At 32.4% G+C, this 72,089-nt stretch overlaps 3 protein-coding genes and 2 long non-coding RNA genes across 5 annotated transcripts; all 5 read right to left on the minus strand.

The window, feature by feature from the left end:
• Positions 1-2,843: 2,843 nt before the first annotated feature.
• On the minus strand, positions 2,844-6,932 carry LOC121215414 (uncharacterized; the record flags this gene model as incomplete). Its single annotated transcript, XM_041089886.1, has 5 exons — positions 6,443-6,932; positions 5,591-6,400; positions 5,064-5,395; positions 4,557-4,799; positions 2,844-4,511 (listed from the first exon to the last, which is right to left on the minus strand). Coding segments are annotated over exons 1-5 (3,543 nt in total), but the record flags the coding sequence as incomplete, so codon positions are not given.
• A 5,133-nt stretch (positions 6,933-12,065) lies between these two features.
• LOC107950779 (endoglucanase CX) lies at positions 12,066-14,426 on the minus strand. The gene is made up of 5 exons (XM_016885738.2): positions 13,698-14,426; positions 13,423-13,623; positions 13,253-13,345; positions 13,005-13,166; positions 12,066-12,920 (listed from the first exon to the last, which is right to left on the minus strand). Exons 1-5 carry the CDS (start codon positions 14,112-14,114, stop codon positions 12,321-12,323), a joined length of 1,473 nt encoding a protein of 490 aa, XP_016741227.1. The 5' UTR covers positions 14,115-14,426; the 3' UTR covers positions 12,066-12,320.
• Positions 14,427-22,731: 8,305 nt separating this feature from the next.
• On the minus strand, positions 22,732-25,047 carry LOC107950780 (beta-carotene isomerase D27, chloroplastic). The gene is made up of 6 exons (XM_016885739.2): positions 24,392-25,047; positions 24,204-24,296; positions 23,407-23,468; positions 23,215-23,321; positions 23,029-23,124; positions 22,732-22,921 (listed from the first exon to the last, which is right to left on the minus strand). Exons 1-6 carry the CDS (start codon positions 24,770-24,772, stop codon positions 22,872-22,874), a joined length of 789 nt encoding a protein of 262 aa, XP_016741228.2. The 5' UTR covers positions 24,773-25,047; the 3' UTR covers positions 22,732-22,871.
• Positions 25,048-26,311: 1,264 nt separating this feature from the next.
• On the minus strand, positions 26,312-29,006 carry LOC107950781 (uncharacterized). Its single transcript, XR_001698205.2, has 2 exons — positions 26,657-29,006; positions 26,312-26,563 (listed from the first exon to the last, which is right to left on the minus strand). It is a non-coding gene; the product is annotated as an uncharacterized lncRNA (long non-coding RNA).
• Positions 29,007-30,919: 1,913 nt separating this feature from the next.
• LOC107950782 (uncharacterized) lies at positions 30,920-32,457 on the minus strand. The gene is made up of 2 exons (XR_001698206.2): positions 31,891-32,457; positions 30,920-31,205 (listed from the first exon to the last, which is right to left on the minus strand). It is a non-coding gene; the product is annotated as an uncharacterized lncRNA (long non-coding RNA).
• Between the last annotated feature and the right edge of the window lie 39,632 nt (positions 32,458-72,089).

The following is a 72,089-nucleotide window of genomic DNA, read 5'->3' on the forward strand; positions in this document are numbered from 1 at the left end:
ATAATTCATAAAATTTATTAGTTTGTTTACCAAATGACTTCATTTTTTTTTTATAAAAATTTCGGCAGCATTTCTGTTTATTTTTACATAAAACCCCCTGCAAATTAAAACCATATAGTTCCCAAATATCACCAATTCAACCAATTCATTTCACATTCACATTTTCTATTCTAAATACTTCTAATCAAACTCAATCTACACAATGTCAATTTGAAATTTAACAATGTACTAATTAGATAAAATAGATAGACTTCTTTCATTAAAATCCATAAACTTTTAATACTAACATTTTTAACCATTATATAATAAAACATAATAACCTTTATACACAATCTATGTACATGCCACCTTTACCAAAGGAAAAATACATCACCAAGTTTTGCCGAAGCCGGGATTAATCTGGATGCTGAACCGGGACCTTTGACTTCTATCGACCTGCGCACGGAAACAACCGTACGCTGAGTAATTCATACTCAATGGTATTACCATAATTCAAATTATAACAATAATGTACATGTAATGCATAAATCGTATATACAATTTAAATTCAATATTTCAACAATAGCAATTCATCAACCAATATCGTATATCCACAATTTGAGTTTGAATAAATCACGAACCTTAGGTTCATTTCTCAATCTCATTTCACATTTCAATTCACAATTCAACTTTTTCATATCATTTCAATAGCTCGTTTGACCAACTCGTTCGGTTTATCATTTCATCATTTACCCTATTAACAAAACTCGGACTTTGGCGGATACATGGATCCAACCAAACACACCAGAATGGCACCCAGTGCCTCATCGGATAGTTCGAAGCAATAGTTGACACCCAGTGTCTCATCGGCAAAGCCGAAGAAAGTTGGTACCCAGTACCTCGTCGAATCTATCCGAAGAAATATAGTGACACCCAGTGTCTCATCGACTCGAGGTCCAAGTATCCCTGAACTCTTCCAATCCTATGGCATGCCAACTATATCCGACTCAGCCCGACTAGTTAATAGGGTATTTAAATCACATATATTCTAAATTCAATCACAATTTCTCACACTTTCAATTCAATCATTTTTCCACCTTCAATCAATAATTATTTCACAAATTCACACATTTTCACAACTCAATACATTTCCATACAATTTAATACCATTCACAATTCGATTTAAATTCATTTCCCGCTTTCAATCAACAAACAATTCAAATATTAATTCATATAAACTATTCAATTTAATTCCCACTCATAATAATAATAATAATACTAATAATAAATTAATACTAATATTATACTTACCTCACATTTCATTTACTAGACACATAAATTAAAATTTAGCATTTAATAATAAATAACTTGAATTATAGTAATACAAACCGTTATTCTCCCGTTTTAGTCCTCGATAACTTTCTCCTTTCCTTTTGACGCCGATGCCTCGGGTTCTTTGTTAGCTACGAAAATAATAATAATTTGTAATATTAATTACAGCACTAATTATAAGTATAATAAATAATTGAATTTCTATTCAATTTCTTCCTAATTCTCAATTTAATCCTAACTAAATTCACTTACTTTCCTAATTCAATTCACACTCTATTTCTATTCAAATTTCATCCAAACTAAAATTTAACTATCAAAATTTCAGCATATTTTGCTAATTTCGAATTTCCCTCAATTTAGTCCCTAAAACATAAAACTTATAGTTTCTTTTACAATTTAATCCCTTTTTCAATTCTAACTTAAAATTCCTTCAAGTTAATCCCTAATTCATCTCTTTTGTTCAACATAAACTATACTTGAAAACCTATGAACTTACAAAATATCAACTTAATTCCATCAAAACTTTGTTTTAAAGCTTTTAGAACATTAGAATTAAGAGAAAAGGGCTAATTTGACTTACCAATTTAAATTTCAAGCTTCAAAAACCCTATTTTCCCTTTTTTCTTCTTTTTCTTCTTTCTCCCATGTTTCTCCCCTGTTTCGTCTCTTCTATTCTGTTTCTTACCTTTCTTTTGCTTTGTTTTTATTTCTTTTTATTTCATTTACTTTATATTATATTAATTAATTATAAGTATTACAAATGTATGTATTTTATTAGTACTCTTGCATTAATTCATCACCATACACTTGTCTCAATCTAACTAATTTATCAATAAAAATCTCATAATATTATTATTTAATTAACAATTATCTTTTACTTAATTTTCAAGTAAATAAATAAATGTAATACACTTGTATTTTATTTTTACCACACACTTGGCAAAATCATAATTTATTATTACCCAAAAATCTTATACTAATTATTTAATTATTAAATATCTTTTAATTTAATAATAACTAATAACTAATAATAAATAATAAATATCTTATACTAATTAATAAGCAAATTAAATCTATAAACTACAAATATATACATACTTTAATTACACATGTATTACTTTATCATGTCTTTATTTTAATTTATTTAATAATAATAGTAATAATATATTTAATATTTTATAATTAATTGTCATAAAAATCTAAGATTTTTATGCACATTTGCCGCCTCATGTAATAAAATAGGCTTAATTACCTATTTGGTCCCTTATGATTTCTTTTAATCTATAATTATGCTTTCACTCTTTATTCAATTTAATCCTTTTTACTAATTACTCATAATTAAACTAAATTCACCTATCTAAAACTTAATTAAACACACAACTAGTCTCGTAAATATTTCTAATAATTATTTTCGGACTCAATTTACTAGGACGGAGGCCCGATATTATACTTTTCCGATGCCCATGAATTTTGGGTCATTACATTTCTCCCCCTCTTAATAAATTTCGTCCTCGAAATTTACCTGAGAAGAGATGAGGATATTGTGCTCTCATTGTCTCTTCCGGTTCCCAAGTTGCTTCTTCCACACTATGGCTTCTCCATAAAACTTTTACTAAAGGAACTCGTTTATTTCTTAATTCTTTCACTTCTCGTGCTAATATTTGAACTGGTTCTTCTTCATAAGTTAAATCAGATCGAAGTTCAATGTCTTCAGTGGGAATAACATGAGAAGGATCCGATCTATATCTCCGAAGCATCGAAACATGAAAAACATCATGAATTTTCTGTAACTCTGGAGGTAAGGCTAATCGATAAGCAACAGGCCCAATTCTTTCCACTATCTCATACGGCCCAATAAAGCGCGGACTTAATTTTCCCTTCCGACCAAATCTCAAAATTTTCTTCCACGGCGATACTTTGAGGAATACCTTATGACCAACGGAATATTCAATGTCTCGTCGTTTCAAGTCTGCGTAAGATTTCTGTCTGACGAAAGCGGCTTTCAGTCTATCTTTAATCTTTTTAACTGTTTCTTCTGTCTCTTGAATCAATTCCGGCCCAATCACTTTTCTTTCTCTTAATTCTGTCAAACATATTGGTGATCGACACCTTCGACCATAAAGTGCTTCATACGGAGCCATTTGAATACTAGATTGGAAACTATTATTATAAACAAACTCGGTCAATGGTAAATAACGTTCCCAACCTGAATCAAAATCAATGACACAAGCTCGAAGCATATCTTCTAATATCTGAATTACTCGTTCAGATTGTCCATCAGTTTGAGGATGAAAAGCTGTACTGAAACTAAGTCGAGTACCCAATGATTCATGCAGCTGCTTCCAAAATCTCGAAGTGAATCGAGGATCTCTGTCTGAAATTATTGATACCAGAATACCATGTAATCTAACAACTTCTCGAATATAAACCTCGGCAAGCTTCTGTAATGACCAGTCGGTTCTAACTGCTATAAAATGAGCTGATTTTGTGAGTCGATCAACAATCACCCAAATAACATTCTTTTTACTCACTGACAATGGCAACCCCGTAACAAAATCCATGGTAATGCGATCCCATTTCCACTCGGGAATAGTAATAGGCTGTAACAGGCCTGTTGGTACCTGATGTTCTGCTTTTACCCGCTGACAAGTCAAGCATTTACTGACATATTCAACTATATCTTTCTTCATTCCTGGCCACCAATACAGTTCTCGTAGATCACGATACATCTTCGTTCCTCCTTGGTGCAAAGCAAAAATACTATCATGTGCTTCTCGGAGAATCAATTCTTTAATCTCAGAAGTAGATGGAACACAAATTTGATTCCGAAATATCAAACAATCATGCTCGTCAATACTAAAATTTTCTACCGCACCATACTGTACCATTTCTCTTTTCCTCATCAACTTTTCATCTTTTAACTGTGCTGCTCTGATTTGATCAAACATCACCGGCTTGACTCTTAACTCAGCTAACAAACTTCCATCATCCTTAATACTAAGTCGAGCGAACATTGCCCGTAATTCAACAGCTGCTTTTCTACTCAATGCATCTGCTACCACATTTGCCTTCCCTGGATGATAATCTATAACACAATCATAATCTTTCAGAAGTTCAATCCACCGTCTCTGTCTCAGATTCAACTCCTTTTGTGACAGAAGATATTTAAGACTTTTATGATCAGTGTAAATATAACATTTCTCACCATACAAGTAATGTCTCCAAATCTTCAATGCAAAGATTACAGCAGCTAACTCTAAATCGTGTGTCGGGTAGTTGCGTTCATGTGACTTCAACTGTCGAGATGCATAAGCTATTACTTTTCCTTCTTGCATCAATACACAACCCAAACCATTCAAAGAAGCATCACTGTACACTATGAAATCTTTCCCCGATTCTGGTAAAGTTAAAACTGGTGCCTCTGTCAACATTTGTTTCAATGTTTCAAAGCTCCTCTGACACTGATCATCCCAGATAAATGGAACATTCTTCTGTAGTAATTTGGTCATCGACAAAGCTATCTTCGAAAACCCATTTACAAATCTTCTGTAATACCCAGCCAAACCAAGAAAACTGCGTACCTCTGATACATTCTTTGGTGCCTTCCATTGAACAATTGCCTCGATCTTCTTCGGATCAACTCTAATCCCATCCGCAGATACAACATGTCCCAAGAATACTACCTCTGATAACCAGAATTCACATTTACTTAGTTTCCCGTACAACTGTTTTTCTCGCAGAATCTGTAGCACGGTTCTGAGATGCTGATCATGCTCTGACTCTGACTTCGAATAAACCAAGATGTCATCAATAAAAACCACCACAAACTGATCTAAATACGGCTGAAAAATACGATTCATCAGATCCATAAAAGCAGCTGGAGCATTAGTCAACCCGAACGGCATCACCAAAAATTCATAATGACCATATCGAGTACGAAATGCAGTCTTTGGAACATCACTTTCTTTTACCTTCAGCTGATAATACCCAGATCTTAAGTCAATCTTTGAAAATATTGAAGCTCCTTTTAGCTGATCAAATAAATCATCTATACGGGGTAACGGATACCGGTTCTTGATCGTCACTTTGTTTAACTGCCGGTAATCAATACAAAGCCGCATCGATCCATCTTTCTTTTTAACAAACAATACTGGAGCTCCCCAAGGTGAAATGCTCGGTCTAATAAATCCACGATCTAACAAGTCCTGTAACTGCACTTTCAACTCTTTCAACTCAGTGGGCGACATTCGATACGGTGGTATAGAGATTGGTGCTGTACCCGGATACACTTCTATAGCAAATTCAACCTCTCTGTCAGGTGGTAAACCCGGTAGCTCTTCAGGAAATACATCTGGAAACTCACATACGGTTCTGATCTTACTGCACTGACTACCAACCAAATCAGAATTAATAACATAGGCTAAATACACTGTACAACCCCGCTGAAGCAATTTATTAGCCTTTATTGCCGAAATAATACGTGCCGGCCCATTAGTACGGATACCATTTACCTCAATTCTGTCCCCGTCTTCTGTCTGAATACTAAACTTCTTTTTATAACAATCCAATACCACTCCGTGCTCAGCTAACCAATCCATCCCCAGTATTATATCAAAATCTCCAAATGGCATAATCAACAGGTCAATAGGAAAAGTTTTATTTTGTATAATTAACGGGCATCTCGGACAGACCTGATTCACTAATACTCTTTGCCCCAACGGACTCGACACTTCTACAGTCACTCTAGATATTTCAGAATTAAATTTTCCCAATTCAACTAATTTTGAATTTATATAAGAATGTGAAGATCCGGGATCAATTAAAGCATAAGCAGGCTCAGAATATAGTAAGAATATACCTGTTACTACATCGTGGGCGTCACCTTCTTCCCGTGTTCTGACCACATAAGCTCTGGCAGGTACTTTAGCCTCAGACTGCTGAGTAGCAATATCACTGCTTCTCCTAATACTTCCTCCCCTTGAAACCGAACCACTTCTTCCTAACCCTCTGCCTCTAGCTGTAGATACCGATCTCTGTGATGTCACGGGTACAGTACTATCAACTTTCGGACAGTCTCTGATGAAATGGTCTGTAGAACCACATTGAAAACAGCCTCTAGTTAATTTCTAACATTCCCCTCTGTGTTTCTTTCCGCAGTGTTGGCAGTCTGGAATATCTATTTCTCGGGAAGGACCTCTCACACTGCCAGTAGATATCATCGTCTGTTTTCCCCTACTTCTACCACCTCTGTCTGACCTGAAACTGGATCTCCAACCACTTTGGAATTCCTTTAGTCTTTTCGGCTGAGGATTCGAACTGGTAGTTCCTCTACGCTTCCTGGTTGGTCTAACAACTTCAGTCTTTTTGTCGAGGCCCAGAACTTGTTCCACCATTTTAGCTCGTTCAATCAAATCTACTAACTCAGTGGTCCAATGAGATACTAGCTGCACTTTGATCTCGTCTCGTAAACCCCGTAAAAATCTTTTACAACTATCGGCTTCTGTCGGAATAAACTCAGAGGCATATCTGCTGAGTCTCGAGAATTCCCTCTCATAATCTATTACTGACATATCACCCTGTTGTAGCAACAAAAACTCTTGTTTCTTGTCTTCAATATACATCTCTCCGATATATTTCTTTTGAAACTCCTTCTGAAATTAATCCCACGTTATCTGACTCTCTGGTAAATGTCGAACCACTGATTCCCACCATAGATAAGCCTCCCCTTGTAACAACGATACGGCACAGATTAAACACTCTCGGGGGGTACAATCCAATTGCTGCAAAATTCTTTTAGTCGACTCCATCCAATTTTCAGCTGTGGATGGATCAACTCCTTTTAGACCCATAAATTCAGTGGCACCATATTTCCTCAGTTCCTTTATCGGAGCCCGTCTAACAGTAGGTACTGAAGTCGTAACAGGAGTAGTTCCTGCTACTCTTTGTAATGCATCAGCTATAATTCTCAGTAATTGGGATTCATCTCTATCTCTGACATTTTCTCGTTCTACATTAGAAGGTTGGTTGCCTAACGGATTCACACTCGGTGCAACAGATTCTGTTTCATCTAATTCTCTATCTTCACTATACATTCTTTCATCAGTATCATTTATTCTTTCTTCAAACATCTTTAATCTATAAAACAAAACAAACAAATAGGTCAGCATCCAAAAATCCCGACTCAGTTTAACTTGACAGTGGCATGTACATCTAGACTCAATTCCGAGCTCGATTTAGGCCGAGAATCGGCTAAACCTGATAGCTCTGATACCACAAAATGTAACACCTCTTAACCCCGAACCGTCGCCGGAACAGAATTACGAGGCATTACCGGACGTATCGAACGATTTACAACAATTCTTAAATAAATAACCAATATATTAAAATAATTCATAAAATTTATTAGTTTGTTTACCAAATGACTTCATTTTTTTTATAAAAATTTCGGCAGCATTTCTGTTTATTTTTACATAAAACCCCCTGCAAATTAAAACCATATAGTTCCCAAATATCACCAATTCAACCAATTCATTTCACATTCACATTTTCTATTCTAAATACTTCTAATCAAACTCAATCTACACAATGTCAATTTGAAATTTAACAATGTACTAATTAGATAAAATAAATAGACTTCTTTCATTAAAATCCATAAACTTTTAATACTAACATTTTTAACCATTATATAATAAAACATAATAACCTTTATACACAATCTATGTACATGCCACCTTTACCAAAGGAAAAATACATCACCAAGTTTTGCCGAAGCCGGGATTAATCTGGATGCTGAACCGGGACCTTTGACTTCTATCGACCTGCGCACGGAAACAACCGTACGCTGAGTAATTCATACTCAGTGGTATTACCATAATTCAAATTATAACAATAATGTACATGTAATGCATAAATCGTATATACAATTTAAATTCAATATTTCAACAATAGCAATTCATCAACCAATATCGTATATCCACAATTTGAGTTTGAATAAATCACGAACCTTAGGTTCATTTCTCAATCTCATTTCACATTTCAATTCACAATTCAACTTTTTCATATCATTTCAATAGCTCATTTGACCAACTCGTTCGGTTTATCATTTCATCATTTACCCTATTAACAAAACTCGGACTTTGGCGGATACACGGATCCAACCAAACACACCAGAATGGCACCCAGTGCCTCATCGGATAGTTCGAAGCAATAGTTGACACCCAGTGTCTCATCAGCAAAGCCGAAGAAAGTTGGTACCCAGTACCTCGTCGAATCTATCCGAAGAAATATAGTGACACCCAGTGTCTCATCAACTCGAGGTCGAAGTATCCCTGAACTCTTCCAATCCTATGGCATGCCAACTATATCCGACTCAGCCCGACTAGTTAATAGGGTATTTAAATCACATATATTCTAAATTCAATCACAATTTCTCACACTTTCAATTCAATCATTTTTCCACCTTCAATCAATAATTATTTCACAAATTCACACATTTTCACAACTCAATACATTTCCATACAATTTAATACCATTCACAATTCGATTTAAATTCATTTCCCGCTTTCAATCAACAAACAATTCAAATATTAATTCATATAAACTATTCAATTTAATTCCCACTCATAATAATAATAATAATACTAATAATAAATTAATACTAATATTATACTTACCTCACATTTCATTTACTAGACACATAAATTAAAATTTAGCATTTAATAATAAATAACTTGAATTATAGTAATACAAACCGTTATTCTCCCGTTTTAGTCCTCGATAACTTTCTCCTTTCCTTTTGACGCCGATGCCTCGGGTTCTTTGTTAGCTACGAAAATAATAATAATTTGTAATATTAATTACAGCACTAATTATAAGTATAATAAATAATTGAATTTCTATTCAATTTCTTCCTAATTCTCAATTTAATCCTAACTAAATTCACTTACTTTCCTAATTCAATTCACACTCTATTTCTATTCAAATTTCATCCAAACTAAAATTTAACTATCAAAATTTCAGCATATTTTGCTAATTTCGAATTTTCCTCAATTTAGTCCCTAAAACATAAAACTTATAGTTTCTTTTACAATTTAATCCCTTTTTCAATTCTAACTTAAAATTCCTTCAAGTTAATCCCTAATTCATCTCTTTTGTTCAACATAAACTATACTTGAAAACCTATGAACTTACAAAATATCAACTTAATTCCATCAAAACTTTGTTTTAAAGCTTTTAGAACATTAGAATTAAGAGAAAAGGGCTAATTTGACTTACCAATTTAAATTTCAAGCTTCAAAAACCCTATTTTCCCTTTTTTCTTCTTTTTCTTCTTTCTCCCATGTTTCTCCCCTGTTTCGTCTCTTCTATTCTGTTTCTTACCTTTCTTTTGCTTTGTTTTTATTTCTTTTTATTTCATTTACTTTATATTATATTAATTAATTATAAGTATTACAAATGTATGTATTTTATTAGTACTCTTGCATTAATTCATCACCATACACTTGTCTCAATCTAACTAATTTATCAATAAAAATCTCATAATATTATTATTTAATTAACAATTATCTTTTACTTAATTTTCAAGTAAATAAATAAATGTAATACACTTGTATTTTATTTTTACCACACACTTGGCAAAATCATAATTTATTATTACCCAAAAATCTTATACTAATTATTTAATTATTAAATATCTTTTAATTTAATAATAACTAATAACTAATAATAAATAATAAATATCTTATACTAATTAATAAGCAAATTAAATCTATAAACTACAAATATATACATACTTTAATTACACATGTATTACTTTATCATGTCTTTATTTTAATTTATTTAATAATAATAGTAATAATATATTTAATATTTTATAATTAATTGTCATAAAAATCTAAGATTTTTATGCACATTTGCCGCCTCATGTAATAAAATAGGCTTAATTACCTATTTGGTCCCTTATGATTTCTTTTAATCTATAATTATGCTTTCACTCTTTATTCAATTTAATCCTTTTTACTAATTACTCATAATTAAACTAAATTCACCTATCTAAAACTTAATTAAACACACAACTAGTCTCGTAAATATTTCTAATAATTATTTTCGGACTCAATTTACTAGGACGGAGGCCCGATATTATACTTTTCCGATGCCCATGAATTTTGGGTCATTACATGTAAAGTTACCTAGCATATTTTACTAAATTGTCATTGTTTTAGTATTTTTTTTAATAAGATTAGTTCCTTTACTATTTTTTAGTCTCCATTCCTATAAAATTATGATAAATTATTACAAACATTACTTTTTATTAGAATTTATATATTAATAAGTAAATATATGATGTTGAAATAAATTTAAAAATCGTAGATATAATAATTCATGAAAATTGATTGCATCATCAACCATAATTAATATACTAATAAATAAAATATTAGAGTAAATATAATAATTATAACTTTAAAGTGTTTCATTGTAAAGAAAAAAGCATTTTTTAATTAGTCTTAAATTTTATTTGAGAAAAAGAAGAAGCTTAAATTGATTAAAATAATAAAAATAAATAACGAATTGGTCTAAAATTTAAGATTATACTTGTAATCTAAGATAATTTAATAAATAGGTCATAATGAGATTACATCCTATATTATAACATCTTAACACTATTTGAGAATGTAAGATTATGGAGTGATCGAAATATTGAGAATTCAAACAACATAATCTTATTATGGAATGTAACATTATGGGCTGTAAATGTAAGGTTTAACCAACCAAGCGCACCTTAAATGTCATAGACTAGATCCTAAACCCTAACATAGTTGTACATTAATTAGGTTGTATGATAAAGTATAGTCAGTATGGTATTTATAGGTGTTTATATGTTGGGCAGGGGTGAAACTAGAAAATTTTTTCAGGGGGTTCGAAATTAAATTGTAATTTTTACGATAGAAAAAATGTAATTTTATCATTTTAATAGACTATATATTTATAATTTTTAAAGGATTAAATCAAATTTTTATATTTTTAGGAGAGACCAAAGTGCACTTTTATCTTTACTAATTTAAAATTTTAAAAATTTTCAAGGGACATATATAAAATTTTTCATTTTGGAAAGGGCTGGGGCCCTACCAACCTCCTAGTTTTGCCACTAATGTTGGGTTAGGTTGGATTTAGGTTGACCTTAGATACGTTATATATCATATATAATTGCTTAAATTCAAAATATGAATTTTAAAATATTTACTTTATATTTTTGTAAATGACTAATTTGTGTTTGTTTAGGCTTACTAGTATCATTGTTTAATTTAAAAACATTATTTTATTATTAAAATTTTAAATATAAACAATTTAAGATAATTTTGTTATATTTACATTATGATATAATACATTTAGTTTTCATATAATATAAAATACATAATACATATTAATGGGGGCAAAACCAAAGGGTAAGTAAGGATGTTGCCCCCTTAAAAATGTTAAAATTACAAATAAGTCCCTTCAAAATTATAAAATTATAAGCCGCTACTATGATAAAATAACATTTTAACCTTTTAAAAATTTATAATTTAATTTCAACCTCTTAATTTTTTATTTTCTGACTTCACCCCTTTATTTTTTTTATCAAGATATTAACATATTACATTATAAATTATATAATACAAAAGCAAAGTATGGAAGGAAATTGAAATGTGAAATTGCAAAATTAGTATTGTTTGGTTCGTAGTTGAGTCTGAGAGTTAAAAAAGGCCCATATCAAGTGTTTAAAATTAGATTAAGATAGGTCATTCAAGGAAACATTCAGAATATATATATATGTATTCTTACAATTCCAAGAATTTCTTAAGTAATAATTTTCCCTTCACATATAATTCGATTTGGTATAGTGGAAACCATAATTCAAAACTAGTTACTACTACTAATAATAACAACAAGGGGTCACAACTTGAATATGGAAATGGAAGCGATTCTTTTCACTACATCAGCTTCTCTTCTTCCTCATATTCACTGCTCTTCTAAGCTTTCCCCGAGAAGAAAGCAAGAGCACCCACAAAGGGTGCATTAATATAAGTAGCTGGCTCAGATTGTTGATAATTGTTACGATCATCAGCAAAGTTGTCTTTACTATCAGGTCCACCTATGACGGCTCCAGCAAGGACGTTGGGATTAGGTGAGTTAGCGTAAAGGTATTGGAACCCATTGTTGCAGTTTATACGATCAGGGTGCGCCTTAATGGATGGAACCGATGAACCCCTATGGTGCACATGTTGTGGATATCTCTCTCCAAACCCAACCATGTATGACATTTTGGCTGGATTATCGCCTAAGATGTAGTCCACCTGCTTTTTTGCTTGTGCTATGAGGCTCTCAGCTGTTACAGTTGAAGTCCCACATGTGACGACTCCACCATTTGTACTGAGATATTTGGCGTATGTCAAGAGGAGGAAAGTTGTGGTTGTCACATATTGTAGATTGCTTTCACTGGCTTTGTAGAGAAGGCCCCCTGGTGTATATTGGGCTTGGAACCCTGATGATCCTGGAATTAGGGAGCATATGTAGTTGTCTGAATGTGATTTGTATAATTGAAACTCTGATGTGCTTTTCTCCAAGAAGTCCTGTTAAGAATTAAAATCATTCGTAACTGGTTAAGTTTCGGGTTTGATGTTGATTCGGAGAGTCATGAAGGCTCGAGGACATACCTTGGAAAGAAGGACCTTTGTCCCAGCTCTCTTATCATCCCAACTGAAGGAGAAATCATCATTATCTGATCCCATGGTATGGCCATTGGATTGGATGTATGATAAGTACGAACTGTCCTGCGTCGCTCGATGCATCCATGACGCTCCCCAAAGAAGCTCATCCTGCATGTTCAAACCATTTTGATCAATGAATCATGATTAATTTTCCAATGGAACATGAACCAAAAGTCTATTTCACTATTTCTTACTTGGTATCCAGAGTAAGAGCAGTAAAATGGGCAGACCACAGAATTCAGAGAGTCACTGTAAGACCCTCGGTACTTGTCTGCGAAATCGAAGACCTGCATTCATAAACAGAGGAGATTAGAAACATGAAAAGAACAAATGAGACTGCTAGTAATTTATGGATTCTTATTACATTCTTGGCAGTTTGAAGCAACTTGGCAGAGTAGGAAGGGTCGGAATCTTTAAACACTATCGAAGCTGCAGCCAATGCGGCAGCCGTCTCGCCTGCTACATCGGATCCTGGATTTTGAGCAGACACCTTGTATACATTGCGTGGGGTATCCATGTCTTCGGGTCTCTCCCAGCACTTGTGGTCCATGTTTGGATCTCCCACCTATAACATATCACAACATTGTAAAAATGATTTTGTTATCTTCCCCGAAGTTTCAAAACTTTGAACACACTCACTTGAACGTATAAACTGTCAGGGGTAGCAGTAGCAGCTTTTAGAAGATAATCCGTGGCCCATCGGAGGGCAGTCTTTGCATTCCCAATCTGACTATGCATTGAACCGCCAAATTCAATAACACTCCATGCCAACATTGTTGTGGTGAAGGCCATTGGAAGGCCAAACTTGACATTATCTCCAGCATCATAATAGCCACCCACAAGGTCCACGTGATAAGAAGCACCGTCGGACAAACCAGAGTTACCCCTCCATTTGAGGCGTTGATTAGACGGCAACGGACCCGACCGTTGTCCCTCAAAGAAAAGAATAGACTTTTCAAGAGCATCAGCGTAATCTCGAGAAGTGAAAGCAGTAGAAAGTAAACTAAGGGATAAAAAAGATGTACAAAGAATCAGCATTGTTATAGGAGCAGCCATTTTTTATAATTTGGCTCTTCTCGAATGCGTTATAGGTGGTGGTGGGATTGTGTTAATGGCAGGGGGAGTTCATTTATAGACAAAAAATAAGCAGGAAGTTGTGAGGTCGTTAGACGTTAAGGTGGAACCAAAAAGACAAGAAACATTCATGCAGCTCACGGGATCAACTGCGTAAATTTGGAGGATATGTTGTTATGTAATGTTATGTTATGGGGACGACATTGAAAACTTGATCCAAACAAAGATATGGGAACATGGAAGGTCTTGGAACAGACACGAGAACCTAACTTACTGTTATCGATGTTGGGTCTCGTGTTAATAAAGTCTCTGTAATAGTAGAGAATGATAATATCCGTCACCAAAAGTCTTTGCAAATGCTGCGTGAATTAAGATCAACTTTTTTGCTGCCAAAATTAAGATAAACTTTTGATTATAAAATACCGTAATTAATGCCGTGTGAGTATTTTAATTACCTTTTCGTAGAGAACATAATTTTGTCACTATCTATAAAGTCACGGATGCGTATGATAAAGCTGAGTCACATGGGACTCCAATGCTATTTAGTTCCACTAACTTTTGCGTGAACCATGAATCCCCAGTTCAAATTATGGGTTTGATACCCCTCAAATTCCAGATTTATTTCCCATACTAGTTTGGAGAGGAAGTGGCTTTGGCCTAACCTTCTTTCCCATATTCTAAGGAATATTTACAATCCTTTTTTCTTCTCATTTCTAGACGACTTGGACTAGTTTAGCTTAATTAGTTAGAGTCCAAACAATAATCCCAAAATCATGTGATTGGAAGACATAAGAGAGGCCCCTAAAATCGTAAAAAGGCTTCACCTGGTTGGTCTAGGAATTCAGAAATTTGTTGGCTAACGATTACTGCGGCTTTGATTTTGGAACCTCCTTCCTCCTTTTGTAGACTTTTCAGAGACCTAACCCATGTACACAAACCTACTGTTTTTACTGCCCAAAATTTATCCCTATTATGCATGAGAACAGATTTTTTAGGGCTCTATTTTCTAAGCCTACATGTGACCTTCGCCTACTTTCCTCAATTGGTTTTGTAATAAAAGGAACCAAGATGTGTGTCACGTGTGTTCTTTTTACTATTAACAATATTGAAAAATTCTTGCCTACTTGGGATAATGCAACTCCCAGACATAATATGTTTGCTCAATTTGCTAATGCTGTCTTCTAAGGGAATCAAAAGCAACTCCCCAACCTCAAAAGTCGTATGTCTTAAATTAATAAATGCAATTAGTGATCATGCTATAATATCATATTATCAACTTCTTGTTTTGTAAATTAATTAGTAGTTGATATTTGATGTCTTGGTATTCAATGAATAAAATGATATGTTATTAAAAGGGTTAATATTTAATGGTATAGTTTTATATATCATTAATGAAGTGAATTTAGTTTTTAAATTTTATTTGATATTGCGTCAATATTTATTAATAGTTAATAAAATTGTGCACAATCTCTACATCAAATAGTAAAAACATAATGGAGGCCACTATATTAGGAGCTAGATTGCATTATGCCCATTTGCTAAAAAAATGAACAATTTAGTTTATATACATTAGATCAAAGAGCAAATCGGTCATTTCTATTAAAAAATCAATTCATTTTCACGGTTACAAACGGGTATGGTTGACATAATAATCAAGCCACGTGTACCTTATACTTACATGTATGGATCAGTTTTTAACAAATAGGAATTGATAAAATTTTGAACAAAAGAATCAATTTACTCTTTGATCTAACATATAAAGACTCATTTGCTCATTTTTTTGAGTAAAAGAAACAAAATGTATTCTGGCACTTAATATAGAGACTTCCGTAATACTTTTACTTGTATCAAATATAAATCCTTATTTAAAAAATGACGTGGAATGAATTTAAATTAATTTTTTTTATGAATTATCAATGGGTAGATTAATTAATTGTTTATAGAGGAAGCAGGATGGAGCTGTTTGTTTGCTGCTGAAACAAACTTGTAACTTTTGCCTGTTTTTCTCAAAAATTGGAAATGGGTTAACTTAAAATTAAAACTAAACGGCAAGCGGGTGTTTGGGTATCCAATAGTTGAGGGGTTGCGTGATCTTAGCCCAATCAGAGTTCATTTCCTTTTTGTCTGGCTCACCCCTCTTCATCATCCATCACCTTTACATTTCTATACTAATCACCAATTCTTCCTTAAATTGCTTTTAAACTCCTAATTATTTATTTAGTTTGATATTCTTTTTTTATGTACTACTTGTAATGTATGTGATATCTGTATTTGATAAAAAGTTAACACTTCAGTATCTGAAAGTAACAATGTCAACTTTTTACTGTTTAATTTGAATTTTAGAATTGATTTAATGAAAATTCATAATCAACTAATAATATTAACAATTAACTTTTATCGAATCAGAATCACCACACCACATCTCATAAGTTAAACACTAATAATATTAGCAATTAACATTCATAAAATCAATCTTAAAACTCGAATTAAATATTAAAAAATTAACACCATTACCTTTAGATATCAAAATATTTAATTTTTATCAAATATATATACCAAATTGAAAAAAAGAAGAAGACACATGCGCCATATTAAAATATATATCAAACTTAAATTCCAAATGATATTCTTCAACAGTACATTATATCCATAAACTTATTCCAATCTACAATCTCCGGAGTATTAAAAAATTGTGGCTTGATTTTATATAAACAATGTTATTTTTATGGAAATAGGTAATATTAAATTATTTACACTTAATGTATTTGAATTTGATAACTTATATCTATTCCTATCTAAAATATTTTTGGACTTAACTGGCACCTAAATATGAAAATTGTAAGCCAGCTTCATACTTTTTTTTAGGTACCTAACAAACACTGTTAAAATAAATTAACATGGCGCTGGCGACCAATAACATAATGATGTGGTAGTCTCACATTTTAATATGTGACAAAAAATAAAATTTATAATTTTTTTGGCTGGAAAATAAATTAATTACGAAAATAGGCATTTGCTACATTGGCCTGGCAGTGCTTGACAAATTCGCAACACTAATGACCTAAAATATTCAGGGGCTTGATATGTAAGTTTCCCTTTTTTAGGGTTTAAAAGTGCCACGACGGCACCAAACTGTAGATGGGTAAGTAGCCTCATAAACCCCCCTTGCTTCATAAGTACAAAGCATACAAACGAGCCTACCATTTTTATACCTAATTTTGTTTAAACTAAAATGATTTTATTATGAAATTTCAGAATAAGTCTTTGAAAGTTCAGAACCTCGCTTGGTAGAGCATTCATAGGGAGATTTCATTGATATGGGATAAAAGGGCCTGCTAATATATTTTATTCAAGTGAAAATTTGAACTCTTTGTAATGACAGTGAAACTTCATTATCTTTTCCAGCCGAATAATCTTGCAGGTAAGACCAAAAGAAGTGGCCATTTCATACGGTCAATCTGAATGAAATAGAAGCATCAATCCGTTCGGGGAAAACATCACAGTAGGAAAAGAACAGAAATTGGAAAAGTTGTCGTTCTTCTGCCCATTTAGAAGGTAGCGGTTAAGAGTCTGAGAAGTTGCAAGTTCCATATTTTTTCTGAAACCTCAAAGCATATTTTGAGCATGCTTGTGATGGGGAAAAAAATAAGAACACTGTATGTGTACTTGTATAACTATGGTGTTGTTATTCCTTTATGAAAACTAGTTCAATTTACCCACTCAGAATAAAATAAAATAATAAACAATGGGAGTTTATGAAGCAGTTTAGCCATTTACAGTTTGGTTTTCAGCCGCTAACGAAAACGGGAAATTTGTATATTAAATCCCTGAATATTTTAGGTCATCACATGTCAGTCGAGTGCAGTCAATTTGTCTGGCGACACCGTCAAAATACTGTAGCAAATGTCTATTTTCATAATTAATAGCAAATGTCTATTTTCATAATTAATCTATTTTTGCTACCTTTTTCATAATTAATTATTATTTTTATATTATACTATTTGATCATTAACATCATGTAAGCGTATTTTAAGGGTTTGTACTTAAAAGAAATACCAAATTAATACTTTTACCCAATATAAGGGCCCATGATACATGATACTTTTACCTAGATTCATCTCGTATAGGACCAATCCAATATGTATTGATTAGACATAAAACCGATCTCAGTCTCCAATCACTTCCCCAGTAAGTCTCTTAACCTTTTAGCGAGGACCTTCACAATTATCTTAACACATCAATGAACATTTTATATTTAAGTTGGCAGCAAGTTGGTTTTATAAAAGGTAAATTACAAAAATAGTTATTTAACTATTTACTTCATTCTATTTTGGTCATACAATTATTATTTTTTCGATGGGTAAACTAAATTTATAATTACTCAATTATTATTAAGAAAAGTTACAAAATGGTCACCCAACTATTTGGTTTTTTTATCATCAGTCATTAAATTGTTGACGAAAAAATGACGTGACAATTTTTAAATTTGGCATAATAGCAACTTTAACCCTTAATGTTTATACATTGTGTCAATTTAGTCTTAATTCTAAAAAATTTAACCCTCAACGTTTACACATTGTGTAAATTGGTTTCTTTTTTTTTTTTCAAACTTGCTTTTCTTTTTTATCCTTTCACTTAAAAAGCTAAAAAAACTATCAACTAATTTTCATTAGAAATATACTAAAAATAGAAATACTCAAAAATCCAAGATAATAAATTTTATCTTATCCCATTCTTTAAAACTAACCCTCAATACAAAAAATAAAAAGTATAAGTGCAAAAAAGGAGAGATCAAATTACACAATAGACCTATCAGTTTCTGCTCAATATTATATAAATTGGTTATGAAGATTATTGCCAATAGATTTAGGGTGATATTCCCTAAAATCATTGGCCAAGAGCAAGCTGGGTTTATTGTTGGCAGAAACATCTCAGATAATATTCTTATAGCTCAAGAGGCCATTCATTCTATGAAGTCCAAAAACAAAAGATGGATGACGGTTAAAATTGACCTAGAAAAAGCTTATGATAGGCTAAGTTGGGATTTCATTGATTTGTCTCTTCAAGCAGCTAGCATTCTGTTTTATCTTAGAAGAGTTATCATGTTAACCATATCGAGCTCCACCATGCAAATCTTGTGGAATGGGAATCCAACATCAAAGTTCTCACCTGCTAGGGGAGTTAGACAGGGATATCCATTATCACCTTACTTGTTCGTGTTATGCATGAAGTGGTTTTGGCATAGCATACATTTGGCTATTTCTAGTGATAAATGGTGCCCTATCAAACTATCTAGTGGTTTGGGATATCCATTATCACATTTGTTTTTTGCAGATGATTTGGTTCTTTTTGCTAAGGCAGATTTGAAACATGGTTTGGTCCTTAAGGAAATTTTGGATAACTTCTATAATATCTTAGGGCATCGGGTCAACAACCGAAAAACAATTATGTATTTCTCAAAAGGCGTGGAGGAGGATATAAGAAATAGTTTCAATCATACTCTTAGTTTTCAAAAAGTGAGTAATCTTGGTACTTATTTGGGTGTACCCCTTTTTCACACTTGTTTTTTTGCAAGTGATTTGGTTTTTTTTTGCTAAGGCAGATTTGAAACATAGTTTGGTCCTTAAGGAAATTTTGGATAACTTCTATAATATCTTAGGGCATTGGGTCAACAACCGAAAAAAATTATGTATTTCTCAAAAGGCGTGGAGGAGGATTTAAGTGATAGTTTCAATCGTACTCTTGGTTTTCAATAAGTGAGTAATCTTGGTACTTATTTGGGTGTACCCCTTTTTTCACAATAGGGTCACTTGCTCTACTGTGAGATTTGTGGTGGAAAAAGGTGTGAAGCAAACTAAATAATTGGGATGCTAAGCAACCTTCGATATCAGTTAAAGTTACCCTTACTCAATCAGTCCTTCTTTCTACCCCAAATTGTTTCATGCAGTCTATGCAAATCCCCAAAGGTGTTTGCGAGGAAATTGGACGACTGGTACGTTAGTTTATCTGGGGCTTTTCTAGTGGTGGGAGAAAAGTTTCCTTGGTTGATTGGGATTCCATCTGTCAACCCCATACATGTGGTGGTTTAGGATTTCGGCATCTAGAGGATTAAAATTTTTCTTTTTTACCAAAGTTGGGTTTTAATCTTTGTTTCGGAGGTTGATGCTTTATGGGTCCAAGTTTTGAGATCGAAATATGAGATGAAGGAAATGCTGCCTGAAAGCCTTATGAGAGGAAGGTGTTCAGCTATATGGAAAGCTCATGTTAAGTTTTGGCCTTTGCTATGTGAAAACGTATGTTGGTTTGTTAGGGTTGGGGACTCTATTAGATGCTAGAAAGACCTTTAGATTCTGAACTTAAGTCTATTAATAAACTATATGCCTTCTTAGAATAATCTTGTGTTGGATTGTCTATTATGTGACATGGTTGCATTTGATGGGTTGTGGAAATTAGATTTGTTTTAGGTATGGCTACTTGAAGATATTGTTAAAAAAATTGTAAGTATTCCTCCCCCTCATCCTTCAGCAGGTAATGATAGAATTTTTTGGACTGGCACATCGACAGAATCCTTTTCCATTAAGAGCGCCTACAAAATGTTCCGTCAAAACTCTTGGAATGCGAAGGATAGGTGGTGGAAGATTATTTGGAAGTTTCAGGGACCTCAACGCGTTTGGCTTTTCTTATGGCCTGTTTTTAAACAACACCTTCTAACTAATGTGGAAAGAGTACGTAGAGGCATCGCACAAACTGGCTCTTGTTCATTGTGTCAGCGTGGAGCTGAAGATTTAATCCATGTCCTTAGGTATTGTCCAGCTGCTAAGGAAATATGGCTAGACATTGTCCCTACTAATCTACAGAACAATTTCTTTTCTGGTAATCTATTTGAGTGGATGGAAACAAATTTGGGTTCTTCAATGTGGTTGCCTAATGTGAGGGTTCTCTGGTTTAGTATATTTGGCTTAATCGCTTGGCACATATAGAAAAATAGAAATCTTTATATCTTTCAAAAAATTTCATGGAATTCTATTGAGACCATCAAGTATTCGATAAGTTGGGCCAAGTAATACTTTAGAATGCTTAAACAAGACTCTTTTGGACAGCGCAAACTCGATCACAATCCTAATCCGACATGTAATTGGTTTCAATTATTTACTGAAGGTGTTGCTAAGTTGAATGCAATGTGGGCTGCTACTGGAGGGGTGGCGTATAAGCAAGATGGGCAATGGATCGCTGGATACAATAGATACTTTGAATTTTGTTCAATTTTTAATGTTGAATTGTGGGGAATTTTAGATGGCTTAACCATTTCAAAGGAAGGGATGCAAGAAGGTGTTCATTCATACTGACAATTTGGAGGTGGTCAAAGCTCTTCAAGACATCCATGTGACTGAATTAACTTCGTCCTTGGTTTGAAGGATCCATATGTTTTTACAAACTATGGAGTAATGGGAGATCAAGCATATCCCAGAGAGAGAAGCAAATTGTGGACAGTCTAGCCAAAATGGTTTTAAAGAGAGATTTAGCTTTGAAAGTATTTGCAAAAATTCTAAAAGAGATAGCAGCGATTGTTGAGATTGCTAGAGTTTCAAATTTTCAGATTATGACTATTTAATATAATTTTTTTGTTTTTCTCACCAAAAAAAAGTACACAAAAGAAGTTCCATTAAATTTATTGAATTTTTTAGATTTAAGATCAAATTGATAAAAATGTATAAACATTGGAGGGCTAAATTTGTTATTAGGCCAATAAAACAAAACCCATATTAGAGTTTTGTTAAACAACTAATGAAAAATGACTAAAATATTTATTTTTAAAAAGCTGGATGATTCAAATAAAAAAAATAAAACAAACGGAATAATTGAAAGAATATTATTATGCTTTACCATTTTATAAAATTGAGCTCATTAGGTAGATGTGGCTAAGTCTCAATTTTATGAAAAAATATGACAAATTGAAGTTGTTGGGCCCTATGGCCCTAATCCCATCACACCATTGATTTGCAGTTCACACTAGGCCCAAATCTGACGTAGCACAAGTTTCTTCAACGAAATCATGAAAAGCGAGAGATAAAATTTATATCTTACGACTTTAATTATTAGAAGGATTATTTTTATTTTATGAATTTATATCTTACGACTTTAATTATTAGATTTATTATTTGATATTAATCTATGATGTGTATAAATATAAGCTCAAAAATATTTATTATTTAAATTCACTTTGATTTTAATTCTATTTGATATCGTTATTGAAATTCGAATTATTAATAATAATATAAATTTTTGATATTTAAACTGGATATTATCTATTCATATATTTTCAAAGTTAGTTTTTTTATTTAAAATTTTATTTTTTTAAAAATTATTAAATTCTAATATTTTAAAGGATCTAATTATTGTAAGTTTTTATTATTTCTAATTGTAATTAAATTCTATAAAATTATATAAAACACGGTAGACAAAACATTCTAATAATTAAATAATCTTTAACCGGTAAATATATACACGGATTTTTAAATAATGTTATCAAATTTTGCCTGCATTTCCTCTTAATTATAGAAAAAACAAAAAGAAAAAAGAAAAGAGCATAAGATGTATGTAGGTTGAAAGATCATGTAGACTAACAGGGTATAAGAAAGAAGTCTTGAACTATATATACATGTATGTATGTATGTATATGAGGTAGTTTTCCCTCGACTTCTTTTCCCTGCAAGAGAACTAAGGCAGGGAAGTATGATCTCAAGCTTGTAATTTGTGGCAGACACTAGACTTGGGGTTTGCCATGGAACCTGCGCATGGTGTTTAATGGTAAGAAAAAATAATATTAATGGCTCCTTCATAAGAGAACTTAGCCCTTTTTTGTTTTTTTGCTACAATGAAACTGGAATTAACTTACATATTTCTGCAAAACAAGGCTGCTTGGATGCTTCGTCCTCCTCGAAAGATGGTGGAACTTGTCCATACACCATTTCACAACTCATGTCTTCAAAATCTGAGGACCAATCATTTAACCTTTTAAACCATTACCAACATGAAGCTGAAAATTCAATAGGGCAAAGACCAAAATTTTGAAAGAACATACTTGGGATCATGGTTAATGGAAGGCCGAACTCATTGGTAAAGAAATCTTGGGTTGGAATTTTGCACATATTCACACACATACCAACACACCCACTGTTCTCTAGGTACCTTTAGAGAAAAAAATATTGCAGAATTAAGTAGATTTAAGAGCATTCATGAATTCATATATGAATGAATGAATCAAGTTCTGTACCTGCATTTCTTAATATGAACCCCACTTTTTTGCTTCACTCCATTTATCTCCACTTCCACAACCTAATAAATATTATTATCAGTTAGAATTAGAGATGCAAAAATGCAGAAAGTGTGAGTTTTAGATGTTGAAACGCAAGCTTATGTTGCTTGGAATGATGACCATTTAGGATTATGATCAAAGGGGTATAACCTTTATCTTACATTGAAAAGCAGGGAATCCAATAAAATGTTACCACCTCTGTTACAAAAATCGCATTTATTATAACATTATTGAGTAGAATTAACCATTCACAAACTTTAAATTGTGTTTATTTGGTATTTATATAGAAAATTCCTACCGAATTAGGTTTTAATTTTTGGTAAAAGTATCATATAGAAATTGTATTGAGTAAAAATATCATAAAGTCTATTGTATCAAGGGTTGAATTGTATTTTGTCTCTTATACTAAACAGAATGAGTAAATTAGTTCTGTTAAAAATTTTATCAATTTCTACTGTTTAAAAACTGATTAGTGTATGTTAACATGAGGTATACGTGGCATGTCATGCCTTATTGTCTGATTTTTTCATCAATCATGCCAGTTTTTAATGGTATAAATTGGTGAAATTTTTAAGAGAAATGACTAATTTATTTTTTTATCTAATATATAAAAATTAATTTACCATTTTTTAATAAGAAAACAAAATGCAATCTAAAAATTTTATCTCTAATGTTCATTCATCGTACCAAGTAACATTGGTTACAATTAGATGACAGAAGAAAGTGCAAAACAGCAAAGAGTAAACAAAATTTACCTCAGATGGACCAACTAACCAGTAGAAGAAAGGAACAGTGAGTGCAGCATTGAACTCTGCAGCCCACTTTGTTGGTGGAAACAATTTCCGAAACTGCATCCATAGCAGCAACAAGGTTACATGATAATTACTTTAAAACACAACTTACCGAACAGTTCCAATTTTTAAAACTATAATAAGTTGTTCACCTGAGCTGGTGCGCCGGGTGGGAGCATGGACAAGAGCACTTGTCGGACCACTTGTTGCTGCTGCAACCGAGACCTCCCTTGCATTACTCTCTTTGACACCTCAACAAAGCTCTCATAGTCATAGTCGAAAACCCCTTTCTTTGGTTCTGTTCCAGCTTTTGGTGCAGCCGCGAACTTCTCCATCTTGCGGGCGAAAAGACCCATAAATGCCTTGGCAAACAACCCATCGTTGTATTTAGTTTTTTGTCCCAATGGTGCTGGTTCTCCCGACGGCTCTGCAATACTACTCCGGATGACAATGTTGCTAAAGGTTCTTTGTTTACGTATTGGTAACTTTTGAGGGGAAATCAAATGTGTGGCTTGGAGGCCTAAAGCCACCATGGTTTTATGCTTTTAACTGCTGTTTGTTTGTTTGTTTTTTTTTTCCTCTCGAGAAAGCACACTCAAAAGCTCAGCCTGCCTGCCTGCTTGAAAGTTATCAAATCTGTTCATTAACAATTAATAAAAAAAGGTAAAGATTATGTGGTTGGCTGAGGTTGCATGGCCGCCATTGAATAATCGATGGCCATACGTATCATCACTGAGAGAAGATTAATAATTATTTCCTTTGTTGTCCTTGGGGTTCATATTCTAAATAATTTTAATATGTTGGTTACAATTAAATAAATGCATTTGCAAGGTTAAGAGTGAAATTTCCAAACAAAAAACAAGGATGGTCCCATTTGGAAGAAGGAATAGAGAAGTGGTCGGATATGTTTCTGAGGCTTAAAGAGATGCCACGCATTGGCTTTGCTGTTAACACGGTGTCTGGAATTTGTGAAGCCAAGCAAGCCAGCTACATTTATATTATTTGAACAAAATTAACCATTAATATAAGTTTTTGGAAAAAAATTTTGAATAGTAATTTTTAAAATATTTTTTAATCTAATTTTTAAAAAAGGAATAAAAATGTTTATTAAAAGTGATGAAGTAAAATAAAAATGCTTTTTAAATTGATTTTAGAAAAAAAAGTTTATGGAAAATTTTTTATTAAAAATTAAAAATTATTAAAATTAATATATATAAAAAAAGTTTTTAAATTAACTTTGTAAAATAATTAATGAGATTAAGAAATTTTTAACTCTTACCATATAAATTGATTTTGTAGAAAGCATTTTAGAAAATATTTAATAATATAAATGTATACATTTATAAGCAATATTATTTATCTATTTATTTTTAAAATGTTTAATAATATGAGTGTATATATTTAGGGCGAAAATAGATTTTGGTCCAATATAAGCGATACTATTAAACCGGATATTGACTCTATAAAAAATATTCTTTTTAACTCTCGAATAATATAAATGTATACATTTATAAAATCACTTTGTAAAATAATTAATAATGGGTCTTAATTGATATTATAAAATTATAATTAACGAGGTATTAAATAATAAGAGTTGTCACTTATCAAAATTATAACTAATTCACTTAATGGTATTTTTCTTCTTTGTTCTAAAATGTTACTATACATTATATATAATACTATATATATCTCACAGGTCGCGAATTAAAGCTCATGATTATTGCGCATAGAACGACTCATAGATGTCAACTTATTAAATGGGCTCATTTGATTCGCTTGAATTGGTCTGACTTGTGGAACATATAGAAAAATCCATCTACTTAGAATTAATGTAAAACTAGAGTTATCAGGGTAATTAATGTCAGATATGTACGTTAATATTAATTATTGAAATAAGATATATTACAATACTTAAGCCAAAGTTTTAATCCTTTTTCGAACCTTCTAAGTAATTCTTTTCTTTCTGAAAATATTGTACTTAACAAATGGACAAAGAAAAACTTAAATGAAAAATTAACATAAATAATTGTAAATTTTAAACTCACAATATGATTGTGTACAAATCAATCCAATTTAATAAATTTGTTTCGTATATTGTAAATAAGTGTACATTTGGGATTAAAACAAATTATACAAAAAATTACAAGATAACATAATCATCGGCATCTCGAATGTGTGCCACAATTGGGTGGGTGTTAGGCACACCTAGGGTTCCGTTGCACTATTTGGGTTGACAGCTCCTCATCTCCTTCGTCTTCATCTTCACGTGCATGTCGGGGTTGATAGCCATAATCATCTTCACATGTACGTCTCCAAAATTTGATCTTCGGGTTGAGTATATAAACATAAAAAATTAATAATTTAAACAACATAATAATTAACTATTTAAAATTAAATAATTTAATAAAATTTCTTACCATTTCTAATTGAACACCGGAGATATGCTTTTCATCCAAACGAATAAGTTGGTTTGCCATTTAAAAATCATAATGAACAAAATAAAACCGAACAAAATAAAAATAAAAAATAATAATTAAAAAAATAATTGAGGATTGAAAATTGAAAATTGAGGATTGAGAATATAGGATGGAAGAATGAGTATTGAGTATTTGGTTGAAAATAATGAAGTTTAAAGGGGTTTATATAGGAAAATTTATGGTTGTTGGAGCCCTTGTAGTCGTTGGAAAAGTTACCATTGAAGGGAAAACGCGTTCTGCAGGGCGTATTTTCACTAATGTGGCAGTGAAAACGTGTCCTGTTGGACACATTTTCCTTTCTCTCTCCAAAATCAACATAGATCGATAAATTTTTAGAAAAACGACATACTTTCTCAAAAAAATTTTCAACATATTCTATTAAATTAACTTAAAACAATTACATATTTACTACAATATGGACACATTTCTAAAAAAGAATATGGTTTTTAACATATTAGAATTTAAATGTATATTTGTTGCATAGATGACTTGCATTTAATATGTCAAATAAAAGAGGTAGTATACTTCAAATAAATTTAGGAGGATTATTTACATTTTATATATGCTCTACGTCATTATCCAAACTAACATTTAACACTCAAGTTGATCGAATAATCTAATTGATAAAGTAATGACTAATGATACTTTGAAGACTTAATTAGAATACTTTGAAGCCTGAAGATTATATTTACATCCGGATTATTAGTTTGGGAATATCAATGCGATTACCCTTATTGAAAACAAAACTAACACTTTTAATTAGGTTAAAATTCGCTATAAGTTCATATACTCTTTGCAAATTTGAAATTTAATTATTATACTTTTTCTTTTATCTTGAGTAGACTTGTTAATGGATTGGGTTGTTAGCCGTCATAAGTTTGAGCAAAATTTTTTGTCTTCTATAAGTAATTTTTAAAATATTTTTATTTAAATTTAACTATAAAAAATATATAATATTAATATAAAATTATAGATTTTAAATATCTTATTTTTCAAATAGTGAAATGAGTTATTTGAGCATGTTGTACTGAACTAGATTCAAAGTTTGGAAAATTTTTAAATCGGGTCGCAACCTAACCCAACTTAACCCATGAACATTTCTAATCTTACCCCTGAAATATTTGCAGGGTTTGGTGTTTGTTGTGAATTGCGAAAGGGTTTTTTAAATTAATTGGAAAAGGTTTGAAATTTGAAACCAAAGCTATCTTTTTCTCTTGAAGTGTAAAAAATTAAAAGATAATGGTTTCATGTCATTTGAAGTTATGTGCTTTTTGGGCAAAAGAATTATATATGTCAAGGAACAATAAAGAAAAAAAATTGGGCTTGAATCTAATTGGGTGAAGCTTTTAGAAAAAAATTATAAGTTTTTTTGGAAAAATAATTTAGAAATAATAAATAAATAGAATTAATTGCACTAAACATCTTCAAATTATGACATTTATTCTAAATTGGTCCCTAAGCTTCAAAACATTCTAATTACATCCCCAAACTATCGATGTTATATTAATCAGGTTTTTCTATTATCAAAACCATTAAATGATATATCAAATCTTATGTTACATAATTCAAAATAAATTTTTTAAAGAAAAGTAAAATGTTACCATATAATATTTAAAAGTTAAAACTAAAAATAAAGTAAAATAAAAAAAAAGTCAGAGAGTGAATAGTAAAAAATTTGTAAAAGTTTCAAAAATCTTAAAATCGAGATGTTTACAAGATCCATATTTACAATAGTCATTTTCTTTTCTTTAAAATTTTCAGTTTAAACTATGCCACATAAGACTTGAGATCTCAATTGACGGTTAAATTAATGATTTTAATAATTGAGATCCACTTGAAGATGTATTTAAAATGCTTTAAAGTTTGAGGACCAATTTAGAATAAATGTTATAATTTTAGGATGTATGGTGCAATTAACTCATAAATAGATGAGCATGGAATTGGGCTTCAATCTAATTGGATCTAAGGAGTGAATCATGTTTTATTTAATGGGCTAATCCAAGTTTAAAATTGGGCTGACCCAAACTTCTTGAAAACATATATGTTAGCATACAAACACAATACTCCAATATGTTACACAACATAATCACTTATATGGCTTTTTAACTTTATAAAAAAGTGATTTCAGCCTTTCGTTTAATTTTTATTTTTTATTCCTTAAACTTATATTTTTTATTAAATCATCCCAAAATTAATAGAAAAGTTAACATTTGTTAACATGACATACATGTGGCCTGCCACTTGGATGACATGTAAACATTTAATTAGTTTTTCAAAATTTAAAAAAATTTAAAATATATATTTATACTTTTTAAAATAATTTTAAAAATTTTTAATTTTTTTAAAAAATAATTCTTATATATTTTTTTTAAATTTTTAAAATTTTAAAAAATCAATTAAATGCTGACATGTCCTCCACATGGAAATTCACGTGTATGCCATGTTAGCAAAGTTAAAAAACGATAAATTTTCCATCCATTTTAGAGTGATTTGAAATAAAAGTAAATTAATGTATAAAAAAGATGAAAAATTAAATAAAAGACTAAAATAATAATTTTTTAATCGGAAGGGAAAAAAAATTATGCAAAAAAGTAAAGAAAAGAAAAGAAAAGAAAGAAAAGCAATTTGATCAAGGTTGCACCACATTGCATGGCTTGAAATTAGATTCTTTGGTTTTGCTTTGGAAATGCAAAAAGATATGTAGAGCATATGCCAGGGGAGTTTTGATTGCACCACATAAGCTGACAATGATGCATGTACTAGATTTGTAGCTAGATTATGGAAGAGAATGCTACAAAAAAAGAAAAACTTTGGGTTAAATTCATACAGCTTACTGTAACATGACACAATGGGTAGTCCATATATGATTAATTACGCTCAGTTAAAAAGGGTAACCCATGGCGTCAATGCTGATGCTGACTTAACTGCATAATAGCAAACATGAGAGAGAGAGAGAGAGAGAGTCAGACAATTAAAGGCATTTCAGTGCTGCATTTGCCTCAGCTTCAGACCTTGTTGACAGACTTAGAGGTTAGGGTTGAAAAATAAAATAAAACCTATTCCAATAGTAGTATTTGTTTGAGTTTCAGTTTGGGTTTATTAATTTTAGTTTGGTTTGTCTTTTATTTTAAAACCGCAAGATTTCATATTGTATTTTTCCCAGAACTTATCCAAACCTAAGCGTTATAACCCTTACTTCAACATACACAATACAATAAGCAATCAGCTAACTTGCATATACATATAGAGACCCATAACCCTGTTGATGATGCTTGTCTTTCATTCACCTTTTCAAATCACCTGTTTTCTTTCTCTATTTGGATTTCTGTGTACTCCCTGCTCCCCCTGCCTCCCTCACCTACAATTCTACATAACATCACCATCTAAAACAAACTACGTTAATTAACATCATCACACTACTCATACTCCAAATTATCTCTCTCCTTTCCTCGATTGGTATCGTAGAAAGACGTAAACTTAATCACGCTTAATCCTATGTTATCTGGAGAAATGATTATAGATGGAAGTAGCCTTTTTTTTCCCTTTTGCCACTGATTTTCCTTTCTTTTCTGCATTGTTTCTTTTATCAGTCCTCTGAATCAATGCTATGTATTTAAGATGAAACACGTGAAACCCCCATGGTTCTATGTGTTGGGCGTATTGGTTTTACACTACTCAACTATTACTATGAACAAAAGAAATTGTAAATTACGATTATTTGTGTTATACCATGATATTATTCAAATTGATTATCAAGCCAAACTTATTCTCAAACCATAAATTTCGAGGTCTCTTAACTTACCTTCGTTTACAAAACCCCGAAAATATTAGACCCATCATTATTATTTATGCTTTTAAACTGGATGCAGCTGATCATGTAAGAGACAAGACCACATGATTCAAGCAAAAAAATGAGAGGTCCAATCCATCACATCATTCTTTCTTTATAGCAAAATCAGTCCCAAAATACAAAACCAGTTTCTTATATAAATAATACTAATGCTAAGCTCTAAACCTCTCATGGTTATGCAAAGTGTTTCATTCATAAAATTAAGACCAAGTAAGTGGCATAGTTATTGGCAAGTGGATTTGATTCTCCTAGACTTCTCATTAACCACTAATCTTTTGATTCCTTTTAAAGTTTATTATTCTCTCATACCTCTCCTTTTCTTTAAGGAATATGAAGAAGTGTAAAACATACTCTTAATCAAAAGCTGGTAAGCATCAAATGTTGCTTATAATTCTAAGAACTGTAGAATCTCCTTACAAATACTTCCAATCCAGGGAGTGAATTCCATGTATTTAACCTTGAAACTTGCAAAGGATACTACAGATCTAAACCAGTAACAGCATGTATAGTATTAGTAAGTACCAAAGTTAAGCAGAGATAAAAGCAAGCATAAAAACAAAACATAAATGGTGGAGATTACATAGCTCCAGCATCCTTATCATCCACCACCCACCACTTCTTGTTTTACCAACAAAAGACCTGAAACAGTTACAAAGAACACCTCGATTTAAGCATCCCCAGAGTTGAAAACTGGTTAAAAATTACTACTATAAGAGAGAATCTCAAGTAGCACATGTGTTTTAAGAGAAAACCCTAACCTGAAATCATGGTCTTTTAAGAAAAATGAAGAAAAAAAATCAGGGTCTTAGATAAAAGGCAGACAGGCAGACACAAGATTTTTGAAGCCATCATGAAAAATAAATCAGTTCAATGATGAACACTACACTGAATCCATAGAGAAAGGGGGAAAAATAAACGAGTGTAATGTGATAAGTGATTATGCTAACATACTATTCCTAGATGGAATACCATAATAGCAATAATGATAAAATAATTATTTTTTCTTTTACATTACTTAATCATTTGAGTGAGAAAAACCCTAATGTAAGATATGGCCATGTAAAAGGGTAATCATAATCATATCATATTCATACCCTTTTCTTCTTCAGTCAGAAAAAAAAAGAAGGGGGGGGGAAGAGCAGTCAAAATCTTTCATCATTACACCAATCTGCTCATGCCCACACCCCCCCAACAACCTCGATTTCCAGGAACCCCATCAACAAGAAATCTTCAAAAATCAATAAAAAAATACACTCATAAAATTACATGTGACAGAGACGAGAGAAAACCAATAAAGAAAGGGAAACCAAAAGAAAAAACTTACCAAGAGAACATAATCAAAATTGGAAGCAAATAATTGGGGGGAATGAAGCCTGGTCCGACGTCATTAACCTATGATTAATGATTAAATCATCATCATCTCTCAAATTTTGATATATGAAAAAGAAATCCATAGATCTAGTTGATGGCCTCGAGCCAGACAACATTCCCCTCAAAAGAAATGGCTTCCTTTCAATCTTCTCATCTATTTCACCCAAAGAAGATTAACAATGGCATAGGTGAGTGATAGAATTGAAGTGCGGAACTAAAAGTTGATATATAGAGATCAAAAAGGGGAAAAAAACAAGTTTAAGAAAAAAAAAAGGAAAAAAGAGGAGAGATGGAGAGGTGAAAAGGACAAACAAAAGTAATAAAAAGTAGCAGAGTCCCCCAAGGTGAAGCCCTGGCCCTACATCTGGGTCTTGGGTTCCAGAAAAACATTAAAAAGTAGAAACCATGCTATTATTTAATTATGAATTCTTGTTCTCATGTTTACTGTGAGATAATAACCATGACCTAATCAAAACCCATCAGCTCCAGCTGTTATATTTAGGCATCTTAATCGCCACCAACTCTATGAAAAACATAACATTACTATTAAACACTCTTATAATAATAAGATAAAATCCAAACAATAAATGTAGGGTGATAAACATTTTTAACCATTTAATTATTAATTAAACTATTATTAGATTAGCGGTCAAACTTCTTGAAAATTGATAATTGAAATAGTTGAAACATCAACCTAATTATTAAAACATTACTCACAATTAATGCTTTATTGGCCAAATTCGAGCGAATTTAATAATTACATGTCTGGGTTAAGGATAAATTTGCAATCTTTAAAAAAAAAAAACTCATATTGAAACAATGAAACCCTTTTCCTATTTTCTGTGTACTTAAGAAAAAACCGAATTGAATTACAGATTTCTAAACTTTTTCTAAAGAAAGTAAATATGGATTGTATATCTAATCAAACTCCCAAAAGAAGGATTTCCTTGTTTATGCCTTTTTTGACTTAAAAAGTATTTATAATAAACTCCGTGTATTGATCTGATGATACATCGTTTCAAATGTAATTTGAGTTCAAATCTCGTTAATCACGTTACTTGTAATTCATTAAAATTTTTTTTATAATAATAATAATCACAGTTCAAAACCCAGCTTCGATTAAAACTGTTAGAAACAGTGTTAAAACATGGTAAATAATATATATTAGGTATGATGTATGAGTTGGCTGGATATGTTTATTAAATTATTTTCAATCATATCTTAAATTTTTAAAGAAAATTAAGATGCCTACATCTACTTTTGAGTTTTGTTATAAAATTTAAAATTTGAAATTATTTTTATTTAAAAAGATAAATTCAATTTTGAAAATCAAACTTTCTTATAAACCTTTTGTTGAAGGTAATGTTTGAAAAGCGAGTCATACAATTAAAAAAATGTTTTTATACAATTTTAAGTTATGAAAATTATATTATAAAAATGAACACTTATTAGTGTTTGGGATGATTATGACAAAAAAAATTATAGTTATATTATAAATCCTAAAAAATATATTATAAAAAATAATTTATGTGTTTACAAAGTTAAAACTAATAATTATATTATTTAAATCTTAAAAAATTTCTAAATTTATGGCTTAAAAATATGAACATAACTTATTTATATGCCAATGATCTATGTTATAAAAAATAATATATGTATTTATAAAAAGTATTATAATTTTTTTGCCATAACTTATTTATGAAAATAATTTTTTAGAGTTATGAAAAAAATTATATTATTTATAAGGAGTATTATGAAAGTTATTGAACACTTTATAATTTTTTATAAAGAGTATATATTATTTTAAAATTTATTTACGAATTATAAAAAGGGTTATTACCTAGGATAAATCTTCCTCCAAAATAAATTAATATAAGTTTTTATAATCAGAGTTACAAAATGTTTGCACCATGAAAAGTATTATGGAAGAAGGAAATCTTGATAATCTTAACGATACTAATTCAATTTTTAATACGTCAATTTAGCCCGAGCTCACAAAAAAATAATAAACCCAAAATAATAAAACAGAGTCCAAGTCCAGTCCAAAATTATATCATTTGGCCCGATCGGAATGACTCATTACTTGAAAAGGTTGAAGGTCCATCTACAAGTTTGACACATATGGAAACATAATCTTCAAGGATATGCAATCATAGATATGATATGCAATCTTAGAGGATATGATATGCAATCTTAGAGGATATGATTTTGTAATCTTAGAGATTTAATTTGTAGATATCCTTTAATCTTAGCCGTTGATGTAATTAATCGGTACCGTTGGATTTGGGGAGGCTCAACTATAAACAGAGGCCTCTCCCTTCATTGTAAAAGACTTGAGTGGGGAGTAATAATAATTTTTAAGAGTATTCACTCAAATTTCTCTCTCTCTTGCGTTCTTTTTTTCTGTGGCTTGTTCTTATTTTGTTGATTTGTGTAGAATTTATTTATTGATTTGTATATTGTTGATTTCAAATCTCTTTTTCCCTTTTTACTCATTTTCAAATTTATTATTTTCAAATTAGTTTACATTTTATTTTGCCTTATATTTTTTTTATTTTATACTCTTTGTTTTAAATTCATTGGTCTTTTATTATTGATGCTATTTAATCCTCTATTTGTTATTTTTTATTATTAAATTAATTATTTTAATATTGTTAATACTATTATGTGGCATCATTAATCTTGTATCATTATTATTTACTTTTTTAGGCCTTTAAATTTCAAATTTTGTTATATATATATGCATGTATACATACATACGTTTTATAATATATACATATACGTACACATTTTTTAATTTTTTATAAATATATATATACACATACTTTTATATATTTTCTATGTTTCATAATTTTATATATATACTTATATTTTTTTTACATATTAAAAATATGTATATTTATATGTATTTTTTATTTTTTTATAATTCACATACATATATATTTTTCTTATATGTACATATATATATATTTTTATATTTTATAATTTTTATCTATTTTCTTTGTTATTATTATTGCTTTACTTGATGATTATTTATTTATTTATTCACATGACCATTATTATCATTATTATGTTCTTTAAATGTTTTGGTTTTATTTGTTTATTTACTTGATATTGTGTATACATGTTTGATTTGTTTTTTTATTTATCTTATTATTATTATTATTATTGTTGTTCTTGATCATGCTATTTATATTTATATTATCACAATTGTTACTCCATTATATAATTGTTACCCAAATTCGTATAAAAAGAAAATTTTAAAAAATAAAGGCAATACTCGGTATTTGGAATCTTCGAGAAGATTGAGCCCTAATGTATTGGGTTCCAGCTCTTTCGTTGAGTCTGAATAATCGAGAATGCTCTTTAATCAAAACATAAATAAAAAGCACATTATCGAGAATTCAATACGTTGTGTCCTAACGCATTGGATATGACACGTTGTTTTCTCGAGATGAGGATTTTTTTTCTAAAAATAATAAAAGTAATATTCAATGTTTAGGATTTTGAGAAATTGTGCCCTAACGTATTGGGCTGCGATTTCTTCATCTGACTTAAACAATTGAATATCCTTTTAAATTTTATTGCACGAATTTTTTTTGGACAAGCTCGTTTTTGAGGAAGTGAAATATCATGCCCTAACTCATTAGGTGTGACATTTTCTCTTTTCGAAATGAGAGGGTCTTATTGAGTAACTTGTTTTATATAAGTTAAAAAAAACAAAAGATCATATTTTAAATCTCTTCAAAGTTTTTAATTTTTACATTAAGACATTAATTAATTAACTAGGTACCAATTTTTGGGCGTTATGAGGGTGCTAATTCTTCCTCGTATTTAACCGACTCCCGAACCCGTTTTTTTGAATTTCGTGGACCAAAATTGTTGTTTTAATAAAGTCAAATTGCTTATTAAAAATAACCACTTTTTGAGGTGACCCGATCACACCTAAATAAAAAGGATTGGTGGCGACTCCCATTTTCATGTTTTTTCAAAATCCAAGTCGACCCCATTTTTCAAAATAAAAAATGATTTCGACAGCTTGGCGACTCCGTTGGGAAAATTTAGAGAGTCAAGTCGCAAAATTAATTGTTTTTTTGTCTTATTGTCGAAAATTAAAAATTTGATTTGAAAAATTACGATCTTCTCTTTGCACTTGTTTGTATGATTACTGTAAATCGAGTTTTATATCTTGGCATCATATTGCATAAAGACTGTTTAGTCTTACCCTTTTAAGTGGGAGTGAGAAGCTACTCCTTCGTGAGGTTTTCACCTCCGTGGAGGATAGTGGATCACTTTTGGGATACATCCGTACCTATGTCTTCGTGTGATCTTCATCTCCGTGCAGCCATAGGGAAATGTATTCCCTTGAACCAAACCCGGTCTGTATGAGCCTATAATAGGTGAGGATCGAGGAATCTACTGGTTCGGGTACCTTGACTTTAGTGCCAAACTGCATGTAGAAGACTTTAGGAACCCATCCTAGGTAGAGCCACTCCAAACCCCTAGTGCTTACCCGACTAGGTATTCTTTTTGTTTGCTTTTATTTTGTACTAACCCGTTTTATTTTGTTTTGATTATGATTGCATTGCATTTGCATATTAGAAAAGAGATGTTGATTCAAGTTCGATTACTAACTTAGAAAGCTTGTCATAGAATACGGATTTCTTGATAAAGTGGAAAATAATACGGCTGCCTGAATATATTTGGAGAAACATAAGAAGGGTGATGGAAGAGTTCGTGACTTTACTTCGTGGCCCGAGGATTTAAGATGATTGTCTAAGAGCTTTCGACGTTCCAATTCCCTTAAAGAAGTTGATGAGCATTACGAGGATAGGAAAATGATGGATTGTGACCAGGATCAAGAAAAAGGGAGCTAGTAGTGGCATCTATTGGAAATTTGCGGGATTTATCTTAAACATGCGGATGAAGGAAAAGATCGATGTTGTCTCTTTGGATATAAGGGCGAGGCCATACAAGCATCTGCTTTATGTAAAGAAATTTACCTTCTAGTAAAGTTTTCTAAATGTAATTAAATCAGAATCAACGTCTCTTTAGGCATTCATTTCATGCATCTGCATTACATGACATCATATGCATTAAAATCCATTGAAAGAGTCTAATTGAGTAAATTTATTTCAGCTAATCTGGAAAACCAACCAACCAAACACTTTTACGGTACTCGTCGTAAAATTAAGGAAATAGATCAAAGATTAGAGAAACTGGAGCAAATACAAAAAGAAATGCAAGACCAGCTATAGATGCAAATGAATGAGCAGTTGGAAAAATTTAACAAGATATGACAGAAATGATGCATGAGTCTCAAAAGGATATGATGGCTAAGTTGACGCAATTACTGACTATGAGAGTAAATAAGGGGAAGGGCCCTATGGTTAATGATGAAGAAAGAGACAAGGATGGACCTCTATATCTTCCAGGTTTACTCCTCCGCACGTGCTAACTCAAGCTGAGGTGCATCCGCGCAGATCGTCTGTTACAATTAGGCCTTAGCAGTTTCAGGCTGGTGTCTCAGTGCCGATGAACTTCTAGGCTGGATCAGGTTCTAATCCCGGAGATAACCCGGTGAATCTTGCTATCCCTAATTTCGATGAAGTAGTTGAGAAAGATTAAATAAAGAAAGAATTGCCAAAAGAGTTTGAGGAAAGGTGGAAATGGATTGAAGAGAAATTTAAGGCAATGGAGAACACTAAAAGTTATCGTGGAATGGATGCTAAGGATCTGAGTTTGGTCCCAAATTTGGTACTTCCTTATAAGTTCAAGATGCCAGAATTTGAGAAGTATAATGGGACCAGTTGCCCTGAAGTCCATATCACCATGTTTTGTAAGAGGATGACTAGGTATATTAATAATGATCAGCTATTAATAGATTGTTTTCAAGATAGCCTCACTAGGGCAGCATCTAAATGGTATAATCAATTGAGCTGAACCAAAATTAGTTCTTGGAGGGATTTGACACATGTTTTTATGAGGCAGTATAGTCATATATCAGAAATGACTCCTGATAGAATCACCTTGCAAAATTTGGAAAAGAAATCGAATGAAAGCTTTAGACAGTATGCACAGAGGTGGAGAGAGGTTGCATTCCAAGTTCAGCCGCCACTCCTAGAGAAAGAAATGACGATGCTCTTCATCAACACATTGAAAGCCCCGTTCATCACGCACATGTTAGGAAGTGCTTCAAAGAGTTTCTCAGATATAATCATGAATGGTGAAATGATTGAAAATGCCATCAGAAGTGGAAGAATAGATGGTGGAGAGAGTAACAAAAAGTCAGTCTCAAGGAGAAAAGAAAATGAGATGAATAACATAGGTTACTCAAGATCAGTTACTGTAAGTCATCCAGGTAAAGGGGTTGCTAGTCAACAAGGTTCATTGAGACAAGAATCTGGAGTGAAACTAGGTACTGAGAAGCTCCAGTTTACACCAATTCCAATGTCCTATAAGGAGTTGTATCAAAGCTTGTTCGATGCGCACATTGTTGCCCCTTCCTACTTAAAACCTCCACAACCTCCGTATTCCAAGTGGTATGATGCGAACGCACAATGTGATTACCATGTGTGAACTACGGGGCACTCAATAGAGAATTGCATTACCTTCAAAAAGCTAGTTAAAAAATTCATCAACATGAGTATTGTCAAGTTGGATGACTCATCTAATGCAAAAAGGCCGCTACCCAATCATGATTGATAACGGGGTAAATGCAATATATGAAGAGGTGTTGGGAAGTGTTCACATCAATGACATATAGGAAGACACAAATGAAAGGGGACCTTATTAGATATTCGCCCTTATAAACTTGGGAGTGTTCTAAATAACTGGATTGCAGAAGAAATCCCTATAGTTTTTAGAGCTTATTTTGAGTAATGTTCAGAACATTTTAGCCTAAAAATGATAGAAATTCCTTTGTGAAATAGGCTCATGTCTGAACATCATTATTCTAATGAAATACATCTTTGCATTCATTTTTGAGCCAATATTCTTTCATTCTTTTCGAATAATTATTCTTTCATTCTTTTGGATTTTCTTCCACATCATTCTTTCATTTATAATCATATTGTACAAATAATTATTCATAAATTCATACATTCTTTTGTATATTCTTTGGTACTTCCTATGGGTACCCAGATATCAATGACATAAGTGACGCTGCTACAGACTCAAAATCTCCTTTTGAGCAAGACATGTATTTAGAGGGATCTCATGACTTTAAAGATGACATAGATTGTAACTTATCTCCAGACTTGTTGATGATGGTAGAATAAGAGGATAGATGGATTCTACTTCACAAGGAATCATTAGAAATTGTGAGCTTGGTGAAGATTAGAATTGACATGACTGCAAAGACGAAATGAGAACTCATTGAGTTACTCCAAGAATTCAAAGATGTTTTCGTATGGTCATACCAGGATATGCTCAGGTTAAGCACTGACCTTGTGGTGCACTGTCTTTCTGAAAAGAAGATTGTAAGCCGGTTCAGCAGAAGCTCAAGAGAATGAGGCTCGCCCGATATCATGCTAAGGATAAAAAAAAGTTAAAAAGTAATTTGATGCTTGGTTTGGGTAGCCAACATTGTACTAGTCCTTGAAAAAAAGATGAGAAAATACGAATATATATGGATTACAGAGATTTGAACAAAGCTAGTTCCAAAACTCATTTCTTTTCACACTTTAGTGGATAACATGGCAGGCCACTCACTATTTTCCTTCACGGACGGCTTCTCGGGATACAATAAGATAAAGATGCACCTTGAAGATATGGGAAGGACCACATTCATCATCTTATGGGGAACATTTTGCTATAAAGTATGACCATTCGGGTCAAAGAATGCAGGGAGTGCCTTTCTCTTTGATTTGTCATAGCTTTGCCTATTGAAGTCAATTGCTCCGTAATTTTGTTGGGTTTCATCCTAATTGAAGAGGAAAATCCAAAGTTTTTGTCATAGTTAAATTTCACCCTAAAAGGCTCTATGAAAGAAATCTGGTACCAAAGAAGATTTTTCGCATACAAGATAAAAGTGGATGATCTTATGTGGGAGACTTTATCGAGAAAAACATTAGTTCTGATCAAAAGGGATAACAATGACTTGCCTAATCTTATGAGTTCAAAATTCACTCAAAAAAAAGAAAAAAGACAAAGGTGAAAACCCACAAAGGGTGTTGTGAGTCTAAAAAAATAGTAAAAAAAAAGAAGAAGAAAGAAAATGGAGAGGCCAAGGTGAAAACCCGCAAAGGGCGCCTTGAGACCAAAGGGGATTTGAGTTGAAAACTCGAAAAGGGCGGCTCAAATATTGATAAGAATGGGGCATGAGATGATCTGAGCAGTTCAAATTTTGATCAGATTGGGGCATATGATGATCTTGCTATACTTGAATCAATAGGAAAGGGTAGACGACATCTTGGGGCATCGACAAAGCACTGTAGATCTCCTAAACACATGTCAAACTCAGAATGGTCTTCAGAAAGTTTGTACAGAGAAGCTCAAGCTGCGATATCTGGGGCACCCAATTTTCATACTATTTATATTGAATTTGTTATTCTTGGAATACTTCATTCTTTTCCAAGATACATATTCCCAATCAATTTATTTGTTATCCTTCTTTACTATTTTTGATAATTTATTCCTTTCGAGCTATGCTCAGAACTAACTTTATTCTTATCCATTGTTATGACCTTTTTGCAAGCATATTGCATTGGAATAATGATTAATGGACTAATAAAACTTTCACAAGGGAAGTTTTGCATATTACTTTAGAAGTTTCTAAATAATACAGGAACCTGAAACATGACTATTGTTTAGAACGCACCATGTTTAAAGGTTAGAAATTTGAAAAGAAAGAGTCTAAATTAGGACTTTCTCTTTGGATTTTATTGTCAAAAACATTGATTGAACAAAATGACTAGATGTCGTGTTGATGATAAAGCTTAAATAAACAAGCAAGCAATGATTATCAGACAATAGGAAGAGGTTTCCTCGGAGAAGAAAACCTTCATTTGTACATGAACCTTTGGTACGATACACTGGGAATAGTGTAAGGGACCAGAGAGATTTAGATCCTGTATCCTTGAATTGTGATAGGAGATGATTGAGGAAAAGCCATATATTTCTACCCTTGAGTTACAGTGGGAGAAAATTGGTACAAATTTTGCGTCCCAATGGATTGAACTTTGAGGTTTACAGTGGGGGCAATTTGACTAAGTGTTTCTTTGAAAACGCCAGCTGAGTAGGAAGGCGTTGTAGCACGTCAATGATAAAGCCTTAATAAACTTCGAGCAATGATAACCTAAGTGATAAAGAAGGATCATTCTCACAAAAAATAGCATTCTACATTCATGCAAACACCATTCATACATGTCTAGTTAGGAGCATTTGATGCATTTTGATCATGCCATCCTAATCTTAGGCATAATTAGGTTTATTATACAGGTCATGTTCCTCAAAGAACAGATCGGTGAAATCACAAAGCTTTGCCTCCCTGGGTTACAGCGGAGTAGGTTGAAAATAACAGATCTTGCCTTCCTGTACTGACGGCGAAGCAGATCGAAGATAGTGGTTCTGTCTCCCTGGAAAGCAGTGGAATAGGTTGAAGATTGTAAGTCCTATCTCCCTGGTCAGCAGTGGAATAGGTTGAAGATTGTGAATCCTATCTCCCTGGTCAGCAGTGGAATAGGTTGAAGATTGTAAGTCCTATCTCCTTGGTCAGCAGCGGAATAGGTGAATCCTATCTCCCTAATCAGCAATAGGTTGAAGATTGTAAGTCCTATCTCCCTGGTCAGCAGTGGAATAGGTTGAAGATTGTGAATCCTATCTCCCTGAGCAGCAGTGGAGTAGGTTAAAAATTACAGATCTTATCTCCCTAAGTAGTAGTGGAGCAGATCGAAGACGGCGAATCTTATCCTCCCAAGGTAGTAGGCAAGTAGATTTAAGCCACTAGCCTTATATCCCTGAGTAACAGTGGAGTAGGAAATTACAGATCTTATCTCCCTAAGCAGTAGTGGAGCAGATCGAAGACAGCGAATCTTATCTTCCCAAGGTAGTAGGGAAGCAAATTTTAGTCAGTAATCCTATCTCCCTGAAGTTGTAGTGGACCGGATTAAAGCTGTGGGCAGCGAATCGTATCTCTTTGGCATTACAGTGGAATAGATTGAAGCCACAACGGCGAATCTTACTTCCCTGGCGGTGTAGTGGAACAAATTGAAGCTACGATGGTGAATCTTGTTTCTCCAACATTGCAGTTAAATAGATTGAAGCCACAACGGCGAATCTTACTTCCCTGGCGGTGTAGTGGAACAGATTGAAGCTACAACGGCGAATCTTGTTTCCCCAATATTGCAGTTAAATAGATTGAATCCACAACGGCGAATCTTACTTCCCTGGCGGTGTAGTGGAATAGATTAAAGCTAAAGGTAGCGTATCTTGTTTCCCTAGCGTTGCAGCAGAGCACAATAAAGTATAGGGCAACAAATCTTATCTCCCTAGCGTTAAGACTTGGAATAGCTAAAGTGGAGCGGGTTAAAACTGTAGGGCAGTGAATCTTATCTCTTTTGCATTACAGTGGAACAGATTAAGGCTAAAGGTAGCAAATCTGGTTTCCCTGGTGTTGTAGCGGAGCAGATTAAAGCTGAATGCAACGAATCTCATCTCCCTGGCGTTAAAATTGAAGAAAGCAAGTATTATCCCCTGAAATTGCAGTGAGACAAACTAAAGATGGTAGATCTTATTTCTCTAAGGTTGCAGTAGAACAGATCGCATCAAGTCTTATTTCCCTGAAGTTGCCATCAAGCAGACTAAAAATAGCAAATTTTGTTTTCTTGAAAAGTTATGAGTTACAAATCCTATCTCCCTAACGTTGCAGTGGAGTGGATCGAAGCACCAATTCCTATACCTCTAAAGATGCAGTAGGATGGAATGAGGCAACTTGAAGAAGAAGAGCATTAAGGTCCAGCACGACCGGGCAAAATTGGTCATTTTTAAGGTCTTTGCTTCATTCCCGTTACTTGACTATGAGCAAAGAGGGGCAGCTGTAATAGATCAATTTAGCCCGGGCTCACAAAAAAAAACCTAAAATAATAAAATAGAGTCAAAGTCCAGTCCAAAATTATATCATTTGGCCCGATCGAAATGACCCATTACTTGAAAAGGTTGAAGGTTCATCTACAAGTTTGACACATATGGAAACATAATTTTCAAGGATATGCAATCTTAGATATGATATGCAATCTTAGATATGATATGCAATCTTAGAAGATATGATTTTGTAATATTAAAGATTTAATTTGTAGATATCCTTTAATCTTAGCCGTTGATGTAATTAATTGGTACCGTTGGATTTGGGGAGGCTCAACTATAAATAGAGGCCTCTCCCTTCATTATAAAAGACTTGAGTGGGGAGTAATAATAATTCTTAAGAGTATTCACTCAAATTTCTCTCTCTCTTGCGTTCTTTTTTTCTGTGGCTTGTTCTTATTTTGTTGATTTGTGTATAATTTATTTATTGATTTGTATATTGTTGATTTCAAATCTCTTTTTCCCTTTTTATTCATTTTCAAATTCATTTTTTTCAAATTAGTTTACATTTTATTTTGTCTTATATTTTTTTTAATTTTATACTCTTTGTTTTAAATTCATTGGTCTTTTATTATTGATGCTATTTAATCCTCTATTTGTTATTTTTTTATTAAATTAATTATTTTAATATTATTAATACTATTATATGGCATCATTAATCTTGCATCATTATTATTTACTTTTTTAGGCCTTTAAATTTCAAATTTTGTTATATACATGCATGTATACATACATACGTTTTATAATATATACATATACGTACACATTTTTTAATTTTTTTATAAATATATATATACACATACTTTTATATATTTTCTATGTTTCATAATTTTATATATATACTTATATTTTTTAGATATTAAAATATGTATATTTATATATATATTTTTTATTTTTTTATTTTTTATAATTCACATACATATATATTTTTCTTATATGTACATATATATATATTTTTATATTTTATAATTTTTATCTATTTTCTTTGTTATTATTATTGCTTTACTTGATGTTTATTTATTTATTTATTCACATGACCATTATTATCATTATTATATTCTTTAAATGTTTCGGTTTTATTTGTTTATTTACTTGATATTGTGTATACATGATTGATTTGTTTTTTTTATTTATCTTTTCATTATTATTATTATTATTATTGTTCTTGATCATGCTATTTATATTTATATTATCACAATTGTTACTCCATTATATAATTGTTACCCAAATTCGTATAAAGAGAAAATTTTGAAAAATAAAGGCAATACTCGGTATTTGAAATCTTCGAGAAGATTGAGCCCTAACGTATTGGGTTTCAACTCTTTCGTTGAATCTGAATAATCGAGAATGCTCTTTACTCAAAACATAAATAAAAAGCTCATTATCGAGAATTCAATACGTTGTGTCCTAACGCATTGGATATGACACGTTTTCTCGAGATGAGGATTTTTTTTCTATAAATAATAAAGGTAATGTTCAATGTTTAGAATTTTGAGAAATTGTGCCCTAACGTATTGGGTTGCGATTTCTTCATTTGACTTAAACAATTGAATATCCTTTTAAATTTTATTGCACGAGTTTTTTTTGGACAAGCTCGTTTTTGAGGAAGTGAAATATCATGCCCTAACTTATTGCGTGTGACATTTTCTCTTTTCGAAATAAGAGGGTCTTATCGAGTAACTTGTTTTATGTAAGTTTTATTTAAAAAAATAAAAGATCGTATTTTAAATCTTTTCAAAGTTTTCAATTTTCGACATTAAGACATTAATTAATTTACTAGGTACCAATTTTTGGGCGTTACGAGGGTGCTAATCCTTCCTCGTACATAACCGACTCTCGAACCCGTTTTTCTGAATTTCGTGGACCAAAATCGTTGTTTTAATAAAGTTAAATTGCTTATTAAAAATAACCACTTTTTGAGGTGACCCGATCACACCTAAATAAAAAGGATCGGTGGCGACTCTCATTTTTATTTTTTTTCAAAATCCAAGTCTACCCCGTTTTTCAAAATAAAAATGGTGTCAACACATTTCAAATAATGAACTTGGTCAATGACGAATAGATGATGATAAAGTTTGTGTGTTGAGTGTTAAAGAGGAAATAACCCAACAAATATGAAATGCTATAACATTTAGATAAAACTGAATATGATATTTATTTTTCTGGTTATTTTTATTAGTAATCATATTCCTAAAGTCCGACTACTTTATTGGATTAATATATTTTATATGATGATTTGATTTTAATTTTTTTACTTGTTTAAAAAATTTACCGTATTGATTTTTTATAATAATTAATATTTTTTAAAAATATATAAATTATGTAATTACAATTTTTTAATATCAAATATGACAAGGGAAATTAGAATGTAATTACACTCTGTTAGCCAAACACGCTTAGAAAATTATAAAATTTTGCAATTATAGTAGTATTTGTAAAGCCATAATTGGATTTAAGTATAATTGCTTGTAATTATATAAAGATGACATATTTGAGTAATCATTCTAATTAGTGAGTCCCATTAAATTCGGTGTAATTGGAGCCATCCAATTATACTTTCAAATTCTTAGGGGGAGGGTAAGAATTGGAGTAATTACACGAGTAATTACATCCAAAACTAATTATCACATGGCTTTCTAAACACTCACACATAATTTAATTTAATTTTTTATAAAAAAAATTATATTATAAGCATAAGCATGTATGAGTGTTTGGGATGATTATAGCAAAAAATTATTAAATTATATTATAAATCCTAAAAAGATATATTATAAAAAAAATAATTTGTGTATTTTATAAAGCTATAACAAAAATTTATATTATTTAAATCATAAAAAAAATTCTAAAGTTATGACCAAAAAGATCTCTCTGGTCCCTCTCAATTTCAAATTTGAGCAAATTAGTCACTCTTAAAAAACTTGGAGCAATTTAATCCTTATCAATTTTGAAAGTGAGCAACTAAAGACAATTTAATTACGACATTAATGTTTTCCATCAATTGTACATGATCTTGATTGGTATAATAATATATTTAACCCTCAAAGTTTACATATTGTATCAATTTGGTCCTAATTTAACAAATTTATCCCGCAACATTTGTGTAAATGATTAGGCTAAATTTGTTGGATTTATTAGAATTATGGTCGAAATGACAAAAAATGTAAACATCAAAGGCTAAATTGGTTATTATACCAAACACAATTATGTACATTTGATGGAAGACATTAACATCATACTTAATTGTCTTTAGTTGCTCAATTTCGAAATTGAGAGAGATTGGAGAGGTCTTTTTACCTAATTTTTGTTACTCGTTTAAAAAAAAATTATTGTATTGATATTTTTTATGGTAATTAATATTTTTTAAAAATATAAATTATGTAACTATGTAATTACAATTTATACTACCAAGCATGACATATGAAATTACGATGTAAGGTCTGTTTGTTTACATGTAAAAAGTTTTACGAAAAATGTTTTATGCATTTTCCTGTGTTTGTTTCACAAAAAATAGCTTGGTCAACGGAAAATGACTTATAGATCAACATACGTGTAAAATAACTTACCATTTTGAAAAGCGTAAGTCTATCACATCCCAAAAACTGGAATAGAAGAAATTGGATTAGTGACAGCAATAACGGTCACGTCTGGCTTTTTAGTTAAGATTGTGAAAAAATTTGTAAAGAGAAGTGATATGGTTTAGTGGTTAAGTGCTGTACTTGTGTGTGAAAGATTCTGAGTTCGGATCCTGTTTATTCTAATTTTGTTAAAATTTGCCTAAACCCTTAAATATGTTATTTGGGTTAAAAGCAATTTGTGAGCATTTATTGTCAAAGATGAATTTGTTAGTTTAGGCTAAGGTTCAACTTACCTAGAGGTATTGTGTTCGAATTCCCGTGTGTGCAAATCTGAAACTATTTTTATTCCCCTGCTTTGTGTCACTCATGTGTTCAGAATTTGAATTTGAATTTAAATTCTGGAAATAGTTGTATTCCCCCACTTCCTTTCACGTCTCCCTCTCTCACTTTTTGTGGTTCCATTGTTTTTTTTCCCAAAACTTCCTATTTTCGGTTTTATTCATTTTTGCTTCTGTGAGTTCCTGTTATTCTACTTTGTTTTCAAATATTATTCTATCATTTTGACTGCCTTCTATTTTCAATCTATTTTGGCAAGGATCGGTGTCATCCTGTTCATCGGTGGGTGGTAAGGGTTTTGTTTTATGAATCGTATTTTGTTGATTGAAAAATGTGCGTAATTAATGCCAATTAGGAGATTTTCACTTTCTTTCTTTTAAAATCTTTTTGACAAATTATATCAATAAATTGATTGATGTATTAAGTCATACATTATTTTACTCAAAGTAAAATTCTATGCTATGTATTTCTTTTTATTGGGATGATTTATTAGCCAAACTTTGAACAAAAAAAAATATTTACAATTGATGCAACAAGTCATTTAGCAGTTGAGGAGTTTGATTTGTTTATTTTTTTATTATATCTTTGGACTATTTTATGCCACCTTTTAATGATATTGTGTAGCATAATTTTGTAATATATTCGAGTATTTTCAATCAAGCAAGGAAATTTAGAAGAGGTCTAGTCGATCATTGCTTCTTATTTACAAGATAAGAAGATTTTTGAATAAATATCTTTGAATTATTATTTTGTAAAATAAGAAGTTTAATTTAGGCAAAATTAAAATGATTATTTATGATTATTCTTATTTGATTTACAAAGTTTCAAATATCTAAACAATTGAGAGTTGTTTATATGTTTTAAAGTGGAATTTAGGGACCTCAATTTATTTGTGATTAGAAACAATTGTGAGAGAATTTTTGTTAAACAAACTGTTTTATCAGTTTAGATTAAGTTTCAATAGCAAGTTGGTAATGATGTATTAGTAATTTAGATTAATGCTTTCAATTAGGGACTGATTTGGTTTGTTGAGGCCGTGCGTCAGGCCATGTGGACCACATGCACTGGCCAGTTGATTCACACAGTTTGGGTCTAGTGGGGTGTGTGTGAGGCCATGTGAGCCATTTTTTGAAAATTTTCACCTAGGCCCATTTGACTCTGAAATTTATAATTAGACCTTCCGTTGGGCTCGTTTGGCTTAAATAAGACACAAAATGTGACATCTTTTGATATGTGTCTGTATGTACTGGGTAAGATATGTGAAAAATACATTTACGTTCTGTGTTCTGATAATTCTGAAAGCATGATTACATATGATAAGCATGAATCATATTAATAAACTCTGTGTAGGCTGTAGGCTACATGATATAATCTATGTTAAGGGCATTTACATAAGCATGTCATATTTCTGATTCGTTACAATTATATGTTAGCATGTTAATGAATGTGCATTAGGGTGTGATTTGATATGTGATGGAGGAAGTGTATTCTGGAAGTATTACTGCAATTTTGGCGGTTAAACCGCAATATCTGTTTGGCAGCTCAGCTGCACCTTTATATTGAGTGACATACCACTACGACCCGATGTGATTGAATGGATGGACTCTTGTAGTCCTATTTGGTGTGATTGGTTGGACAGAGCTGGTGTGTAGCGGATAGGGGTAGGATCTGTGATTGCATTTGTATCTAAATCTGAATATGCATCCATATCTAAATCTGAAAATACATCTGATTCTGTATATGAGAATATGTTTGAACCTGTGCATGAAAACGTATCTATTTATTTATGTATATCTGATTTGTTGTTTGGGATGTGTTACACACTGAGCTCGTAAAGCCCACTCTTTGTCTGTTATACTCTCAGGTAACCAACAAGTTTAGGACCGGACGGCGAGCAAGAGCTCGGATTGTTTTCTCATTTAATTAATTACGATAGTTTATGTTATTATTCTTTCTAGACTTTTGGGACTGTAATTTGTTTTTAGGCTTTATTTTTGGTTTTGGATAGTTTTTAGTGTAAAACTACAAAATCACACGAGGTAACAAATTGAAATCTGGTTTCCGATTAAAACTTTGAAAATTTCCGCTGCAAACTTAAGTAATCACCCAAGTATTTTTCTGTAAATGAATAAGTAGTTTTTAGCCTACATTTGCCTTTAAAATGGAAACGATTTGCCAAAATTAATACTTTCAAATCACACAACTATGATTCAAGTTCTGGATTTAAATTAGGTGTTTCCAAACATAAGTTTTTCTAAACATTTGTGAGAGTTTTTCCAAAAGTTATGCTTTCGAAACACATACTGAGTTTTATAGATATAAAATAAACTCAATTAAACAATGAAAAGATAAGAAAACTGCAAATGTATGTTTCATTGAAAACAACTTTTATAAAATATTTTAAAGAAATCTATCAAACAATAGAAAATATTTTACATAGATTCATCCAAACACTAAAAAACATTTACTTTTCCAGTAAAGTAAGTCATTTTCTAGAAATAATTTGCTGTAAGCCATTTTCAGTAAAATAAACAACCCGTAATTACACTCTATCAACCAAACACATTTAGGGAATTACTACCTTAATAATTACACTTTTATCCAATTATTCTATGTATCCAAACAGAGCCTACAATAAAAATATAATTACTTAATAATTACATTTTCATCCAATTACTCTATTTGTCGAAACAAATCCTTAAAAGAATTATTTTTCCTTTTACAAAAGATGTGTGAGGTATTAATGTAAGACTTCATATTCATTAAAATGTTATAGAAAATAGGTTCTAAATTGAAATTTGAGAGTCTAAATTTTGGCTTTCAAAACTCGCTTATTCAACTAGGGGCATATATATATATATATATAATTATTTAGCTTATTTCCTTAAGTTGAAGATGGACATAAAATTTTCAATTTTAATTAAAATATTTAGCGAAGCAAAAAATTGAAAAAAAAAAATTAAAAACCTTAATTAATCTGGTAAGCTATGTGAGTAAAGCATTAAAATACTCAATAATTAGAGCTCCACCTAATTTGAATGCTAGTTTTTTCTTTTGCAATCCTCATTAAAAGTTAGCAGGCGGAATTCAAAACCATGACTATTGTAGGACCAAATTATTTATCCATTATGTATATAAAAATTTAAACAAAAATTTGTCCAATTCTTTTAACTTTAGATTATTTTCGATTGATTTCCAATTTTAAAAATATTTTAATTAAATTAGAAAATTCATTATCTGAATAAGTTTCTCAATTCTGTAAAAAACATCCTAATATTTAAATAACTAATAATATATATAAAAACTTACAATTTTATGTTTTCAAACAAATACCCATAGCTTAACTAAAAGAGTCCCCCCGTAGGTTAACGAGGTCGATGATGAGAAACATGGGAAAAGAGAGGATTAGTTGAACTAATTCACCGGCCTATATTTGGACAAAAATGCGTTATCCTATTTCATACGGTGGGTGGGACTGTCTCAACTTTAGACTGTATGGTGGAGTTTCTCTAGATATTATTCTTATGTAATCTGCATGTTGATCTCATTTAATGAAATCCCACTTTAGTAAAAAAAAAAAGCAAAATATAAATATATAACATATGCTTTTACTATAAATTAATAAATATTAAAATTACGCATTAATTTTAATCAATGTGTTGTTTAATACATGAACTTTTTTTTGTGTAATATATACATAAAATTTTGAATGTGGTTCAAATGTATATACAAAATTTTGATTTGATTCAGTACATTCAAAAATATATAAACATTAATTTTTTTTATATTGAATAAGTATACTTATTTGTGTTGCAATATGTAAATGTAAAATTATGGTATTTCAATAAATGTGTCAGTAATTTGAGAAATTGAGTCAAATCAAAATGTCATATATAAAATTACATAAAATCAAAGTTCATATATAACATTGCACATTGAATAAAAGTTCGAAATTTATACCTTAATACTTGCCCCATTTTTTGTTTTATTTTCGTATAAAAGAACCAAGGTTGGGTAAGAAAAATCGAAAAATTGAAAACCGACCTAAAATCAAGGTATTTGAATGATTTATGGAATGCAAATTAAAGAAAAATCGTGATTACTCGCAACCAACTCGAATTACAGTTTTATTTAATTTATAATAATTTTAATATTTTACGATATAAAAATAAATATTTTCTATTTAAAATAGTGAAAATAATTTAAAAGTTCAATATAAAATAATTATTTATTTGAAATTTTTTTTAGAAATATTTACGAAAAAAACACTTTGAAACATTGCCAAATAATATTCAAAAATCATAAAATAAAGCTCATTTGTCAAAATAAGTCGAGAAATCCAAAACCAAAATGTAATATGAAAAACTGTGAATCGAATTGAATTATGATGAACGTTCAAAAAATCCAAAAAACCCAATCGAACTAATCCGATATAACCCTTAAGAGCATGATGAATCAAGTATTATGGGCAATTAAAAAAAATTTAAGGCTTTTTTATTTCCCTTTTGTTTATTATTCTCCATATTTATTTTACGATCCATATTCAGGGTTTGTGATTGCCCCTCCTTATAATGTTGTCTCCAATATTTGAATCTGCGTTCTCCCTTGGGAGTGCAATGCATCTACCACCGCACTCAACATTTGTCAGTATTTCCTTTTGTTTATGTCATTGCGTTAAGTACAAGTACCATAGAGGTCATTGTATTAGCAGCTAGATTGCATTTTGCCCCTTTACTCAAAAAATGGGCAAATTAACCCCTATATGTTAGGAAAATGTGCAAATTGGTTATTTTACTAAAAAAAAATCCATATATTCGTGTTGTTAACTGATGACTTGGCTTTTTCAAAAAAGAAAAAGAAAAATGCAAGTGATGTGAAATTAAAGGATGAGTAAGATTAGGTGAAAGTATCATGGAGGCCCTTGTATTATGAGTTAGATTGCATTTTGCCCCATTTTATTTAAAAAATAGGCAAATTAGTCTTGTACATTAGATCAAAAAGCAGACTAACTCTTTTGTTAAAAAATTCATTTGTTACACCGTGTGTACGTCATGCTAGTGTGACATTTTATCACGTCAGCAAATATTTAAAAATTAAAAAAATCATAAAAACTAAATAAACTTTTAACAATTATTTAAAAGTTATAGAAAATTATTAAGAATCTAATTTGTTATAATTTGTAAATAATTTTTATAATTATTTAAGAAACCATTCCAAAATGAACTTGGACACCCATTTGCCCAAGTTTATTCTAATCTAAACAACCATTTATCTAAGTTAATTCTACAAACTATTTTTTAGTAATTTTTTAATAACTTTTATAGATTCTTTTAATTATTAATAAATTTTTATATTTTATAATTTTTATAGTTAGCTAAGAATATGTCCAAGTTTTATCCTAAAATTGGTTTTTTAAATAACAATAATATTTTTTTAAATTTTTTATATTTTTCTAAAATTTGTTTAAATATTATCACGTCAACATGAAGTATACGTGACATGTATCATTAGCACTTAATAGTAGAAATGGATGAAGTTTTTAACAAAAAGATCAACTTGCTATTCGTTCTAACGCATAGGGATTAATTTGCCCATTTTTTCGTTGAGAGGGTGTCGGAAAAAAACTGGTTTGAAAACGATTTTCTTCCACAACGGAAAATTAAAATTTTGAAAACAACTCGGTTTGTGATATTTATAGCAATAAACCTTAGACTGAAATCATACCTATGTTTTCAGATAAGCGGATCCTTGATGTTTTCCTGCTTTCAACCAAACGATCTTCTCCGCTATTCTCGTATCACGAACTGCTTCAAGTGTGGGCTTAAACCAATTGAATCAAAACATAGAACAAGAAAAAGTTTTCTTTTCTTTTTGGAGTGAAAACGAAAATTCTCTCTTCTTTAATAGAAACTGGTAGAATTGTTATTTTGGAAAAATATATTTAATAGTTGAGCATAAATTCTCTCTATTTTTCAATAGAGTAACAATCTCTCAAAGTTATGTTAATAACTTTATCGGTGTCATCTATTTATAGGAAGAAAAAGTAGGACCCTTGTTGAGTTGTATTGGTTTATTTTAAATATAAAAACAACTTCCTACTTAGAGTGGAAGTATGGTGGATGATACACCGTAATATTCCTACTTGGGTTGCCCTTTTATGTTACATGGGGATTTTGGACCTCTCTCATATCGGGTCCAATTACAAGTACTTCTCGGACTTTTTGACCCAATACTTTCTAATTTGATCTAACCCGATTTTGTTTTTTTATTTCCCAAAATAAACTTCAATATATTTATATTAAATAATTTTCTCATCCAAATTTTACTCTCGGTAAAATTATGACGATTTTATCCCTAGTATAATTTCGAGAAAATATGTTTAATATTTCACCACTCAACATGTTTACTATGACCAAATGATTTATTTTCATTTCTGGGCTTTAAAACAACTCAAAAACATAAACTCATTCTTCCAATCATTTATGAGTAATCCATGTGCATTTGCAAATGAATCATTTCTCATTTTCATTTTCATTTTGAGAAAATAACATTCATTTCCAAATGATTTGATTTCTCATTTTCATTTTCATTTTGAGAAAACCACATTCATTTTCAAATGATTTCATTTCTCCATTTCGGAGTAAACCATGATCATTTCTGAATATTTTCCATTTCTCTTTTTCATTAGGTTCATTTTGATTCAAACACACAATTCATTTCTGGTTTCAATAGGCTATCGGAGGGATCTGTCACACCCCATATTTTTATTTATTATTTCGTCAATTATTAAACAAGCTAGTAAGTGGTCAAGTGGTAAAGGGATTCATTAAATTCCTAGAGACCCTAAGTTCTCCACGTATATATATATTTAAATATTTGGCAACAAAATTGATGGTCAAACCCCTTTAGTCGTCCAACTCACTTGCCTTATAGGCACGGATTTGTTTCCTTTTCTTTCTAGTCAACTTACCATGCATAGCCCAATTTTCACTCCTATGATCCATATTTTGTGCCTTTGTCCCCCATATTGTTATTTTTATCCCCCTTACCATACTTTGGCCGGCCATACACCTAGACATCCCTAAACTTTCATTTTTATTTTTATTCTCCTTCTCTCATCCTTTTTCTCTCTTTTCCTCATCCTTTAACCACTATCGTTTTTTTATTTTTTCCACCATACCACCACCGTTGGCCAGCACTTCTTCACCAAATCACCACCAAAACCTCCCCTCTCTTCCATGTCTCTTCTATCACCACCGCCGTATCGCCGTCGCACCACCACCATTTTCTATTTTTTCCCCATTTCTCTCATTCTTTTCATCCAGTTGTTAGTAATGGAATTTTTTATTCATTTCAACATCTACAAATTGGTTAGAAAAGAATTTTTTTTATATCCTTTTACTAATCCATTCTTTTTTATTGGGCTATGTTGTTAGCCATCGTTCCTCCTCTATAAATCAACCTACTGTGGAATCAAGGACTCCTCTAATTGTTGGAACTATTATAAGTAAACACTGACATTTCGATATCAATATTTTCCTTCCATTTCTTAAGGCTGAAACTAATGATGTTTTTACACACTTGTGAAGCGTTCTTCTTTGTACCGCTCGATTTCATATTCTTGCTTTAGGAAAAGTACTCTCGTTTGGAAGATAGATAAGTGAGTCTCCTTAATTGACTTTTGTAATGAGACTTCAATGGATTTTTTAAGAGTTTTAACATATTATTAATTTTTTAATAAAAGGATTTAAGACCAGATTTCTTTCTTTGGAGTTGGAATAGGATTTGGGATCGAGTTATCATATTGAGTTGTGGATTTAACGTATTAAAAAAATTATTATAAGTTTATTTATAAAATAATTAATAGTAAATATATATTAAGATTGATACTATAATTAAGACCTATATGTTGTGAAATATTGAGGATACATTAAGTATTCCAAAGGGATGCTAAATCCGTTAAAAAGGGGAAAACACAAGTAAGTATTTCGAACTGATTAGTTTGGTCATTGTATGTTATAAATGATGTGATTAAATGATAAACTTGAAATGATGTGTATATAAAATTCTCATGACATGTGATTTTATGGCGAAATTGATTATGCATGATATATATATATATTAATCATGCTACTGTTATATTAATTGATATTTGATTTGCATGTTAAACATGTCGACTATGATAAAATGAGATCTGATTTGTATGTTAAGCATGCCGACTATGTTGATCTTAGATTTCATTCGCATGTTAAGTGTGCCTACTGATAATACTGTTCATATGTCATATCACATGTATAGGGTTGGGATGATTATGAAAGGAGGAAGACTCAACAATTTTACTACAAAATTGAGTGGCTTGTCCACAACGATATTGGTGTCTTGTCCTCAACGCTAACGAGTGGCTTGACCACAACGTAAATGAGTGGTTTGACCACACAGTGCAACTTAACTATGATATTGAGTGGCTTGACCCCAACGTAGAGTGTTGTCAGATGGACGAGTTCTGGGGAACTCTTTATTGGTGTGTAGTGGAGATGGGTAGGAAAGTTTTGTAAAACTTGCACCGATTTCTGAAAAAAGTTGCATCGACATTCTCACGCACCTTGCTATGTGTGAAGTTATGTGAAGTATACATGTTGCTATGTTATGATATGTATGACTTGATGACTTCTTTCTTTTATGTTGACTTCACATTGAGCTTTAAAAGCTCACATACTTTATTTTTCTGACTTTACAGATAACCCACGAGGTTAGGACATGGGATGGGCTTACGAAGGAGAACTCAGATATTTTGCGAATAAACTGCTAAACTTTATTATTGGTATTTTTGGGAATATTTTATTATTATTATTTGAGGACTATGGTATGGACGTTGATTTTGGAATTTTGAGGATATTTTGTATGGTTTGGTTTGAAAATATAAATCAAATGGTTTATTAAACTAGTACGGAAAACTGAATTTTTCAATATAATGATGATTTCAACTTAGGAACTTTATTACAAAATCAAGCATATGTTTTTATGAAAAACTAAATCTAATTGTTTATATTTTCAACATTTTATTTAGTAACGATTTATAATCAATATACAATATTTTTTTGTTAAATTTTCTGCTACGACAATTTCAAATCAAGACGTTTACTTTAAATACTCAAACTTAGACTTTTCAATGTTATTTGATTTTTCTAAAAATATCATTCCAAGAATTTCAAAGGATTTACCTTAGTTTATCTCAAGCAAATCAACACACTGATTTTAAAATAAAAGAGATAATGATTTTTGAAGACAAAATAGCTAAACATTTTCTGCGCCATTATCATGGCCAATGTGATCTTCGAGATTCGACCATAATGTCTAGGCTAGGTTTAAGGGGTTACAGGATAGATTAGATATATTTAATTATGGCTCAAATGATTTATAATTAAGTTTTGGCTTTTCACCTATTAATTATAAACTCATTTATTCACAAAGTTATTCCACTATAGTATCGTGACTAAGCTCTTCATAACGACATACCATTATGAAAGCAACTACTAAGTGCTCGTCCAATGACCTTGTCATAAGTGTGTTACCCTTATAGGATATCTTTGATCTTTTTAGGATAATATCCACTCTCCTAGTATGATCATATTTATCACTATCAAATAGTGATCAAGTCATTTATCACAAAGGCAAACAACCCGTGGCCACATATACTTTTCATCTACCATGTAATGCCAATGAGAGAACATCATTTACCTATGTGTCGGGATATGAATTCGAATATTGTGAATGACAGTACATACTACAAAAGTCATACACCTAACGAACCAATTTTCGATTTATTATCTATTCGAATTCAGACTTTTACTTATATCAAAGTGTATGAGTCACGCATACATAGCCCGTCATCCAGCAAAATCCTTGGACAAGCTATTGAACACCATCCTAATTTGAGTGTTCTAGTCCATATTGGCCTTATTGTTCACGATATCAACAAAGTATCCCATAAGAGTAATAATATGGTTTTTGACCGGAGTGTCAAGTTTTTGCTAGACATTCATTAAGTTAGTTATAGCAGACTATCGAGGTAGTACAGCTTGGCCTCCGAACATGTCTTCTAGCTTATCTAGAATCGCTTTGGCAGTCTTACAGCTCTCTAGTCTCTTATATAAGGTGCTGGTCATGCTTGCCAGCATATAGCAATGAGTTATCTCGTTACACTCATTCCAACGTTTTCTAACCTCAACTGGAGTGGTCGGTGGGAACTTATTATCAAGAACTGTTTTAAATTTCTCACATCTTGGGACAATCATTAGGTTTCTTTTCCATTCTTTGTAGTTATTTCTGTTCAGTTTGTTTTCAGTGAGTATGTTCCATAAGGGAGTTAGTGTAATTTTTGAACTAAAAATAAAATAATTATATATATTAATATCTTTGTATTAAGTAAATGTTTGAAAATGTTTTGCAACACTACGATATGCATTAAGATGAAGCATGTGTCATACATTAAACCTTGAAAACATTTATAAGTTGTTGTAACAATAATTCCTACACCCATTGAATCAAGCCACCTAAGGGTGATCATGATTAACTAGTAAGAACATGGATTTCCATCCAATTAGTACATGAACCTAATTCTTTAGACATTCACATGTACTAATAATTGTGTAATGTCTGACAATCATTCTAACTTAAGCATAGCTCATTGGGGAGTTACTTAATTAGATGATCTTGAGTGTATAACCATCAACTTAACACCTACGCATTATGTAACAACCCCGCCTGATATGATCATCGGATTCGGGTACGGCGTCACAACAGAACCAAATTATTGTTCATACTAAATCTCGCTAAGTTAAAGACATACTGTATTACCCATTTATAAAATTTACAACAATGACTATTTTTAAAATAAAGTTCACTATCCGAACTCCAGACTTTAAATGATTTAAATATTTACAGTATATATATTCACCCCTTTGGTGGAGTTCTTAAAGGTATCCTCTAGCCTATATGCATGACACTTTCCTTTGATTGTCCTTGACTTATCACGGTCTGGCTCAATCCCTTATTGAGTTTCTCAATTTGCCAATCCTGCAACGACAAATCCAACTTTTGTAAGTTTGAATGAACTAAGGAGTCTCTAGTTGCACGTAATTAATCCCCATCCAATATATGTTTAAATAAATAGAGCTAAATATGCTAAACTCCCTGATTATTCTGGGAAATTTCCCTTAAACTCGTTGTAGCGGACTTTATCTTATTTCTGATCCTATCCATTGGTGGATAGGTCATTGAGTAATTACCTTTCAACCATTCTATCTACCTTGGATTAGCCTTAATAATTCCTTTGATTGTCTTGCCATCTCTGCGGACTATCCCTTCTTCTACCTTACATTTTTTCTTCATTTTATTCCTATTGTGGGTTCTTCCTTTCACATTATTCCTATAAGATAGTTTTTCACCGTACCCTTCTACTGGTCATTGAATATCCCCCTAGGATGACCATTTCAATTCTTTTTAGTCCAAGGAGGCTCCTCCTCTTACCTTAATCCCAAAGGACTTATTGTAGTCCCCCACCACTCTGGCGAATCAATATTTGCTTAATTTAATTAGGGGTTGGACTACTTCTTTGTAATATGCTTTAACTGTATTACATTACCTTGAAACATAGCATGCGCTATTGTTATAAGTCGTTATGACCTACCAACTGTCACAGAGTGGTCATCTGGGTTTATGATTTCTTTTTCATACTACATCCCTACATAACTAGCCCTTTGGCTAACATTTCCTTAATGGTTTCTCTTTAAAGTGGAATAGTCTTTGACATACATACCTGCCATTGATGTCAGCCCTCATATTACTTTTTTATCCTTGTCCCCTAGCTGACCCCTCTTATTCCAAGACCCTTTTACTAGAGTGTTTATGATCTTGACTCTAACCTACCAGTTTCATTGATAATATCTAGTGATTCTTAACGGCGAATCCTTACAAAGATCCCCAATTTACCCTCTTTTGCTTACTTATACACCAAGCGCTACTGGCGCGATAATTCACACCTCTAATTCCCGTCGGGTTACCATCCTTATGCCTTTTTGGCTTCCATGATTACTATTTTAGTAGACTATTTCTTTTTCTACTTTTCTTTTTCCTTATTCGATTGATTTTCCAATAGTTTGCTGAATCATTATCGTTTGTCATTACTTACCTTTTCTTCCAACCCTTTTCCCTTAGTTTTTGGATTTCCTACAATTATTGTCTTGATTTTCCACCTATGTTTATTATCCCGGTGAGCTCTCTATGCTGCCATATCCCAACCATGGTCTTACACAATATACCCTCATGTTTAATGTCCTAGCGGACTCTATTAGTTGTCATAATCTAGCTATGGTCTTACACCACGGGATCCTTGTGCTTATTTTCTCAGTGAACTATCCCATTTTTAGTGTCCCGATGGACAATCTATGATGTCGTTTCATCTTTCACCTATTGTCTTACACAATACAACCCTGTGTTTATCTTCATGATGGACTATCCCGTGTTTAGTGTCTTGACAAACTATCTATGACGCCATATCGTCTTTCAGCTATGGTTTTACTCATTTTATCGTCAAATCATCACATAATGCCATAACATGTTTTAGCTATGGCCTTACTCATTTTTTCATGATGCCATAACATCTTTCAGATATGGTCTTACTCATTTTTGGCATGTTGCCTCCGATCGAACCCATAACCTAGCCATTAATGTACTTATTTACTTTTCCATTGCATTCCTTCAATTCCTTTAGTTTACTGTTCCTAACCTTGATGGTCGAACACTATAGTGTCCCCCCAAAAGGCCTAGGGCTTCACTCATCATTGGTACACACAGTAACATCGTATGATGGTATATTACAAAATCACTCATTTTCCCTTCCTAACTTTGTCTAATCCTGACAATGTTTCTTTTACATGCATTACATGCATTTAAAGATAAACTTCCATGGAATCATAGTTAATTCATGCACATTGAACTAGAATGATGGACACTTATAAACCCATGTAGAATTTCAATATACTTAACATTTTAGGGTTAGAGTGCAGAAACTCGCCTGGCATTTCTTTACCTTGTTCGTTTAACTTCTTCGGATGTCAGAGCTTCCATTCTCCTAGTAGCTAAGCAAGACAACCAATTCATGGTTTAAACTCAACAAATTCCAGTTTAAACTTGGTTTTTCAGAAACATAAAGAACCCTTAAAATGGTTTTTAGAAGCCCTTAACTTTGGTTCTTAAATCTTACGTACACTAAAAGGTTTAGAACCTTACCAACTTACTAGATTCTCTATTTTGCCTACTCAAATACCATGATCATCACCCCATATAGAGCTTCCACGACTATCTCTGCTTCGGTGCAACCAAGGAAGGAGATGATAATGAAACAGATTGAAGAAGAAGGCTATCTCTAGTTATTTATTACCCTTCCTGCACGGTCTTCAACAATGTAAAATCCAACAGTTCTCAATCATTTTGTCCCCCACTAAGGGACTAGCTAGTGCTAATCCAACTGAACTAGAATGAAATTTCAACTATGTCCTATTTCGTTTTTAAATTTTCTTGATTTTCTAATAAAGGCCGCTAGCTTATGGTATCTTTGAATTTAACCCCTAAATTGTCCCTAGTTTCTGGGTTTAAGAGAAATCTGGGTGTTAAAACTCTCTCAACCTAAAAAAAATTTCGTTCTTGAAATTTCCTGTTACACTGAGCTGCAGAGGCAGACTTAGAGATACCCTTATTTATTCATGCCTTTTTATAACTTAAAGAAGTATGACCATTCTTACCATAACCTTATTTATAGCTTAAAGAAGTATGAGCTGCAGAGGTAGACTTAGAGATACCTTTATTTATTCATATTTTTATTCTTACCATAACCTTCAACTAGGTTCCCTTTTCAAAAATTTGTATTATTCTTGATCCACCCAATTTGCGAATCATTTTATAACCTACGTAACATAGGTAGCTACTCATTGGCGGGTATATGACCATTCTGATTGTCACACCCAATTTCCCTTGAAACCTAAAAAAATTAGAGCATTAGGGTTAAACTGGAATAGACCCTAAGCTAACGAACTCTATTGAAAAAATAGGAAAAGTTAGAAACAATAGTAAACAAGGTTGAAATCCAATTCTGGTTTGGTTGGATTAGAACCAGCCGGTCTCTTAGTGGGGGACAAAATGGTTGTAAACGAGTGGATTTTACATGGTTGAAAATCGTACGGAAAGGGATACAAATAGCCAATAGGTGCCTTCAATGAGAGGATTCATCTCAATTCTGTTTCATTTTCTTCTCCTTATTCATATTCTTTATTACTTTAAAGATGAGATAATTTCAGGAAGCTCCACATGCAACAGTGATCATGAGTTTTGAGTCATGAAAATAGATGACCCAGTTAGCTGGTAAGGTTCTAAGTTTTTTAGTGTACCTAAGATTTAAGGACCAAATTTAAGGTATTCTAGAAACCATTTTAAGGACTCTACATGTTTTTTGAAAACTGAGATTTAAGTTAAACCTACTGAGTTTAACCCATAGTTTTGGTTGTCATTCTTAGCTTCTTAGGGAATGGAAGCTCTAGTGACCAAAAAAGTTAAACAGACAAGGAGAAGAAGCATCATGTGAGCTTTTATGCCCCATTTCTAGGATGTTGAATGAATAGTATGAATTCTGTAATGATACCTATACAAGTTGGCATGGTCTATGTTGCTATGTTTATTTAAATATACGTCTGCACTTGTGTGTGTATGATCATTTGTGAAATAGGACGAGAAATTATTATTGGGTTAAATGAAGAGAGGACTTGGGAAAAATGAGCGATTCTGCTAGATACAGTCATACGGCGTTGCTGTGTGCACCCGTGATGTGTGAAAATCTGGGCCTTATGGAGGAGACATTGTGGTGTTTGAGCATCAATGTTAGGATGGTGAATGGAGGAATAGATGAAATACAACGGGAAAAGTAGATAAAAGATCATGGCAATGACATAAAACCGAACGGAAGCTATACGCCTAAAATGAGTAATACCATAGTTGAAAGACATTTTGAGATCATGATTAAGATAAGTAAGACCATAGCTGAAAGATACTATGGCATCATGATAAAAATGAGTAAGACCATAGCTAAAAGACGGTATGACATCATGTGAAAGTATGTCAAAAAGTCTAGTTAGGACTAAGACCATGATTGAAAGACACTATGACATCCTTTGAAAGTTTTTCGGGGTAGTAAACACGGAGTTATACTGTGTAAGACCTTAGCTAAAAGATGCTACGACATCATGGATAGTCCATTAAGACGATAAACATGGGGATACTGATGTGAAGGACCATAGTTAGACTATGATAACTAATGGAGTCCGCAAGACATTAAACTTGGTAGAGGTATACTGTGTAAGACAATAGATCGACTGTGACAGCATAAAGAGTCCACTAGTACAATAAATGGGCCATAGCAGAAGGGCAAGCTACGTTTAAGGATATAGTAATATGACTAAGCGGATTACAAAGTAGTACTGTGACCACTACTTAAGCTAAGTTGGATTTAGTCCGCCAGGGTGGCGTAAGACGTTAGCCATACCAAAAGATGAGAGGTGAGCAAGTCACCTAGAATTAACATAACGAAAGAGTCCGTTTCAGACTAAATAGATTGAGGATACTCACCAAGGACTTTTAGGAAGGTAAGCCAATAGACCACATTAATAGAGCATAATGATGAGAAGATGAGAACCGCTTGAGCATAAGTAAGAGAAAGGATAATAACTTACAGAGATGGCGAGACATTTAGAAGAGCTGTTGAAGAAGGCTGTTTGAGTGGCTAGAGGGTAGTCGCTCAACAATCTATCCTCTAGTGGATAAGAGTGGGAATAAGATAAAGTCCACTACAATGTAATTAAGAGTATTTACTCTCATAAGCAGAGAGTTAGTTATATTGGGATATTTTTATTTAAACCCCTAAAAGATGGGGTCTATGTCCATAAAATATAGAAACTTACTAAGTTCACTCAAACTTACAAATTGTTGGACATGTGGTTGAAGGATCTGCAGAATAAGGAACATGATGAGGGATCAAGCCAGAATGGGTGGAATCGAAGATTCATTTGAGTAGAGTTATGCACATAGAAATGGGGCACTTTTAGGAACTTCGCCTTGGGGATGAATATATTGTAATTATTCAGTTCCTTTAGGGTGGGGTAGTGATAGCAAACTTTATTTAGAAATTTTGTCTCTGTTGTAAGTTTATTTTATAAATAGGTAAAATAGTTTGATTTTAAAATAATGTGTACTATGTATGTATGTTAACCCGGTTCACTAGTGATGCATCTACCCAGATCCGGCGAATAGGTCTGGTAGGGGTGTTATACCAACAATAGACTTATTGTAATTCATAATTTCTCTTTAGTCTCAATTTGGCGATTACTCTAAAGTGAAGACCATCTAACTCACATCTTCTTAGTTTTTAACTCTGGTGAGCAATTCACATTTCTTAGATTCATTTATACACTAAAGCTGTCCATCTAATGGGTAAGTTCCTTTCCTATCATAGGGTAACCTGGCTCACCCACGGAGCATTTTCATTTCTCCCATAGAGCATTTTCATTTCTACTTCGGCAGAATACTAAAAGTATTACTTTCATTCTAGAGTTCTTCTCCCATAATAACAATGGCTTATCAGCCCTTCTCAAAAAGACTTGTCACTAAACGGACTAAGGCGGAGTCGCACTGTCATAGGAGTTACACTATGATGGGTAACAATTGGAAAATATTCCCGCCCTATGAATCTTAAAGGGTTCTTCCCTCCCCGATGCTAACAGGTGGCTTCTTTGCATTTACGAATTTGAATGGTTCCTTAGCGCTTATTTTTTTCCTGTAACTCTCGACACTTTCCTTTGGTTATAAATAAACCAGAACGTTAAGGGAATTTTATAAGGCAATAGGCCTTTGGCTTGACCATTTCTCCCATCACTTATTACTTCCCTTTTTCCTATCTTTCTTTTCCTTATCCCTATACATTCCTGGGGTATAGTTCCCTTACTATTCTAATGCTAAGATCCCAAAAACTAATCCTCTATTTTTTCCCTTCCTTGCATGTCCATTGATTAAATCTTTAATAGAAAGCAGAAACAAGGAAATAATTTTTGACTTAAAAAAGATACACCGACGGAATACAGTATGGTGGTTTAACTGTTATCTTGAGAAGTTTGTTTTCCCCTCCTTACTTTTATTCTCGATGTAGGTCGAAGGAAAGTTCGTCTAGGCGACAATAATGACTACTTCATTTTCCCTTGAAAGAAATGTTCTATCGTAGGAGATCATACGTCTTCATCTTTAATCAACCTAGAACAAGGCAGGTTTTTGCCTCAGAAACTGGGGAAGCTCCTTTACTCATACTATAACATCATGGGGAACCCACAACCACACGACTCACCTTCCCACCTTGAAAGTCTATATTTAAGCGTCGTAGCTTGCGAATAATTGGCAAGTGAATGCAATATCTTGATGAAATGAAGTTGTGGCAGGATGGTGGGTCATCCAATCCTCGACAGTCACCAATTTTGGCATCCAAACATCTCTTCTTTATTAGATATCTCATATCATACACAATTCTAAGGATCAAGTGTGTGGTAGCAACTTGCTTGGCAAATAACTATATTTTAAGAAGGCAGAGACTCTGTTATGGTAGCAACTTGCCTGGCGAATAACTATATTTCACCTTTCATTGTATCTCTTCTTTAATAAGATTTTCCTTCCTCTGGCACATACTTTTTTTTATCAGTGTATCTACTTATCCTTACTTTATGTGTTTTTCTTCCTGTTTATCTTCTTTTACTTTTATTTCTGTCCGACAAGTTAAGTGGTCATATTTACACACTCGACATATAACAATTTAATATAAAAAGGACCCAAAGAACTCGACTAGATTATCTGTCATGCACATAAGTCATGCTTCTTCTGATTCTTAGGTCCAAATGAGAGGCTAAATCGTGCTCTGATACCACTTAACTTGTAACACCCCCACTCGACTCGATCACTGGATCTGGGTGAGACGTTACAATAGAATCGAATTACTATTAATACTAAGATCTCGCTAAGTTAAAAACATATTGTATTACCCATTTATAAACTTTACAGCAACGAAAATATTTTAAAAATCAAGTTAGCCATTTGAACTTTGAACATTAAGGGATTTAAATATTTACAGTATAAATATTTGCCCCATTAACGAAGTTCTTAAAGGTTACCCCTATCCAATATGCATGACATTTTCCTTTGATGCCTCTTGACTTATCACGGTCTAGCTCAATCCCTCATCGAGTTCCTCAGTTCACCAATCCTGCAACCATAGATCTAACTTTTGTAAGTTTGAATGAACTTAGTAAGTCTCTAGTTGCACATAATTAATCCCCATCCAAACGAGGTTTAAATAAATAGAGCTAGATACGATAAACTCTTTGATTGTTTTGAGATTTAAATAAATAGAACTAGTTGCACATAATTATCTTTTGACCATTCTATCAGCCTTGGATCAGCGTTAATAGTTTATTTGATTGTGTCACCATCTGTATTGACTCTATTCCTTCATTTACCTTACATTCTTTCTTCATTTTTTTCCTATTGTATGTTTTTCCTTTCACCGTATTCTTATAATATAGTTTTTCGACTTACCCTTCTACTAATCCTTGAATATCCCCCATTAGACAACCATTTCAATTCTATTTAGTCAAAGAAAACTCCTCCTCTTACCTTAATCCCAAAGAACTTACTTACATCATGACTATTAAGATAAATTGTAGTCCTTTTCCACTCTGGCGAACCAAATTCTGCTTAATTTAATTAGTGGTTTAACTACATCTTTGTAATTCACTTTAACGGTATTACATTACCCTAAATTGTAGCATGCCCTACTATTATGAGTCATTATGATCTACCAACTGTCATGAAGTGGTAATCTAGGTTGACGAATTCTTTTTCTTATTGCATCCCCATATAACTAGCCCTTTTCTTGATAGTTTCTTAATGGTTTCTTTTTAAAACAAAATAGTCTTAACAAGCATACCTATCACTGATGTCAACCATCATAATACTTTTCTATCCTGGGTCCCCAGTTGACTTTTCTTATTCCAAGAAAAGGGCTTAGGATCAGAGTGCTTAGGATCAGACTCTGGCTTGGTCCCCTCAACTTCTAGGTATTTAATTATCCTGTATTTGAGTAGAAAACTTATAAGTTTGGAAAAATTTAGTGAGATCCACATATAGATTTTAAGAAGAAATTTTGATGTGTTCAGGTCAGATTTTTAACTCCCTAATAAACACGGTCATCATTTTTGGTGGGCGACGCTTGGTGATTTCCCAAGTGATTTCTACCTTTGGGTCATTCCCAGATTTCGTTGTCTTTACGGCCTTGGAGTACTAGGGCTCACTAACAGCACTAAAACACTTGCTCTATCGATCTATTGCCAATTGAGGCTTTTTAGGACTTGCAATTCAAATCTTTGAAGTGCTTAGGATCAGACTCTGGCTTGGTCCCCTCAACTTCTAGGTATTTAATTATCCTGTATTTGAGTAGAAAACTTATAAGTTTGGAAAAATTTAGTGAGATCCACATATAGATTTTAAGAAGAAATTTTGATGTGTTCAGGTCAGATTTTTAACTCCCTAATAAACACGGTCATCATTTTTGGTGGGCGACGCTTGGTGATTTCCCAAGTGATTTCTACCTTTGGGTCATTCCCAGATTTCGTTGTCTTTACGGCCTTGGAGTACTAGGGCTCACTAACAGCACTGAAACACTTGCTCTATCGATCTATTGCCAATTGAGGCTTTTTAGGACTTGCAATTCAAATCTTTGAAGTTCAATAAGAGATCTGCTATTCCCTATGATTACGTTTGACTTCTGCTTTCCACCATCCTTTAGTAGACTTTGTTGGCCACCCGGCCTTGGACATACATTCCCTCATTTGAAAGTTATGACCAACCCATTAATTCTATCTGGCCTTGGACATACGTTCCCTCATTTACTGACTTTTATCATCTTACAAATTTTGATTGTGTCCCACTACAAACCAATCCGAGCCTGTTTAAATCATGCAAAATTCCATAGTATTTTTGGCTGGTTGGTATTTGTATGTACCATGTTGTTTCATTACCAGAAGAGTTTCCCTTCCCTTTTCACTCTATCTGGTTTTGAGACATAACTTTTCGCATCTCTCATTAATCTTGTGGTCTATGTTCCTTAGACACCAACTCATTTTTTCTTGTGACTTGTAATTTTATTCATTCAGCAAACTCTACTTTCACTCTTAACATCCTTCATAAAAAGCATATTTTTCAATTATGATTCCCATGTCAATCTTTCTGACAGATTTCCCATTTTATCGTGTCAATGAACAATCCCATGTTTTACTATCCCAACGAAATACCTCATGTGTACTCTCTTTGTGACTACCTCACGTTTTCTATCCCGACAGGCTATCTCGTGTTTATTGTCCAATCGGTTTCATTGCATAGTAATGATATTTTATCTACTTTCCCTGTTACATTCGATTCATACATCTATTTAACATCGTAACCTTAATACTCGAACACTGGAGTGTCCCCTTCGTAAGGCTCGGAGCTTTGCTAATCACGGGTGCCTTTAACAACACCATATGACGGTACGTAACAAAATTCACCCTTTTACCATTCCTAACTCCGTCTAACCCCTTCATAGTTTCCTCCCTATCATGCATACCATACAGAACATCGTTATGTAATGCACTATGCCAGATAACATGTTGACAATTATCTACAGTTACGATCAACATAATGGTAATTTCAATTAGCAACATTCGACAACTCGAAGACAAAATGTAAATTCTCACCTCGTTTTCTAATTCTTGGCAGCTTAGCTACTCCAGACACTAGAGCCTCATTCATCCTTGAAACTAGGCACGACAACCATATTTTAGTTAAACTAACAGTGGTAAATTCATAGAAACCTAGAACCTTAAATTATACAGAATCTTTAAGTATCTTATTATACTTTTTTTTTATAAACACAGAAGAAGATATGGAAACTTACTAGTTCATCAATTCTCAATTACCAACCTTAACTTATGCCTCTATTGTTACATGTAGAGCTTTCTCCATTCGCATCCCCCTACTTCCTCAAGATGAATGAAGAAAATGATATTCTAGGGAGAAGAAAAATTTATCAACAGAATTCAGAAAATTGTACCTCCACCCATGCCTTACATATACTCTTGTGGCACAGTTCTCACTAGTCATCTCTACCATTCATTCTTAATTATTGTGTCTCTCACTTTGGAACTAGTCGATTCTATCCTAACCGAACTAGTATTGGGATCTAACTAATCAAAACTTGGCCTCTTAAAAATTTAAATTACCTGATGGGGTCTTAAAATTCATCAGTCCTCTCGTTTTAGTCCTAAATTCCTAAATTTTGTATTAATAATGATATCTGGGTGTTACAACTCCCTCGCCCTTAAAGAAAATTTCGTTTTCAAAATTTTGTTTCTTACCTAATTCTATTAAGATGGTGTATATTTTACTTTCTCTTGTATTAAGAAATTCTCTACATCTCCAATGATAGTCACTTCCACTTTCCTCAAGAACACGTCACCGCCTCAACATCTTGAACCTCATCAAGATCTTATCCCGCTTATTGGTGGCTTCGTCCTGATTATCTACACGGAACTAGCAATACGGGGCCACTTTAATCTTATTCGAGTAGGTTTTTACTTATACCATCAGCTAGTCGTGTATCAACATAGCACTAACCAACATTTCTGAGGTCATTATGGGTCCTGTGGCGGATATTCGATAAACGATCAGCTTTAGCAGACACTTTCACTTTTCTGGTTGTTGAAGGGTTGAAGAAAAACCCTATTTGGCTCGACAGGTGTCATCTACAGATTTGAGGATTTGAACCGTTTTCTTTACATCTCCTTAATTTCCTTAGATGATTCACTACTTGGATCAAGATGTTGGGAAAATAAGCTATTTGTCTGAAATCACTCTTCAACTCCTACTATCTAAGCCTTTTCCTAAATCCCTAGTTTCTATCCTAGTCTTGTTTATTATCCTATCTGAGTTCCTCCTCCTTTTTCCTAGATCACTTCTCAACATGTTTCCCAAATAATTTTTTAAATCATTTTCTACTTTCTTTGTCTTTTCCCCAAAATGGTCAGAATTAAGCAAAGCAATCAAGAGGGTAACAGTCATCTTAACGGTGGCAACAAAAAGAATCGTAGTAGTGACAGGAAAGGAAACGGGGTTAGACCTAGTGGTCGCGAGGTAAGTACCCCAATTGAGACCCTTCTTTTCTGCTGCACCAATCACAAGGGGCAATGATCCGCTTCTTAGGCATCAGAGGGATTCAACTTCCCAACTTCACCTACGATTTTAGCCTCGTGCTAGGTGAATGTTGATTAAGTGGCCATTCTGATGGTATCATCCCCCCTTTATTTATTCGATGCTAGGTTCCTTATACCCCTTCATCCTTTCTTGTACTTTGGCATTAATGAGTATGGAGTTGTACCAGGGTAAGTTGTAGACTTCTCTTGGTGGACCTTGGTGACTTATTTTGTTGACTATAATCTAAAGGGCGAGCCATATATCTTTTTTTTCCAACAAATTCACCAATTGAATGTGACTTCTCGTGGGTCCTTTGTTGGGTTGGCCAAATTCAGTACTCGCCAGGGACATAAGCGTATTACAAAAAATTAGGCCTCCAACCGTCAGCTCAACAGAAATAAATTTATCCGAGTGAGTTTGGGTTTCTAACCCGATGGTTTATCCTTCCCGTTTCAGTTTGTACCCGCAGACAGTAGCTAGACAACAAGGCTACGGAGGATCAGTTCAATCGCTTGAAGTTGGGACGCTCTCTTATGTTGGAGAGCCGTATTACTATTAGAAATGTGTTCCACTTCTATGTAGAGAACCATAGCCCAAATGGTTACAGGGCCTTGGATTCTGGTATAGAGACTATCTTTTGGGTCTTACATCCGTCTGATAAGGTGTGGCCATACACTGCCGTTGATGACCTAGCCACTTTTTTGGTTAGGAGGAAGAAAGAACTTCCAAATTTATTTTATTTTTATTACCGAAAACAAGTGCGTCGTTGGGCCACCCCACAAGTAGTGGCTGCTGGTGAGTCTCTCAAATAGAGATTTTATTCCTCGTATAGTTATCCCTAACTTTTCCTTTTTAGGTTCCGCCAAATCATCCACTCCGTCTTAGACCTTGAGTATGTAACGTCCCGAAATAGGGCCTAAACAGAATAGTGGTTGTGAAACCAAAAATTCGAGATAGAAAATTTTATTATGCTTAATTTTTAAGATTTATCGATTGATTGGATGCATGTGTTAGAATACCGATAAGAAATTTCAGCGATTGCATGTCTAAATTGCATATTAGGGTTTAATTGCAAACATGGGTAAATATGAGCTTTAGATGATAAAGGATTTAATAGAAGTGCATAGTTGAAGTAGAGGTCCTTAAATTGTAATTAGACCATTAGATTTTCATGGACAAAAATAGGCATGCATAGATAAAAATAACTAAAGTTTTAATGAAGGACATTTTAGTCATTTGGTAATAAAAAGAATTAAAGGGGAAAAAGATGGAAAAATGTGCTCATTTTCTTCCATAAGGGCCAAAACTTCAAGGAACTCCATAGCTAGGGTTTCTTCACTTTCTCAAGCTCATAGTAAGTGCATCCAAGCCCCGTTTTTATTTTTTTTACGTTTTTGGAGTCCTCGTAGCTCGGTTCAACTTATTCTACCATTAATTCATGTTAGGGTTCATATTTGGAAAAATGCCCATAGGTGACGTGTTTATTTTGATGTTTTATGGTAGAATATGAAGTTTAAAATTATGTTAAACAACTTTTGCTAGGTGATTTTAAGTGAAAATGAGTAAAACGACATAATTGCTAAAAATACCGATTGTTCATAAGTAAATGTTACAGTGGGAATTTGATGTTTCCATAAAAGGGAAAGATGTTCGGCATATCATAAAACATAAGAATAAGGGATGAAGTTTAATTTCTGAGCTTTGGGGCAAAAGTGTAAATATGCAAAATTTTAGGGGGCAAAGTTCAAATCAAGGACTGTTTTGATGAATGTGAGCATTAAATAAGCTAAATTTGCTATTATAGATCAAGAAGAACGAAATTCGGAGTTAGACTGGGGAAAGAAAAAGGTTGATGACTAGGTTGCTAGATTTGATCGTATTTTGTACCGAGGTAAGTTTACAGTAAATAAATGCAATATTTCAAAAATTATTATTAATGTTGTTATTTTCAAAAAAGTATGTACTTATTTCATGAATTTATTTAATGTTGACTCAAGTATGAGATGATAGAGAATTAGTGTTAAAAAGTCCCGTTGAAACATTAGGGATGTATCAGATACAAATGTCATGACATTAGGGGGATGAGACCACATGTAAGACCATGTCTGGGACATGGCATTGGCATTATTGAGGTTATGAGAGGTCCTACGTAAGACCATGTCTGGGACATGGCGTTGGTACTGAGATAGAGGTCCCCCGTAAGACCATGTCTGGGACATGGCATGGGCATCGATATGAGAACTCCCATGTAAGGCCATATCTAGGATATGACATTTGTAGTATAAGAAACATCCCATGTAAGACCATGTCTAGGACATGGCTTTGGCATGTTATTATCAGATAGGATACCCGAGTATCCTTAGTATTCCAAGTGGTTCAACGGGCTAGTAAATAGACTGTGTTACATGAAAGTTCAGGTAAAAGCGTATTAAATAGATTCAGGTGAGTTATGAGGGTTAAGAATATCTCAGTTATCAGTTGGGAAAAAAAATTTTAGTAAGGGAGGAGTAAGTTGTAATCATGAGTTATTTAAGTAAGTAAGTAAACAAGTAAGAGAGTAAGTAAAGAAGAAAGTAAAGATCATGATACTTGATGATAATTTATGAGTATAATTATTTATGATAAATGTTGTTACTTATTTGGTTGTAAACTTACTCAGCTTTATGCTTACCTCATTTATTTTCCTTCTTTTTATAGTATCATGAACCTAATTCGAGGATCTTAAGGGCGTTGGAGATCATTTCACACTATCAACAGACCATCTCTGTATTTTGTGATTCGAAACGTTTTA

This window comes from Gossypium hirsutum, chromosome D03 (assembly GCF_007990345.1).
Source record: "Gossypium hirsutum isolate 1008001.06 chromosome D03, Gossypium_hirsutum_v2.1, whole genome shotgun sequence".
NCBI classification, from domain to species: domain Eukaryota; kingdom Viridiplantae; phylum Streptophyta; class Magnoliopsida; order Malvales; family Malvaceae; genus Gossypium; species Gossypium hirsutum.

Excerpts from the sequence above, each read along its gene's own strand:
- LOC107950779 (XM_016885738.2), bottom strand. The coding sequence starts at position 14,114 with ATGGCTGCTCCTATAACAATGCTGATTCTTTGTACATCTTTTTTATCC. Across the intron at positions 13,346-13,422 it reads TGCTTCAAACTGCCAAGAAT|GTCTTCGATTTCGCAGACAA; the intron begins GTAATAAGAATC and ends TTATGAATGCAG. Across the intron at positions 12,921-13,004 it reads CAAAGGTCCTTCTTTCCAAG|GACTTCTTGGAGAAAAGCAC; the intron begins GTATGTCCTCGA and ends AATTCTTAACAG.
- LOC107950780 (XM_016885739.2), bottom strand. The coding sequence starts at position 24,772 with ATGGTGGCTTTAGGCCTCCAAGCCACACATTTGATTTCCCCTCAAAAG. Across the intron at positions 23,469-24,203 it reads GGTTAGTTGGTCCATCTGAG|GTTGTGGAAGTGGAGATAAA; the intron begins GTAAATTTTGTT and ends AATATTTATTAG. Across the intron at positions 23,322-23,406 it reads GTTCATATTAAGAAATGCAG|GTACCTAGAGAACAGTGGGT; the intron begins GTACAGAACTTG and ends TTTTCTCTAAAG.